Source organism: Protopterus annectens, chromosome 3.part0, assembly GCF_019279795.1.
Source record: "Protopterus annectens isolate FY-2018-M chromosome 3.part0, PAN1.0, whole genome shotgun sequence".
Lineage (NCBI taxonomy): Eukaryota > Metazoa > Chordata > Ceratodontiformes > Protopteridae > Protopterus > Protopterus annectens.
In genome coordinates, this window is record NC_056731.1 from 870,864,902 (window position 1) to 870,936,990 (window position 72,089).

Genomic DNA, 72,089 nt, shown 5'->3' on the forward strand with positions numbered 1-72,089 from the left:
CCATATGTCCTGGACATGGAGTGTAGCCCTACCCCAGCCTCTATAGTCCCAAAGTCATAGTGCAAGGGGATGTCAGGTATGTATAGCAGGAATATTAGTATACTATTGCTACTGTCACTTGGATTGTCTTCACAGACATGGTGTGTGTGGAAGGTCACATCTGCTTCTAACATGTGTGCCATTGGCTACTGACAGCCATCCTAAGGAAATCATTGTAGTGTACCGCTGCTAGCATGTAATGGCCCTGTGGACTGCAGCAGAGATATTGGCCAATATATGTATAAATTCTGACACAACCTGTACAGTCCAGAGGTACACACATAAACCCTTAGTGCATAACATGTATAACATGCTTGCCAATATGGATGTAGACAGCCATGTAGATGGGTATAACACATAACGACTGGTATACATTTTCCACCAGGGGTTATGCATTCACACACTCCTGTCTAGCCTGACACATAATGACTGCTGGTGCAGGGGTGCCATGGCCACATACTACCCACTAGATGTTGACATACATCTGTACAGCATCCCAGTGCTCTGTCTGATGTACATGACTTTTAAGGGAGGCAGAGCAGCAGTACATCTGGCAAGTATCCGCACATGGCATCTCACTGGGTAAGTACACGAAGCTGCTAGGCATGTAACAATGCACTGTGCAGGCTACAGGTGGACTGGCTTAACACTGGCCCCCTATGGGGGAATGCACATGTACCTGCATATATAGCAGGCTCCACAGGCATGTCACAGAACAGGGTAAGATACACCTGTGTGAAAGTGCATAACCACAACCAATGTGAACACAGCCACAATCTCATATGGTCAGCTAGCATACTATTCCAGTATATGGACTATCTGTTCTACACCATCCTCATATGTGCTACTCACAGAATGACCCTACATATACTGGGCTGCTACACAGTTTGTTCGGATGGCTGACTGTGGTATGGGACATGTGTGTGTATGGCCATACGAACATGTATGCCAATACGGTACTATACAGTGGGGCATCATGTAACATCAGATAGGAGGGGAGCTAGAACAATAACATCTACCACAGTCTGTACACAGGCTAAAGTACATATTAACAATACACATACTGCCGACATTCACCATAAGTACACAGACCTCAGTACTGCACAATCATCCACAGAATGTCCAGTTTATGTCATGAAATATAACCCCTACTATTCATAACATGTGTAGCAGTCTGATATATCACTGGCTTGTTATTAGATATGATGACACTAATTATGATGTATGGCACATATACACCACTTCATGCACGACATATGTACAAAGGTTGACAGAGGTGTGGCTGGAAGCACATGCACAGGGCCAATATTGACATGTTGCTGTGATACCCTCATACATTTACTGTTGTAACAGGGCTTGTTGCAACATATATTTTATGAGGGATATGAAGTCAATAACTGTCATGGCCTTCACCATCTACAGACTGCAATCCTCACACTACCTTCTGCAGTCCACAGATTCTCCGTGGCTAACACATGAAACCAAAGGCAGAACAGTGGCCAGTCTGCAGATGACCCTGCAGATGGGGATTCCTCATTAACATGGAACTGACATGGCAGGTATTGCAACATGTACGACAGCCATATCCAGACAAACACTGTTAAACCAACATTACTCCAAATGCAGTATAGTAGCACTTACAGTATGTAGTCAGGTCAGGCACATCCCCCTCCTGTTTGTTGCCCTTTTTCCACAGTGTATGTTGTTAGAGGTAAATCCTCAATCCATCTGAGATGCTGTTTGCCAAAATACAGATCAACATGCAATCAGCTAGGGGAGGGCTGCAATTCATGCAGAGGCCATCAGCTGATCATGAGCATCACTTAAAATACACATGCTGCTGCCTAAGCAAAGCAGGTGTGGAACTCCACATCCACCAGAGAGGGGGTGGGAGAGGCAGATAGAGTCAAATACCTGTCAGGGAGAGGTGGGAGAGTAAAACTGTAGCATGTTTGTGTCACACACCTACCAGCACAGGGTAACAACCCCCCGACAACTATGTAGTGCTATCACAGTTAGATGCAGTTATTGGATGCGCCACATGGGTTACCTATTGTGGAGCACTCAGAACATATATGTGATGGTGAGTGACATCTGCAACAGGGATATGGTACATATAAGGTAGGTGACGTACACATTCCTGTCTGCATGAACAGGTGCCAGCGTCAACACAGCTACAGTCTCACAGGGACGCACACACATTGACACACTTGGTAGGGCCAGGAGTACAGCTCATCAGTAGTGGGATTGCCACAACACATCACTGTACAGGTACTACATGCACCACATGGGTCATACAGAGGTCGTAAGGGCAAAGATTATGAGGAGGTGTCAGACATTGGACAGCATACTTCAGTATGCCCATGGGGGTTGTAGTGAATGTGGATGTGGCCATACACACCATACAACACATACAAACACACTGGGTGCCAGTACTAACATGCATGGGTGCATGTCTGCACAGGTGTGTGGTGGTCAACTGTGCCAGCAGGCTACACAAGGGTAGGTGCTGGGTATACCTTGGCATCAGGCCACATGACAATGGTCTGCATTGTGGCTCAGTGCTGTAGGTTCTGCATTTGCCCACACAGGTGGGTATTGTATCCCCCATCCAGTCACCTGGGTGACTATTGTGTGTGGCCAATGCTGTGCATTGCCTGCCATGTATGTGTTCCTTAGTCCATGACATGGATGGTGTCTAGGATGTGCACACCTCCCACATGCATGTACAGTGACATGTGAAACTGTACCTGGGATGTCTGGCCCATGTTGTGAACACAGATTATCATCAGATGTGCCAGTCTTGCCCACCTGTGGCAGGAACTGGTAATGGGCAGCAGGTTTACCCTGCACCTAAATTGATAGCATGCTACCAGCATTCCCTGGTGTCAGTGGCATCTGTCCATACAGGGTATGTTGTCAGGCATGGTATGTTCATTGTGGGTCACATGTGAAGGCACCACAGGTGGTGCAGGTGTCCATTGGGGAACATGGGGGAAGTGCACTGTCTGCATGTATGTGCATATTGAACGGATGGGCAGAGTGACATGCTCTCTGTAGCCCACTGCTATCACTCCATAGTCACTATCGGTGGCCAATATGCAGTGTACTACCCACATATTGGCTGTTGCCTAGGCATGTGTGTGTATGAGACATGGGTAGAGAGGGTGATCTGGGTAATACTGGGGTTGCTAATTGTGATTGCCTGGCTTTGATGTCACATGTATGGCTATGGCTTTGCATCCCAGCCTCTTAGGTATTTTACATCTGTTTTGCCAGTACGGTTGACATTGTGATATATAGTAGGGCCACCATATAAGAAATATACAAAACCTGCTCTACCTTGGCCACAGGTGTCACACACTCACAACCACCTCTACACAGGATACGAGTTACAAACACACACACACACACACACACACACACACACACACACACACACACACACACACACACACACACACACACCTGTCATGTCTTTGAGTAGAACCCCTACTTAACTTGTTTATTACACTACAGCACTACGCAGTTATAGTATGCGCCATGGACATTACTGGAGTACTCCTTCCCCAAAGGTGTATTTCACAATGGATGACATCAGCAGGATTACCAAAGTAGGGCATTTCAAATGTACTGTGAGTGTGTAGCCTAAAATGCATTGCTCCCTACACAGACAGTGAGACACACACACACAACATCCACAACCATCATGTGTGGGTATAGAACTCCTGACCAAGGTCTATATCATACTGCAGCTGTTATAGGACGCACCACAGGGGCTACTACAGAACTCCTTCTCCAAAGGTGTATTTCACAATGGATGACATCAGCCGGATTACCAAAGCAGGGCATTTCAAATGTACTGTGAGTGAGTAGCCTAAAATGTATTGCTCCCTACACAGACAGTGAGAGACACTCAAAATATCCACAACTGACATGTGTGGATACAGAACCCCTGACTGAGGTCTATATCACACTACAGCATGAAGCTTCTATAAGATGCACCACAGGGATTACTAGAGAGCTCCTTCCCCAAAGATGTATTTCACAATGGATGACACCAGCAGGATTACCATAGTAAGGCATTTGGAATGTACTGTGCGTGACTAGTGTATAATGCATTGCTCCATACACAGACATTGGAACACACACAAAACATCCAGAACTGCTACACTCCAGCAGTACGCAGTTATCGGACGTGCTATAGAGATTACTGGGCTACAACCTTCCCAGAGGTGTATTTCTAGGTTGGTGACATCAACAGTCTTGCCAAAGTTGAGTATATGAATTTTAAGGAGTGTGAGTACCCTAAAAAGTATTGCTCTCTACACAGTCAGAAACACACACACACACACACACACACACACACACACACACACACACACACACACACACACACACACGCACAAAATTGCCATGTCTGGGGTTAGAACATCTACCTAACTACTTTAGCCCATTACAGCAGTACGCTGTTACAGGAAGTGCTATGGAGATTACTGGGCTACAACCTTCCCAGAGGTGTATTTCTAGGTGGGTGACATCAGCAGCCTTGCCAAAGCTGAGTATATGAATTGTAAGGAGTGTGAGTACCCTAAAACATTGTACTTTACTCAGTCAGACACACGGTTGCCAAGTCTGGGGTTCAAACACCTCTGTAACAACTTTATCACACCACAGCAGTATGCAGTTACAGGACACACGATGGAAATTACTAGGCTACAATGCTCGCAGAGATGTATTTATAGGTGGGTGACATCAGCAGCCTTGCCAAAGTTGAGTATATGAATTGTAAGTAGCCTGAAAAGCATTGCTCTCTACAAAGTCAAAAACAGACAGACACACACTTGCCATGTCTGGGGTTAGAACACCTATATAGCTACTTTTTCACACTACAGCAGTATTCAGTTACAGGATACACTTCAGAGATTACTGTGCTACAGCTCTCCCAAGGGTGTATTTCACATTGGATAACCTCAGCAGGCTTGTCATAGTAGGGCTATAGGGAGGGTGTGTGCATGGGCCAGAACCCATTCATCTAGGGGTTGGCACGTCACATGCATCCACACACGGGGTCATATGTCACAGGTACGTATATACAGCTAGTACATGACTACTTCCTTGTATAGTCATGTTGCACAGCTGGCACGTGCACCACATAGTCTGTAATGTTGACAGATACTGGTGGCTATTATCTGCAGTGGGTGACATCTGCACCTCATGTGTTTGGGTCCCTTTGGCTGTGTGCCGGGTGGGACAGGGCTGGATGGCTCCTTGTCATGGTCACTCTCTTCCACACATCTATGTCTGTCTGCCTTTGGCTTATTATAGTGTGTTGTCCTTACATATATGTCTGTATTCCTATCCACTGTGTGTGCAAGGCAGGAGTGGTGCATACTGACATGTGCCTGCACTAAGAACTGCGACTACCAGATATGTCTGGTCCACTGGTGTTTGCAGACATGGCCTTCATGTGTTTAAGTGTGTGTGCATGCCCAGTATGACCTTTCAGTATGTTGTTGAATGACATTGTCTTCATTTCTCTAAGTGTGTGAGCATGCCCAGTATGGCCCTCTGTATTGCATGTGTGGATCAAGTCTAGGTAGTTTGTACTGCAGTGCTGACCTTTATGTTGTACACCGACAGGTAGCATGATGTGTCTGCAGGGTATCCATCGGTCAGTTGGCATTGACTGTTGCTACATTTCTGCATAGCGGGGGGGGGGGCACCTGACTGTTTCTACATTTCTACACAGGTTTGGGGGGCACACCTGACTGTTACGATATTTGTATGTAGGATGGGGGGAGGGCACACCTGACTATTTCTACACAGGAGTGGGGGGCACACCTGACTGTTACTATAAGTCTACGTAGGATGGGGGGGCCACACCTGACACTTATACACATTTGCTAGGATTGTACTGGTATGCCGGGTACTCCATTTCAGTCTGTAGTCTTACCTATCGTGCTGGCTAGAGGCATACCAGTGTACTACAGACCTTAGCTTTTAATTACCTACATATTAGTTTATGACTTCCTAGCCTTCACAACTGACATCCAACTGCCTGGCCTGCTGTAGTCTGTCTGTGTAGGCCTGGGGTGGGGGGTTACCCATAGACCTCAATCAGAGGCCATAGTACAGCATTTGTTTGTGTTTGTCTACACCTGTCCTGCTGGCTGTGACTGTTGTTGGGTATGTGACCCCCCCCTGATGGGCATGTGTGAGTCATTTAACTTGTGGGTGTCCCAGTTTTGAGGGTGGTGCTGCAGAGCTGCCTATGTTGGATGGATGTAGTACACTTCCTATACATGGTTGAGTCCAAGTAGTGTCATGTTTGGCATCCCTTTTACTGTATGTGTGAGTCAGAGAGAGGTGTCATTCCCTGGGTCCCTACCGTGTCAGTGCATGTATTATGCATTGCCTCTTTGCCAAGGCCAAGGCATACTGGGCATGTCTCCTTCTGCCTACTGGGGCAGGCTCAGGTTGTTCCTCCTCTGAGTCACTCTGTGCCTGTGCAGGCCTTGGCAATGGTGGGGGGCTGTGTGGCCCTGCCTCATGCTGTTCCTGCTGCAGCTGTTTCTGCAGCATCATATTGTGTAGCATGGCACATACAAGGACAATTTTGGTACATGTAGTTGGTGAGTACTGCAAGGCTCCACCAGATGTGTCCAGGCACCGGAACCATGACTTGAGCATCCCAAACACATGCTCTATTATGATTCTTGTTTGTGTGTGTGCCTCGTTATGAAGTTCTTGTTCGGGTGTGTGTGCATTTCTGATGGGTGTCATCAGCCATGGCTCCAGTGCGTATCCAGCATCCCCCACTAGGTGACCGTGTGGGATGTCTCCATTGGCAAATCTCTGGTACAGCTGCATCAGATGCCAGATGTGGGAATCATGATAGCTTCCAGGGCAGCCAGCACACACATTCATTATTATGCCCTGGGCATCGCTCATGACCTGGCAGTTGATAGAGGGGAAGCCCTTGCGGTTGATGTAGACCCTACCCAGCTCACCGGGTGGTGCTTTGATGCGTATGTGTGTGCAGTCTATTGCACCCACTACCTCAGGGTATTCTGCTATTTGGTGGAAGAGACGCATATTGCTGGCCAACACCTCACGGGTGTTGGGGATATATACGTGGTTACCGACATGTGCTGCCACAGCATCCAGGAACTGATGGAGTACCCTGGATGCTGACTCCTGTGAAATCCCCATCATATTCCCACTTGGCCTTTGGAAGGGACCTGTAGCTAGTATTCTTAGGCTTACACATACCTTGGTATCCACTGGAATGGGTTCCCCTCTGTTAGTTCTATGTGTGAGGCGTGGCTGGCACAGCTCAGCAGTTTGCTGTAGGAGGTCCCTGTCCACCCTATAGCTCTCCACTATCTCCAGCTCATGTAGCCCTTGGTAGGTTACCCTGGGTCTGTACACTCTTCTCCATCTCTTCACTGTGGGTTGGTCAGCAGCATTTACATCCTCACCACCCTCAGCCTCTTGCACATGCTGGTTTATGATAGCAAAAGCAGCCCTTAACATTTTTGTTTTGCTTTCATTTTGTAAAATTTCCCCGTTTGTATACACCAGTGATGCAGAGTTTTTGGGAAAAAAACAAGGGGGAAAGGTGTTTGTATAGTTTATAGTGGTGTGATGGGCTAGGATGGTCTGCTGCCTGTGTAATTGGCTGATTCTGATACATTTCACCTGCCAGCTAAGCTAGTTCTCCTTGATTACCTTCCTACTGCTGTTATCCCTTCCCATTGCCTTCCTGTTTAAGGCCAGGGGTGCACTGTGCAAACAGAGTGCTCAAATGTGCACAGAGCTGCTATTTCCTGGTTTACTTTTTTTTCCCTTTAAAGCCCAGTGCGCGGCGCTTTGTAAAACGTGCTAGGCAGGTTTAGACACACCCCCTAGCTTAGTTATGCTAAGCTAGGAACAATCCCGAGCCACAGGGCTCTAATCTACTTACAGTTTGCCTGACCCCCCCCCCACCATGATGTCACCTACCTCCTAGGCTTGCACCCAGCTATTCATACTCTTACACTGTTGCGACCTGACTCACATGCTGGGGAAAACTGGGATTTACTATCCTTCCCCTCATTTGCATAGAATTGCCTGCTAATGCATAGTTACATGTCTCACACTGAGCCTCCCCTCTTGGCAGCCATTACTTACTGGCCAGGTTGTTTTCTGCCTGCCATTGGCTTGCATGGCAGAATACTGATTTTAGTTGGAATGTTTATTTTAGGTTTATTTTTATTATTTTCCCCCGATCCTGTTTGCGTGCCGCTGCCCGATGCTTTAACAGCTGAGATCAGCGAAAAAAAAATAAAATTTTTTTTTATTTTTTTATTGTTTGCAATGACAATGGCCATATACTTGACCATTGGCAAGCTTCCTCAATGATATGCAGCCTTTATTTGGAGCTGTCATAGCTCCATTTTGGATTTTGTAGAAATGTACTCGGTTACTAACCGAGTACATTTTTGCAGATAGCACTAGTCCTCCATGGACTATTGCAAGCTTCCTGGATTGCAAAATCACCTCATTTGCATGAATTTCTCCTGCAAATTAGGTGATTTTCATACCAGGGCTTAGTCCGTGTATGATTAGTGCAGGAGCTCTCATGGACGCCCCTGTAGGCTGTTCCTGGATCGCACGGCAGACATATTGCCTTCTAGAGTTCCTGCACTAATCATGCACTGCGTGCAGGGCATAGAGAATCTGGGAGTTTATTGCAGAAAACATATATTAATTCAGATTCTTTGTTCTGCCAATGTCTCAAGTTAATAGTAAGTAGCTAGGCTGGTGACTTTTGGAGAAAAGGTGATGCATTGCATTTAACAAATAATGACTTCAGAAAGTTTATATTAATTCACTTTCTCTTATTCTGTCTTATTCAGTCAATGTCTCAAGGTAATGGTAGCAATATTTTAAAAGTACCCCTGATTAATTCTTGATTTGTCCTGGATTCTGCTCTGATTTGTCCTTGACTGGTTGAGTTAACAGATTTAGGTGGGAGAAGACGTGGAGGGGTTGGAAAAGCAGATGCTGGAGAGCATGTTTTTTTTTTTAATATTTGTACTTAAATCCTGTTATGTAGTGATTTTCTGCATTTTATCAATGGTTTCTGCTGACTTTATTTTATTATTTGACATTTGTGTCTTACTGAATTTTACAAATGTACAGTATTTGCTAACTTAATACTTCTGGCAGAAAGCCCACTTCAACCAGGCCCCATGGAAATGGTGCATTTTTGCACAGTGCAAAAATACGGTGTTCTACAGTTTGACTGTTTGCCACACTTTGCTAGGGTGTGTGTTCCACAATGGCCTCTTAAGAGGTTGAGATATATGCCCACATGACGGTATCCTTGATCCTTTCCTATGCTCAGTGTTTGTGAATGGTAGCACGACTAAATAAATAGTCCCAAAGTAGTCCATTATGCAAGCAACTCAATTATTTTACTGATAATTGAATCTGCTTGAGTGGAAATGAAAAGTTTTTCTAACAATTTTTAGTCATTGGAGACCTCCACAGATCTTCACCCAAGTACAAACAAAACAAAAGAAAATTTAGATTATTACTTAACAATAACTGCTCTGTAATTCCGTGAGTTTATACATTTTTGCATGCGTTACTCATTAATTTTTATGTCAGTCTTTGTCTGGTGTGAACTCTGTGTATATTTGATAGTCAGTAAATTCAGTCCTTTTCCTTCGTCTACATGACCAGGCAGTGCATCAGACATCACCATATCCATACAGGTTAGAGGGTGGGCAGGCTCAATCATTATCACTTGCACAGATAGTTGGAGGAACCCAGTGACTGGAGACTGTAACACTATAATAAGAGGTAGGATTATTGGAGATCAACATGGTGGTCAATTACTCTGGGAGGTTTTGGGGAGTCAATCATAACATCTTCAAGTAGTGGGGTCATGCTGCCACATCATGACTGTTAGTATCATCCAATGTATTTGCTTGTAAAGTTGTGAATTATGTGGTATGTAGCAAGGAGGGGGCAGAACTATAGAACTGTGAGTGTTTGCCTGGATGTTGTGTGCTGTATGCAGATCCTAATGATGATTGGTGCTCACAACATCAGGTTTATGCATGTGTAGCTTGCCATCTCAGGTGGTTTCAGTAGTCTGATTTAGGACAGTTTGCATCTGACTCCATTACATCCAGACCATCCAAGAGACATGGAAGGCATGGAGTCTGGAAGTCTGGAGATAGATAGGAGGGCAGTTGGAATGTGTCTCATGGAGGCACTCATGGGGACAATATTTGGCACCAGTGACCTGAGTATTGCTGTCTGCTCCATGTCTCTATAGTCTCTGTCAATGTGCATTTGCTGCACATCATATTAGAATCCATAGAGCACACTTCCCTTCTCCATAATGGTGAGGGTAGTAGATGATTATGCCTGGATCACTGATTTGCATGTCTGCTGGTTAATGCTAAGTGTCACATTCTTATCAGGAATGATCCTGTAAACATGGAGGCACCAAACTTCCACATGCTGTCTGTCCTTAATAGTGGATATGTGCACCTCAAATGAGGTATGCACAGATGTTGTGAGTGCTTTGTCACATGTAGAGGCCATGAGGGCTCACATGTGGAAGCTGTTCATCAGTCTCAGCTTGTCCCCTACAGGGGACTCTGTTATGGTGGTTTTGGGTAATCCCTCCCATTGCACAATTGCAGACAGTGACATTCTGTCATAAGACCAAGCCACTTGCATGTCGTCATCATTCTCAGCAACAAGTGCCTTGCTGCCTTCAGCATATGTTTTCTTGTGCAAGACTCACCAGTGCAACCTAGCAACACACATGGCTATATTACTTGCCACAAATGTACATCCCCATAAGTACCTTTAGCAAGCATAGTAGTACATGTTAAACTACGGCTATAGCATGCTTTGACATACACATGTACATACATACATACATACATATGTTGTTATGCACAACATTGCAGTTACAGTTGGCAGTGCCTGGAAGGACAGATATACAGATGAGCCTTGGTCAACTGTTACCTTCAAATGCAATTTAGTGAACTGTATTGCACTAGTGGGCAATACTAACCTGCTGCATCTCCTTCTAGCACATGAATGGTTGCTACTTGCCCAGCTCCTACATCTAAGCCCCCCTCTCATGTGTAAACAGCCAGTCCCCCAGACCAGTGAGTGACACCAAAAACTCCTCAGCCTTAAAGATACACTTTAGTGTTTGTGATCCACCTCTGATGTGGACATGCCTGTTGAAATGTTGTTTGCCTTTTCCTTTGCAAGGTATATCATGTAAGTAACCCTTTGCCAGACCTGCTGCAGAAATGTGTTATGGCCGCATACAGTATTCACATCCTACACCACTTACTGCCAAGGCTGGTCCTGATATTGCTTTACTGCAGCAACTTTTCTCTGGAGGTGCATGCTTTGCATATGGATGACATTGCAATAGCACTTTGTTCTCCTGGTCTGTGAATGTTTCTAGCCATTGCCTGCCTTGAGTGGCTATGTCAGTACATGCACACCTGCGGGCAAAACATATCAGCCAGTGTGTTTGTATGGTATGCTGTGTAGCAGCCATACTTATAAATACCACTTTTTATGTTTCTTTTCTGAGTTCTAAGTAATGTTTTGTCGAGCTATTCCCTCCCCCTGCCATTCTGAACTTTACTGTACACAAGGCCACAGGCTTCCATACCCATTTATGCACCTGTTTATCAGCCACAATTAGTGCTATGCACTGGCATACCTCTTACACACTGCAGCCATATCTCAACGCATGGCCTTGGAGTCCCAAACCATCTGTGGCATGTCCTCCACCGTGTTTCCATTCTATATAGTTTCCCCTCAAAACCATAAACAGATGGTACAGTGCCCTGTCATTGTACTCAGTTCTCATTTACATATACATCATAATACTTACCTCATTCTGACTGATACCAACCATAGTGTTTGCTGTTTTAGCTTATGTACTTTAACAGGTTAGGACTCCTTCCTAAACTCTGTAATTCCTTCCTTTGGTCTGTAAAGTTGAAAGTGTGCAGAATCTCTACTGGGATTTAGCAAGGTTGTTTAAAATGGCACTGGCACTTGCTACACAATGCTAACAACAACTGATTAGCATGGCAGTTATGCTAATAAGGCTACGTAATACCACTCTTTCTAAAACACTATATTACACAGATGTGCTGGATATAGCCATGCATGTCACATGACCACAAGACATGTCATCATGTGATCAGTATGTGCATGCATATGTAATGTGTATGCCTATAGCACTGCTTTGTAGCACTAGGCAGCCATGGCAGTGCCACGTATAGTGCTACAGTGTGCAACATGCACATGGATTTACTACGTTGTTCCTCAAGTGGAACTGAATGAGTGACCATGGGTAATGCAGAGCTGCAGCATGGTATGCCAGGGATGGCAAGATTTTCTTCTTCTTCCTACACAGGAACTTCCAGGGGTGCCTGCCAGGGCATTGTTATGGAATCTTGTAGATGGTGGATACCCCATATGTGCTTGCCAGGATGCTGAGTGATGCCACTTGCATTACTTGTTTGGGTCAAGCAGTGCCAGTGTCACTATAGTGACCTAAGGTGGCGCCAACCTGGCCTACTTCAAAAGTGAGAAGCAGAACTTAGGGAGAGATAGCCATAGATGTACTGACAACATTTTGCAGTAGTAGTATGCTATGGTATCTTATTTGTTTTACATATGTACATATGTACTTAGGAGGGCATACGTTGTTGTGAAGTAGAGGAGAAGCTTGAACTGAATGTGGCTGGATATCACAGAAGGAGAGAGCAACTCTCCCAACAGCAGGGTGTGTATGACATCTGTGCCAGTTCAGTGCTTAACTGCAATTGTGCTGCTACCACATGTATGGCAATCTTCTGCAGGTCCATCTGTGACAGAGAAGGTGGTGGAACCATGCTCACTTCAGCAGAGGCATTGACTCTTGCTCACTAGTTTGCTTTCCTTGTGATGTATACCATGTTGGTTGTGCTCTTAGTGTAGTGGTGCTCCACCCACTGACACCCCCTGCACTCCTTCTCCCTTTAGCACTACACTTTTTCTTAATTTAAGGGAGTCTTTTAGTTCCATTGTCAATGCTATTCATGGCCTAATACATGTCTGATTAGCTATGAGGGATTGTTGTACAGCAGTCCCTTAAAAATATGTACTTGTCTATAAATTTTAGCTATAATGTTTTCAATGTTTTGTGCATACCTAATGTAAGCTCTAAAGCTAGAACTTGTTTTAAAGCATTATTTAGGACAGTTTCTTCTTCTTTAAGCTGTATAACTTTTACAAAGGAAGTGAAAAAATATCCTTATGGTAATTTAGTTGCTGAGGATGAATAAACTTTGAACGTGAACATTAACTTGGATTCACATAATTTGAGCTTTCTTCCTAGGAGTTCACTGAAAATGGACTATGCTCAGTTAGCTTTTCCCAGTCAATAATACATATAAATAAATAATCAAGCAAGTTAATATATAAATAAATCTTTACTACACAGAAGAGCATGTTTGCCATTGTTAAAATGTGCTCAGAAATGAAATGTTTACCTAAGCAGTTGTTAGCTGTAATAATGGCAAAACATAAATAGCAAATAAACTGCAATCTGTGCTCTGGGTATATAAACCTGGGGCCAGATTCATGAATGGCTAATCTCCAAGCTGCTATCATGTGGACATCACTCCACAATATAGCTACTAAGCAAAATTAAACAGCAAAGTATGCTAATGAAAGCCTAATCAACTGAATTACATGCTAATTAACCAAAGATGGTGGACCCATTCAGGAAGCTATAAAGTAATCATGTGGAGTGGTGTAGCGCTTTGCCATGAACTCCAAAACTTGTTGGAATACAACTACCATCACACTTAGAAAAAAAAACAATTTTTAGGGGTTGTTGCTGTTCTCTTGCATATGTATATGCAACAGGCACAAATTTATGCTGCTGATGATGATGATAGACCTCATCTTAGGAGAAGAAGGGTATTCAGACCCTATTTAACATATCATGGACTGCATGATATTGAAATATTACAGTGACACAGGCCCAAGGTTTGCCAGGGGTGATGATCTACAAGGCCATCCACTGGGTGATGCAGGTTATGCACTGGAACTGTTGCTCATAACACCCATCAGAAATGGATATACACCCACAAAAGAAGGATACAATGATGCCCATGTTCAAACTAGTGAGTGTCTGGCATGCTGAAGTCATGGTCCTGCTGTCTAGACACATCAGGGAGTGTGCTGCAGTATGATCCAAGCACCTGCTCAGAAACTCTCACATTCTGTGCCATGTTGCACAATATCATCCTAAGGAAACAGCTGCAGCAGGGACAGCAAGGGCCAGAGCCACACATTCCTGGACCACATACAAGGCCAGGACCTGCAGCACACACATAAGAGTATTCTGAGGGAGAACTGCCAGCTGCAGAGGAAGCCAGCAGACATAGGCATGCACAATATTCCCTAGTACTGGCTAAGAGGTAAAGGATAGCACACACACTCACCACCTAAGACTCAAAGGTTAGCACACACACTCTGCAGCTAAGAGGCAAACAATAGCACACACACACACACTCACCAGCAAAAGAATACACATAACAACCTAAGTACATACAAATATTAAAACAGATGCCATCTAATGTCCACAAGTATTGCTTCCCCATGTAATGGCTGTGTATGAGTAATATCAGACAGAGACAGCCCCAAATCACATGACTTGCAACTTCAGTAATGTCAAGGTGAGTGTGGAACCTGTGGTATATGAACAAATGTGTAAAAAGATAAATGTAAATGATTTCCCTGCATACTGTTAGCCATAAATGTACTCAATCAGAACCTGTGTGAGATGTCCACCACTGACATTCTTGGCTTATAGGAATAATATCTGAAATATACAGCTATGCATTGTACACAATAACTGGCATCAAGCTGGACACTTACCAACTGTGCACAAAAAAGTCAACAGGAGAATTATATCAACAGTTTCACATGTAAAGCAATAAGCAGGAATGCAATATCAGTGGTTTGAATGCATGACTTACAATACTAACTGAAAAAAGCCTTCTGAAATGAGTAGCTAAAAAAAAACATCCAAAATCCTCTTGTGTAATAAATATGCATAAAAGCAACATAGTGATAAAGACTCTCTTAGCTATCTACTCTGTGTATCAGACATATATGCAAACTTAAGTCAAACTCAAATGAACAAAAAGCATGACACAGTCATCATCATTTGCACAGTGTGGGGGGTGGGGGCAGTAGACCAAGGCTGACACCAAAGTGGTAAGTGTGTCTGAGTAAAACACCGAACATTCAGTAAAGTAGGCAATATCTAAGGGTCATGAACAGGAGATGCATCTCAATCAACATTAAGGTTTTACTAGCTTGCAGGTGTGTGGTTTGGTATGGTAAGTTTTTGTGAAATGTGCTTGTGTCTGCATGAACACAGTTAAGTTCTATGCAAGTAGTACATCCTGCCATGTTGGACAGGTGTGAGCTGTGCATTGTAGAGTTGTCACTTCAGTTTCATCTCTCCTGACCATGCAAACTACCTTTGCCAGGGGTTGCACTCCCACTTCCACATCCCTGGTTTGAAGTGGGGGTGCTACCTGAACATGAGCAATGTCTGCTGGATGAGCTTTCTTCATGACTACATCCAGGACCATGACTGCCATGGCCTACCACAACTGGGTGTGGACACATCAATCACTGACTGCAACTGGAATGACAACACTACCTCGATCAACCGTGTCATCCTCAACCTATGTTGTATCTGAGGGCTCATTGGAATGTGTATACATAGGCAGACTTACTGTGTCTGAAATAAGGCCAGTGGATGTGTGAGCCACAACCTCAATGTCAGACGGACCCACTGTAAATCCTGACTGTGCCTCTGCATCACCACCACCATCATCATCATCTGAGGCTACTGATACTCTGACATCACATGGTACAAGTTCTACACTGCCACTGTCAGAGTCACCCATGATAATAAGCAACAAACACAAGAAGGAGAGAAATAGTGACTGGTAATGATCCAAACTGTGTTCTAAATGCTCATCTTCAACAATTTCATAGGTTACAGGAATATAGTACTTTTAACTCTCTACTCAGACTTACATCTAAGTAACAGTTATTAGTAATCAAAGAAAGTTTGTGCTTACCATGTGCAGGTGGTCTTTCATATTGTAATTCTGATGTCCCTGGAGAAAGGGGAAGGCAGTAGGAAGAAGGCTAATAGGCATCATAATGAAAATGACCGAAGGACAAGAGAATAATGCTCTATCGTCCCTTAAGAAATATCTCAGAATCTATCAGACTAACCATTCCCCACAATGCAATCTCTGTTGAACTCTTCTGTTTTTTAAGGCACACATCTCAATGTTTACAGATGTACAACCAGTAACAGAAAAAGATGTCTAGAATGGCAGTAAATGCATTATATGTATAACATACCTGGAATTTTTTCTTGACACATAATTACCTTGGCTGATGTGGACAACAGGCCATGCATGTCCCAAGAAAGAATTCCAGGTATGCTATGTATACATAGCGTATACATAGCATACCTAGAATTTCTTCTTGAGATACACTGATACTGTTGTCCACATCAGCACCAACATCAAGGAGTCTGTGTGAACCCTCTGCTGTTTTTGTACCATTGCAGCTGCCCTCCTCTGTGCCACAGTAATCATATCAGTGGCATGGTGCCACATCTGATTATAGTTTTTGGCATGGCCATCCATTGTGTTTATGTCAGAAACCACCTGCTGCCATATGCTTTTTTCTGACAGACATAACACCTTTGCCTCTGTCAAGCAGGAAGGATCCATGGGAGCTTAAAGCTTCAATGATGACCTTGTTCTTTTCATCACTGAATTGTGGCTTGCAGGAAACAGTCTGGGTGCCATAATCCTGTATGACATGAAACATAAAAAAACATAAAACACATTTATAGCACATATAGAAATAATTTTCCTCAAAGAAAATCTGTGCATCCATCCTCAACACAAAACAAGTGAAAACACAATTTTGATTTCAGACTACTCACAAGCTAAGGGAGCCCCCTCCCCCAAAGAAACATTGTAATACAGTTGCATTGCATCCTTTCTCTTAGCATTTCTGTACTGAGGACAGCAGTTGTGTAACTGAATATTGGATGGCAAGATTATCAATACTTAGGCAAAAACTCAAAGTCAGACTGCCCAAATAATTTCCTTTGGTCTCTCCACTGTTGCTGAGTTTGCCACAGGACATCTGAGAAGCCTAACACTTAGGTTAGCTACACAAGCACAATCCTTTGAAGTTGATAATAAACATAATACAGAAGTCTGCAATAAATGGTTAAAATCCAAGAGCAAATGATAACACAATACTGTGATGTAACTATACTATTTATTGACTAATTTGTAAAGCACAGCAAAAACTGACAAGCAGTATATCATCAATCAATGAAAAAATGCATACATATCAAAATAATTTTTCTATTGCATATTGAAATACATTCCAAATATGAAAATGTAAGCAGTTTATGAAGACAGCAAACATACCTAATGAAATAGTGCAGTAGTTTGTTGAAAAATCTCTTCCAAGTAACTAGCGGTAATGGTCTGTCACTATCTAATTAGTCTCCTCTCCTTCCACTTTCATAACTACACCATTATCTTTATATAGTGTAGATTCAGCCCTCTGAGCACTGTGAGGATACAAATAACATGTAAATCATTAGCATTCCTGAATACCAAAAAAAAGGCACTTGATGTAGGGATGTAAACATGGTGTAGGTAGCTACATGATTGCATGCACATGTCCTAGGACCATAGGAAGGAGCAATGACAATTGCTAGTTGCTAATGGCTGTTCTTACCTCTTTGTTATTCGATATTTAACTCCTAGCCTAGAGTGGTTCTCTCTGCTTTAAGTGTTAGCCACATAGCTGGGAATTTATTTTCTGCTCACTTTCTGAGTGGTTTGGCTGGCTACTAGAAAGGCTCACCCAGACACTGTTACACTTTGCTGTGAGGGAAAGGTTAGTTTGCTTTTTATTTGTTGTATTACTTTATTGCCTTTTTCTATTTTGAATACTGTGATTTGTTTTATTTACCTTGTGTTTTATTTGTATTCTGCTTTTAACTGCATATTAAAACTTGAAAAGAGACCACAGCTCTGTCTCTTGTGAGTCAGGCAGAAGTTTTTTTCCCCACCCTCCCACCTGGTTACAGTAGTGTTCTTAAACATCACTGTCTTTCTAGATGCCTTCCCCTCATGTTAATTTGAGCATATATCTCATTTCCTCTCTGTTTTTACTGGCTTGTGTGAGTAAGCACAAAATTATCATTTTGTGAAATCACTCCCCTTCAACTATTTAAATTCATTGGCCATCCTACTGTATTCCATAGTACCAGAATACAAAAATGACCACCCCCTTTCAATCTATCTTGCTGTTTTAAAAATAGTGACTCTCCACTAAAACTTAAGTTTTTAGACAGGTAAAACCTAAGTTACCTACTTTCACATCTAACTCCTCTAGTGCACACTGCAGTGTTTAAGATAAACCATTTTTTTTCATCTTACCTTTAAGCATCTCTGTGACTAGCACTTGCTTTAAACCCTGCTGGAAAGCACTAGGAAGTCCTGAACTGATACAAGCACTCAACTCTCCTTGTTAATAAGGAGAAATTAATTGTAGGCACTAAACAGCCTATAATTGCAATGTACCTTGCTAAGGTAAGGGAAAACAGCTCTTGTACTTTACAAAAAAAAAAAAACATCAAACCAGGCATGTCAAAGGGTCAGCTTCTGGTGAATTCTCCTGTCCACCTGGTGAATCTGTGCATACTGGGGCAATGCAGCAATTGCCTCGTACACAGACAACTTTCTCCTCCTATCACCCAACACTACAACCTGCGAGAGACACACTTACATAGCCAAACTGGAAGCAAAGTTCTCTCCACCCAAGATTGTGCTAGACAGTCAAGAGGAGAAGGTTAACACCCACACTATACTTCAAGCCAAAACCTAGCCCTTCTAAACCCACACCACCAACACCCACACATAACAACACTAAACCCACATATGTGGAGGCCCTTAACATTAACCTGCCCAAGCAACAAGGAGCTCCAAAGTTGAAACGCAAACAAACACCAATCACAACCAAAGTGTCACCTCACGTAGTTTGGGTTCGTGAAGGGCCGATCTTGTCTCCTGAACCTGACTGACTTCTTCAAATCAGTCTCCAGAGCTGTGGACAAGGGTAAGGTGGTCCACACAGCCTATCTGGACCTCGCCAAGGCCTTCAAAACCATCCCCATCCACCATACTGGAATCATAGATAAACTTACTAAGCTGGGCATTATTCCCTATGTCACTCGATGGGTTGCCAACTGGCTTACTGACAGAACCCACACTGTAAAAGTAGCCAGCTACAAATCCAGCTCCAGACAAGTGACAAGTGGAGTATCTCAGGGTTCAGTCCTAGGACTGCTCTTGTTTGGCATCTACTTCTCTGAAGTACAGTCCAACACTAAGGGACTCTGGCGACCAAAATTCACAGATGACTGCAAACTGGGAGCCATTATTGAATCCCCGAATGATGTGGATATTCTACAACAGGGCCTTACAGAAACAGATGCTTGGTGCCAGAGCCATGAGCTCAAGCTCAATGCCAAGAAATGTATAGTTATCCCTTTGGGAAAAAAAACATGTACCCGTGAATTACCACATAGGTGGCAGTACACTAAATACCAAAAGTGGGATAAGAGACTTAGGGGTTACAGGTGGACAGTGGTCTCACCTTCGATAACCACATTGCCACAACAGTCAGGAAATCCTTCTATGTGGCACACCTCATCACTAAGAGCTTTTCATCCAGAAAAAAGGAGGTCATTGTCACACTCTATTCATCCCCATTAGACTCATTATAGAATACAACTCCCCATTTGGTATGTACCTCTCAAGACACCTGCAACCACTGGAAGGTTCGCAGAAATACTTAACTAAAAGAATCACAGGCCTAAAGCAGATGCCCTATGCTGACCATCTAAAAAAACTCCACCTATAATCTGTTGCATATCATCTACTCAGAGGCAATCTCTGCTTAACATACAAGGCCATGTCAAACCCAGAGTTGCTGGACATGCTACACTTAAAGAAATCCCAATCCCTCAGAAACACATGCTCCAGGGATCTAAACCTTGTCATCACAATGAACAAAACATGCTGGAGGGATAGGTTCCTGACCCAGAGACTCCCCAGACTCTGGAATAGACTGCCCATACATGCCTCTTTGGCCCTCTTCAAAAGGAACCTTGATGATTGGATGGGAGATAGGATATTCACCCCGGGGATCACATCAGTCGCCCTGCTAGGCAGGGGTCCAGGGAAGTAAATACTGTGGGAAGAAATAGCCAGGGAATTGGTATGGCTAGGTTTGTATAGGCCCTAGGGCCAATAGCCTAGTACCAACCTATGAACTTATGAACCTAAGTGTTAATGATTACTCTGACTACAACAACAAGCAATACTGGACAGACTCTTCTGTCTCAAGAGTGTGTATCATGCAGAGTAGACTTAAAATAAAAGGTGGAAGCACCTATGAGAATAACCTTAACAACATGGATTTTCTTGTAATAACAGCATACTGTCCATCCTCTGTTTAAAAATCTTTCTGAAATGATAATCAGTTATATTACTCATTGAAACTAAGATGCAAATAAATGTCCATGACATTGCATTTCTGTAGTTAAGTTGAGACAAGGGGAAGCTGCTCAAAAAATAAAGAGAATAAATAGCTGGCAGTGGCGGCAATTTTACATTAATATGGTGTGGGCTATTATTAGCCTAAAGTATTTGTCAATATTGCATTCATCTAGACATGTTCAATCAAATGAGAAAGGAACATTTTCTGACCTTTCTACTGCTAAACCTGTAATCTGATGATCTTCAAAATTAGATCTGTATGGTATGTACATTTTATGATTACTACTCTAAGCCTGTGTTCATGGCAAAGAGGGATAAGAAACCCAACTGAGTGTTTGTTGTTACTGAAGTAGACTGAGGGTTCAAATCCAGATAGTGTGCCATCTGACAGAGTTAATGCACATTTCCTGAGCCTATGATCAGTTTGTATGTAACACACACAAATTTAGGAAATTTCAAAATCCTGCATTGTAGTTATTATTCCATGATATCTGTTACTACTGACAATTTTTTATTGTGTTCCTACTTTGCATGCATTTTGGCAAAGCCCTCTTTGGACTGGCAGCATTTTGTAGCAGTGAACGAGAGTCCACTGCCCAAGTTACAAACTGAGAAATTTAATTTGGCATGCCACGAGTAGCACGTTAGAGTGGCACAGATGCGCTTTGTTGCAGAACTCTGAACAGCAGTAAAAGAAAAATTCCACGTCACCTAAGTATCACTGTAGTACACAATGTGACTTTAAAGAAACAGGAAAGAAGATGCAGTGTTTGAATCCAGCTTGAAGCCATATGCTGCTTGTAATGTTTACAGCAAATGTGAAAGTGCAGCTTGTGTTTTGATGTGTGGAATATAAATTGTCATATGTATTTTTTTGTCTTTGTAATTCCTGTGCTGCTTAGCTCTGAAGGAACGCGTGAACAATTTCTTTTCTGTAATCTTCATTAGCGGAAACAGTTTTGTCACCACTGCACAGTATTTGCAATGAGTGAGTGAGGTGTGCATGACGCATACTTCTTTCTGTGGCACAAACTGTAAATGCAGTGACTTTGGACCTACAACAGAGTTGCTCTGGGGTTCAAATCCATGCTGTGTGTAGGGAATGTGGAAATGATTACTCAAGATTTCATAAGAACTTTATATGCTGATTTTTTTTCTGTTTCTTGCCTTATGCACTTGCTTGATGTTGAGCTGCATGCAATCAAGCTTAACTGCTTAAGGAAAAAGTGAAACATTTTATTTGGGCAGCCTTCTGTAGTGCAGACAGGCTTAGCTTCATTGTTGTGGACATCAGCACTGCGGATAGTACTGAGTGGAGAACATCCAGGTGCGGTGTAACTGTCTCTTGGGATAAGGTGTAAGTGCAGTCACTTTAGAGACAGAACACAGGTGATCCAGTGTTGAAATCCAGAAACCACTTACTTTTACAAAGGGTGTCAGAATGTATTTTCTAACAACACTGTGATTAGAAAGGTAACACTACATGCAAATGGTTATCTCATTAATGCATTGATAAATAAATCTTTCTAGGTATCATATCTCATTAATGATTTACTTATGAAACACAGTTGAATGGACATGTAATTGTTTAAGCAGGATAATTATGGCAATTAATTAAAAGTGGATTTGCATATATGTGATGGGCAGAATACTTAAGTTAAAAATCATTGTCACTCTGTACATAGCCCAACTCTATGTTTCAGACAGTATGTGTTCTGAAGTATGCATGCATCATACCCCAACCTGCATTAGCTCATGAAATTCTATTTATCAGACATACATTTACAAACAATAATACTGGCTCTTTCATGGGAGTGCATTTCACAGGACTTCTTACAGTCACGCATCCAGGCCTATCTGAAGTATATCTGCATTCATACTGTATGTAGTTTATCTGTAATGAACATGGTTGAAAGGGAGTTCTCCTGTACCACTGACAAATAATCACCTTGGTTGAAATGTATGCATTATTTTTTTCCTTAGGTTTGATCCCATATTGTACAACTAACATTTTACAGTGTGTAATTTCAGAAAGTTATGTGTCAGGTCATCCTATTTAACCTCCAAAACACCAAGGATAACAAGCCAAGCCATTAAGCATGTCCGTGTTGACCATATGAAACAGTGTGAATAGGTCGAGCATCACACATGGCAAATCTCACTACTGTGTTTCATACCTTCATTGCTGTCTGATAAAATACCTTCTTCTTTGTTTACCAATGGCTCTCTTTGCTTTCCATCACACAAATGCAGTTGGCATGGTTGTGTGTGTTTCTGCACTAGCTGTTAAACATGTGATTGGAATTTGGCACCAGTTCAGACATTGAGTTGTTGCATGATTTCTGTAGGCATGGCTGGTGCATGAGTGATGGTGCTGAATTTAGAGCAGAGAGGTGGGGTTTTGAGGAGTCCAGGATTTTTATGGTGCTCCTCATGAAGTGCTACGGTTATAGACTGCTGCAGGGGGACTATACTGGGTCTCAGTTTAAGACTGAGGCTTGGAACAGGTTAACCAAGGCTGTATTCAGTGCAACTGACATCCCAAGCATTGTAGAGAATTGTCACTACTACTATATTGACCTGAAACAGTGCAAGAAGGACCTCGCTAGCTGGTGGGAGGATGAGTCTAGAACTGCTAACACCCCTCAGTTGTGTAAGTATACTGACCCATAAACACCCCTCAGTTGTGTAAGTATACTGACCATAAACATTAGATGATACGGAATGCAGTAGACAGCCAAGACTGCTATTCATTATGCCTTAATGTCTCTTCTTCTCTATTGTACCACAGCTGAAGACATTGCAGTGAACAGGGAAGTACACCAAGAGAGGTTAAATTGCCTGAGAGAGGCACAGGTTACATATGCATCAGGTCTTCCTGTAAGCCTAATCACTATTGTAATATGCAATATAGCAATGCTGAAATAAATAGTTGCATCTGTGTTATCATAGCAGTGCAACTGATTAATGGTACAACAGTGTAAGACCTTCCCATCATACCTGGATGTGGCAAAAGTGTATAAACCGGATAATCATAATTGTGTATTTTATGGAAATATTTAGTCATGTCACGTGCCATGGATCTAATTGTCTCTCTTTTATTGTTTCACCCCACCCCTTTTCTCTCTCGCTTTTTGGGGCATTATATAACTTAAACTTAAATACATTTCTGCTTACTACATTTCTGCTTACCAAAACTGATGTGTAGCACAGAGCGTGTCCCGAGTCGCCATTGCCTCTCAGCGTTGCAGCATCCACAGGGTTGCAACAACACCACCATTGCCTCCACAACCCCTGCCCTACCTGTTCCATCTGCACAAGGTAGCTCTGCCTCAGTAGCTGGAGCATTGGTACCCTCCAGTAGTAGTGGAAGTTGTGATTTTGTCACCCAACAAGAGATGATAGGGCTGGTAGAGGGTATAATGGAAAAGGGTCTTGGTACCATAATTGGACGTATAGAAAAGGTGCTTTGTCAAATTGCAAAGATGATGTCACACTGAGCAATTTCACAAGAACAAAGACAGACAGAAGAGTGACAGTTGTTTGTGAGGAGAGAGATTCACTGTTTCTCTAGACCCCTGATGTGTCTGTCTCTGTGATCTGACCACTTAAACCCAAATCATGTGTCCCTGTGTCAGGCTTATTCACTTTATTCCTTATTCATTACATATCACATTCCACACACTTATAACCACACACACCACACACACACTGTATATTAACCATTAGAATATTGATGAATAATTTTTCCTTCAAGGGATCATCCACATACATGGGTTAGCTTTCTTTTCTGTATGCAGTAAGTACATAGCTCAGTGGCAACACTGATGAGATGAGTTTGATTCTTGCGAAAGGAGATTGTGGCTTCTTGGCCATTTGTATTTTATGACATGTTATATCGCTATCTGCACAAGCAAGCTTAACAGGTTTGCCAATAGGCAAGCTTGTTTATTTCCTGTGTGTGCTTGTGCTGCTCAAGACATTTTCATGGCTACCAACACTGTTGCTGGCCATGAGAACATGCTTGTATGCATGTAAGCATGAAGAGCAGCATACATATGCTGTTAGTACCTCTGCTCATTTAACACGTAACATCATGTAGCCTTCGTGCAAGGCCTATACGATTGTTCATGATGGAGGAGAGGGGTACTGGTGATCTAAAAAGGGAAATGTTTTAAAAGCATTTACTACCACAACATAGGTTCACTTGGAGGATATTTTAAGCTTAGCCAATTTCCCTTTTGGTGCTTGAATTAACATTTCCTGATTGGTCTTACCTATCCCATGGCTGATAATTGTATATTCGCCCTAGTGAGAATAATTGTGATCATACCATAGATAATTTGAGGGGGCCCATGTAAGGGATGCAGCATTTAGGAACTGCCTCTATCCATTAGTGGCACAATGGGCAATCCTGGAGTACATTGTCTATTACCAATCCTTAAATCCAAGTTGCATTTGAATAAGGACAGGGATGAGCTTTGTTTTACTTGAATGGATAGTCTGTTCTGGAACAGTGGTAACCTCTGTGATATATATCCATCTCTCCACAACATTAAGTTTAGATACCTGGACTGAGTATTTCTGATGCCATTTGACTTGCTGATGTTCAGTAGGTCCATCAGTATTAGCTATTAGGATCCCTTGTATGCCAGACACAGGTCACCTCTAAGCACTCTGTAGGACACTGAGTATAGTGATAAATGATCCACGCAAGACCTATTGTTTATGACTTGTATCCTGTTAGTAAGGTATCTCTGTGGGTATTCCAATTGTTGCATGGGTCTGGACAGATACATGCCAAAGTAGGCATTATACAAATGATTGACCTAATGAGGGCTTTGTAAAGGGGGACAATAACAGCTCTAGATTTAGTTGCAATCAATTTGTTTATAAGCTGTGCAATATAGAAAGACTTTATGACTCTGGGCACATATTGGTCAAAAGTTAGGTTACTGTGCACACAAATTCCCAAATGCCAAACAACTGGGTCAGTTCTCAGGGGGGTATTGTCAATTTGGCAGTTTCCCGGAGTAGATGACTTCCCAAAGGATACATAATATATTTTTTGGAGTTTAGCTTCGATTCATGATTCTGGCACCAGTTATTGTTTGAGACAAAGGCAGGGTAATAGATTGCCCCCCCCCCAAGCAGCCCCTCCTGCAGCAACCTCCTCCCTCAACAGCAGCAGCCCCCTCCCCAGCCACTCCAGTGTTCCATTACTTGGCTATTTCTCCTCAGTTACCATAAACACTGTTCAAACCTGACAGTGCACATACTGTTTTCTTATTTATTTCTACAATGATTATAGATATTGAAATAAAATAGCACAAACACTGATAACCATTTGCTAAACAAACAAAACAGTCTCGCAATACAAACAGACTTAACATGAGCAGTAAACTTCTCTGCCCTTGACACTCACATTCATTGAAATGGCATGAAAACCCACATTCATTTTGCATCTGTTCAGTGGAGGATTAAACTTACCCCTGGGCTGTTTTCAAACCACAAGCTCCTTACACTTTTAGGGCCATGCATACATGTATGCGTTCTTTGATTCACCTTCATGATTGCATCAAATTATATTCCTTGTATAATACAGCACACTTGTTAGAGCGTGTTTTAAATTTATTGCTTTGAACATTTTTCCAGTAAGCAATGAAACAAAATTTGTAAAACAATAATGACAAAACTGCTCAGTTCAGAAAATTTCTATCATAAAAGTCTACTCAAACGTCTGTCATTACAATCCACCGATATCAGTAAATATGCACAATCTCTGCAGAAGTAAAAGTCATCTAAATAATGTCATATTAAAGGGATCAGTAACTAATGAAGAGGTTTCTGCTAGCAAACAACTTTATATTTCATTGTTTCATCTGCAAATATAGTGCCTGTTGGCCTTGAAGAATTGCCTATGTTACATTAAAAATGCTAAGCTAGTAATATTGCAATAGGGAGTGAATGGCAAACTGATAACAGGTTCATAGTTTATTTTATTTTTATTTTTATTTTACATTTGTTGACCGGGCTGGTCCAACTGGATATATGTCCATTTTCAGCAGAGGCATGGGGAGAAAAGCTCCAAGTGAAAACATTAAACATTAATAAACAGAGTTACAAATATAGATAACTCCTCCAAAGGAGGACATTCACAGGGCTGCAGCATCCACTCTCTTTAAAGTACAACATAGTACAGTATCAGAAATCCATCTGGATACTGTGGGAATAGAACCCACAGCCTTCTGCATCAAAAGCAAGTATACTACCTGTTGTGCTACTAACAATGCAAACAGGTGGCTTGGCATAATCAGCACTAAACTTCTCTTCCCCTGAATGATCAACAAAACAGTCATAGGTTCATACTAAGCTAACTACCCTTGCAAGCCATTTTAAACCTAGCCAATTATCCCCTGTGAGATTCAAACCCTGTGTTTTGTGTTTGGAAGGCAAACACCTTAACCATTAGGCCACCCTCCCAACCCAATCAGATAGTTGCAACTCCCTGGAGTGATTAGCAAAGCACACGGGCAGCAGCAACCCCCCCCCCCCAGAATGATCAGCAAAACACTTGGGCAGCAGCAACCCCTCCCCGGAATGATCAACAAAACACTTGGGCAGAAACGATTAGCAAAACACTTGGGCAGCAACAACCCCCTCCAGCAAAAACAAATGTGATCGGGCAGCACCCTTACCTGGAAGCAGCAGCATATGTGAGCAACCCCCCCCCCTAGCAAAAACACCAAATGTAATCGGGCAGCAGCATATATGAGCAAATTTATCCTCAGCAAAAACACCATTGGACAGCACCCTTACCTGGCTGCAGCAGCATATTGAACAGAAAACTCTTGTTAAAAGCTGAAAAGCTGTACTGTATTTTAAAATTGTGCAGGTGGATGGACAGGAATGCACACACAGAAGTACGAGACCATTCTAAAGAAGGACATATGGGTCCTCCTTAAAGAAGATGCTGCCACCACGGTCAAACCTATAAAAGTGTGTGTGGGGGGGCACTCCCTCCCCCTTGTTCTATGGATCCGGTGCCCTTGACTGCAGCAAACGGTGGAAGACTATAACAAGTAAAGCATGTACATCAAATCTTGCTTTCTGGCCAATTTCACAGTGTGCTGCAACAGCCTGGAATCTCTGTGCTGTTTACTTGCACTCAGCTCACTTCAAGAATGATCTGGCCTCTCCATTTAAAACTTTCTCCATAGCCTGTCTACTGGGATAATTTACATCCTACACCATGCACAATGCTGCATCTACCCAGGTATGATGGGCCATAACTAACCTGCTGATTGCTAACTACTAGAAGTGATTGTAGCCTTCCTCTAAACCCTCATATGCTGCTAACTTAGAGAAACCTGTACTGTCAAGGTAACTACCTGCTATGTGGGCTGAATTTTAGTACATCTTCAGGTTGTGTAGCTTTTTGAAAATTCATCTCACTCTATCAAGTAGTAGGTTATGCACAGATTTAGGAGCTAATTTTGCATGATAGCATTTTTACATGCATGTTAAATATGTTAACAAAAATAGGGAAAGCGTTGAAGTGCATTTGCCCGAACCTGAGATCACCACAAAGGCTGCTCCAGCTCTGCTATAACCTGTGATATATAGGTGATGAGAGGTGAGTACCCCAATCCCTTTTACCTTTTTATAATGGGTAATATCCATCCATCCATCCACAACGCCTTTTCCCATTTTTTGCACATGGGGTCAGGGTGTCACTTCCAGCAGTGACAATCATCTAGAGCTGAGATTTTCACTGATGAGTGGCTAGCCCTGCCGCAGATGTAATGGATAATATAGTACTGTGTAATTACATTTTTGCTCTCAAATGTATGTGCATGTAAGAAAGCGATAGAAATGAGTGAGAAAGAAGAAAAGTCAGAGAGGATGAGATAAACCGAGGAAGTATATTATTGGGATAGATTAGATTCCTATCTATCTCTCTGTCTATCTATCATCTATCTGTCGACCAACTGTATATTTAAGTACGTGAATAAGTATTCTCCCCAAATTTCTACTTACAATGTTTATTTGTTATGCAATTTTACTATTTTTTCTAAGTATGTCTCCTGTTTTCCTAAATTATCTGTTGGTTGTTATGTAAGGAAGCTAAATAGTAAGAGGATATGACACAATCTAATTTTCTGGAATGCAGAATTATTGAACTCACTGCACTATACATGTGGGCAACAGTAAGCTCAAGTTGAAAACATACTGAATTAAAAAATTCCATGCTGTCATTCCTTCAAAATCACAGAGAACCTCAGTCTCCGCAGACAGAACTCAAAGCTGACAGCAGTACATTTAGGTAAACTGTAATCTGCACCTTTTCACCTACCTGCTGTTTCCATCTGAAGAAAAGCAAGCAGTTCTCTGGCAGGCTGCCTTAACACAAATCACATGCTGTATGTTTCAATATACTCACGTCTGTGGAGCTCGCTGTCTAATCTGACAAGATTTCTTAAGAAAGCTGTGACATAAAATCCTTCCTCTCCTTCTATGATATAGTATTGTGCTGGTGAAAGTCAGGTGCGCTTTCCAAACTGGTAAAATATTTGCTAACATACTGAAAAATCTTGTCCTTTTTAAAACAGATGAAGTTCAGATTCAGAAACTGCAAGAAAATATGGAATAAAAATATTTACACCAAACTGAAACAAGGAGGAGAGGAAATGCGGTGCTGTAATCAATGGGGCAAAGGACATGAGGGCACAATGGGGTAGGAGGTGCACAGAAATACAAACTTATTGATTGTGGGGGGCAAAAAAATGCAGGAACTAGTGAAGGGTCTCTGTGATCAAATGAGAAGGCTATGGGGTGCAAGCAATAGCAGAGAGAAAGAGAGAGAGACAAAGAGAGAGAAAGAGAGAGAGAGACAAAGAGGGAGAAAGAGAGAGAGTGAGAGGATGGCACTGAAGGGAGGGGGATAGCAGGGAAAAGTATGAATAAAAAAACAGCAACTAACTTAATAAGGCCACTTAATGAGGTCAGGGTGCATGAGTTGTTACAGCAAAACAATTCAATTGTCAGTAGGTGGAAAGTGGATAAAGAACTAGCAAGGCAATCAAACAGGAGAATACATATATGCATCATTACTAGAAGAAGAGTACATACATCATAATACAGAAATCTTCTGCAGTGAAACCTCTGAACAGTAAATATTTCAAAAGAACTATATGCACAGAGTAATTATTTCTGTTTATTATTTTTCTGACCCCCTCCATCATGCTACCAGTCATTAGTCACCCACCCAATAGCATGTTCTTTGTCACTTAACTTGAAGGACGAGTGGCACACAGCCACCCTTTATTATTTCTATGGATCATAGCATGCTAGAAGCTGGGCAACAGATTGAAAACAGACCAATTAAAACAAAACAAAACAAAAAACTTCAACTGTAGAAGGTAGTCCTCAGCAACTCATTAGGGTTTTGCTGTGTTAACAGTTCTAGCTGTGTAACCTGTAAGGAAAAAACACAGACAAAAGACTGCTCGACTTATACTTAATGCACTTTAAATTCTAGATATCACATTCTTAACTATTTTATACTGTTTAGAAATTGAATTAATCAGTTTACAGTGCTACCTTAAACATGCTGGTCCTGATAACAGGACACTTGTGGATATTTGTGGCAGGACACATTATACACCCACACATGCAAGTTAACCTTGCTATAGACTACAGTTTAAACATTTTTTTTCAAGCTTAATTGTAAGATGTTCATACTGAGGTGCTGGCATAAAAAGGAGAGGCTTATTTTGTCTTTGCTGCTGTACAAAATGGTCTAAGGCCTTTTCTATCTCCCTCTAACATATCACAGAAATTCTCTCCCTTCTTTGAGTGTATCAGACACTCCCTCTGTGTTACAGTTATCTGCCCTGGCCTAAAACAGCTTTCTCAGTTTCACCCCATTTCCTAAGGACAACAGTTTCTTCATTGTCATCTTATTTTAGACCTACATGAGGGTTGAGGTGTGACAGGAGAGTGAAAGCATGTTTGTACATACCTGGTAGAAGGTTATCACAATGTGAAGTGTGAACAAAATGGTGAAGTGCCCTTATACTCCAACAAAGACATTGTCATAAGGTCATAGGATCATAGGAGGTTCCTAGACTAATGGCCCTGGGGCCATTACAAGCCTAGCCAAGAGTATATCCCCAAAAAAGAAATCTCAGTCAGCACCTGTCACCCTTGTCAATGAGGGACAAAGGTGAACAAATTAGTGGTTTCCCATCCACTCATCAAGGTTGCACTTGAAGAGGGTCAGTGAGGTACTCTGTTTGATATGTATGGGAAGTCTATTCCAGAGATGGGACAGCGTCTGGGAGACAAACCTGTCTCTCCATCAGGTTTTGTTGATGTTGCATATTAGATTTAGGCCTATCGAGTGGGTCATGTGCAAGGAGTTAGACTTATGGATATAGAGCATGGGTCTATATTATATTCTTGAAAGGCAACAATGTCAAATCTGACATTGTCGACACGAGAATATTGAATGCTCAGAATCTCAAGCGTGTAAATAGAAATCTCCATAAGGGGAGATTTCCATTTACTGCAATGTAGTGCGGTCTCAGAGTTGGTATATTTAAGTAGCGAGGGGTGTGGGGGGGACTTGCCCCCTGCTTAAACCCATTAGGGTACTTTTTTCTTTTTTTTTTTTTGCCTTTTTATAAGGTCGACGTTTGAAGACATCGACCATATGGTGTCGACCATATGTTGTTCGATGTTTTCAACCATTGATCGTATAATATAGACCCATTTGAACCTGTCCACATAGGACAGGTGTTGGAGGCCATGGATTCTCTTTGTGAGGTATTTCTGTGGCCTTTCCAGTTGGTGCAGGTATTTGGAGAGGTACATACCAAATGGGGCATTATACTTAGTTATAGGTCTAATGAGGAAGGAGAACAGAGAGGTAATAACCTCCTTTTTTCTGGATGCAATCTCTTTACTTATGAGATGAACCAAGTAAAAGGCTTTTCTGACCACTGCTGCCCCATGATGGTCAAATGTGAGATTGTTGTCAACCTGAGTACCTAGGTCTCTCACCATAGGTTGTGTGCTTAGGGGGTTGCTGCTGATGTGGTAATCAGTAGGGGCAGTGTTTTTGCCAAATGGTATGAAAATAAATTTTTTTGCATTTAAGTTAAGGCCATGACTTTGGCACCAGTTATTTGCAGCTGTGGGACCCTCTTGCAGTACGTTAACGTCATTTGGTTTCTGACCCAGAGACTCCCCAGACTCTGGAATAGATTGCCCATACATGTCAAGCAGAGTGCCTCTTTGGACCTCTTCAAGAGGAACCTTGACGATTGGATGGGAGAAAGGAAATTCACCCCAGGGATCACGTCAGTCGCCCTGCTAGACAGGGGTCCAGGAAAGTAAATAATGTGGGAAGAAATAGCCAGGGGATTGTTATGGCTAGGCTTGTATAGGCCCTAGGGCTGATAGCCTAGTACCAACCTATGAACCTATGAACCTATTTGGGGAGTCAATGACAGCACCCAATGTACAGTCATCCACAAACCTGGTCAGTCACAGGCCCTTGGTCTTTGCCTGGACATCTGAGAAGTAAATGCCAAACAGTAGGGGGTCCCAGGACATATCCCTGGGGAACACCACTAGTGACAGGTCTGCTGTAGTTGGTGGTGGCACCTATTTTGACCTTGTGGGTCCAATCTGTGAGCCAGTTGGCCACTCGTCTGATGAGACAGGGATTAACACCAAGTTGTATTAGCTTTTCTATGATGCCTGAGTGGGGGATAGTGTCAAAGGCCTTAGTCAGGTCAAGATAAGCTGTATGTACTGACTTTCCCTTACCCAGGTACTTGGTGACAGTCTCAAAGAAGTCAACTAGGTTCAATAGGCAAGATCTGCCCCTGACAAATCCAAATTGGGTGGGGTCGAGTGTTTGGAGATTGCCTATGTCCTTGTTTATGAGATCCATAATAATATGCTCCATGGCTTTACAGATCAGACTTGTCAAGCTAATGGGGTGATAGTTTCCTGGGTCAGTAATGGCACCACCTTTATGCAAGGGGATGACAATGGCAGTTCTCCTCTCTGCTGGAATGAAGCCTGTAATTAAGCTATGGTTGAATAGGGTGCTCAGTGGCGAGGCTAGTTCTTCCTGGAGATGGTGCAGAATACAGCCTGGGATATTATCAGGTCCCATGGAAGCTGTGTTCTTTGCCTTGGATAGGGCCTTTAATACTTGATCTACAGAGATGTGAGCTGTGGGACACATATCGGGGATGTCGACTGGGCCTTTGGGGGGTAATAAGGGGGTGAAGTTTGCTCTGAACCTATCAGCTAGCAGGTTAGCTAAGTTGGCAGGATCAGTGTAAGTGGAACCATTAAGTACTAATTCGGAACAAACTTGGGCTTTGCCATGGAGGTTCCTAATGTAACAATTATGAAGACCTCTTATCTTTGTGTATTTGTGCAAGACCCTTTTATTTTTATCACAGAAAGCAAGCAGACTGAGACAATAATAATCTCAACGGTGGCACAGCTTTCATTATGCTCACCATTTCCATTATCAGTTTTAGGGTTGTGAAGCGAAGAGCTCCTGCACCACAGAAGAAAGATGTGATACAAATATCTAAGGAAAACACCTTCCTTGTCAGCTAATGAGTGAACATGGAATCCCCCAAGGTATGGATTATATACAGAGAAATATAAATAAAGTAAAATGTAAGCAGAATTGTGTGATCTTGTGTAAGCATAAGGCTGGCAGATAATATTTAGTGCAAAGGTTTGTAAGAAATTTAAGGAAATGGGTATGTTCAGAGAGAGATGAGTAACAACTGACTTTAGCTACACATCCCTTTAGTTTGCTTAGCCATCTGAAAAAAGGGAGGGGTATATAATTATAAAGTGTAAGTGGCACTTATCTATAGCTTTATCCTGTCAAGATTTTATTTATTTATTTATTTTACATTTGTTGACCGGGATAGTCTGACTGAATACTTGTCCATTTTCAGTGGAGGCCCGGGGAGAAAAGCTCCAAGATAATAATTCACATTGAACATTTAGTAAATGCTAGTTTCAAACAGATTACAGTCATAAGCAATACCAGCATTTAGCACATATAGTACTAACTTATTATAAAACACTTTACAAAACATAACATTATTTTCAAAGTTAGACATACATAACATTACATTCAGGTTTAAGACACACTGAGCAGCAGTTATACAATTGGCCCTTCCTGAAATGGAGTGGTAGAAAAAAGTTAGAAGTAGTTCAAGTTAAGGCACCTAAGAAATAGAGAGGTCACTAGTCGGGGTTAGTGCAAGGACATAACCAATGAGTTTTGAAGTATTTCTTGAGTTTATTTTTGAATTGAGTTAGTGAGGGTTCTAGGGTCAAGTCAGCTGGGAGTCTGTTCCATATTTTCCCAACAGATTTGGCAAACAGAGAGTCCCCAGCTGAGTAGTTGGATTTGTATGTTTGAACTAGGAGTCTAGTGGATGATTGCAGTGGCCGGGTGCTGCTGTAGGAGCTGATAATATTTTTTAGTGCAGGTGTATTTTCTGGTTGGTAAAGGACTTTATGTGTCACTATTAGCTGGTTGACCTGCAGTAGGCTTGGCAGTTCAAGCCATCCTAGGCGATTTAGGTTGTGACAGTGGTGTGTCCAGTAGGCTGTGCCAGTAGCAAATCTGGCAATGTGGTTATAGCAGGATGATAGTTTATTAAGATCTGTTTTGTTTAAGTTGGAGAATAGAGGTGAGGCATAGAGAAGAGTTGATAGCAGATGGGAATGGGCAATTGCAGTTCTAGCAAGTGCGGTAAAGAAAGGTTTGATTCTGTAAAGAGAGCAAAGTTTTTTTATTAATGGTTTTGATAGTTTGATTGATATGCACATCAAACTTCAGGTTGTTATCAACTATGACACCCAGTAGTTTAGTTTGGGCTTCTGGGGAGATGATAGTGCCATTGTTAGCAAGGGGGTCCTGCATGTGGGGGAGAAGAGGAGCAACTTAGTTTTGTTGGGGTTTAGGATTAGATGTTGATTGGAGAGCCATTTTTCCACTGTATTGAAGGTATTTTGGGTTAATGTGAATAAAGTAGCTGGTGAGGTGGAGTCATCCGCATATTGAATGCAGGTTGCATCTGGGATGACTGAATGAAGGTCGTTGATAAAGATGGAGAAAAGAAGGGGTCCTTGTATTAAGACCTGGGGGACTCCTAATGTGATGGGTAGGCAAGATTATAGCTTGTCCTACCATAGGACTGCCTGTTGCCTGCCCTGCAGGTAGGATTGAAACCACTGGAGTACATGGTTGTTTAAGGAGAAGGCCTTCAAGGTATTTATAAGCATTTTGTGGTCAACCATGTCAAAAGCCTTGGATAGATCTAGAAAGAGTGCTGAGGATAGTTTGTTATTATTGCGTTTGTGGTTAATGACGTTAGAGATCTTAAGGTGAAATATGTTTTAAGTAATATTTACCTGTCATAATTATTCTGATATTTTGAAAGGCGAGTATAAACTATAAATCATAATGTACAGAATACTAAAACACTAATGGATACTTTCCAAATACTGAAATGTCACATTACTATATTGAACATTTCATTATCATCACTCCTGAATGACAGGTTTGAATTGTTCATGAGTCTAGAATTCAAGACTAGAGTGTATTAAAGCAGGTTACTTATGGACCCTATATAGTACAGAAATGTATTCATTTGAGATATGCTATTTTGAATTAAATATAAAAAGATCCATTGAACTGCAATGAGCTTGCATGACATTTTTTTGTGAAGGCTACTACCATTGTTCATTTCCTAACATGTTTGGAAAAAGCATGCTAACATTTGCATAAGGTTTAGCAGACGCATTCTTTGGTATCAGGTCCAGTTTCCTTCCTTGAAGGGATCATACTGAAGTATTAAATAATGTTACAATATACAAACAAACAGGGTAAAGCTGAAATGCTGAAATGTTTGTTGATACTGTTGAGTGGCATTCAGCCAATACACTGCATGCGTCACACTGCTTATGCACATAGTAACCTCCAGAATGAGAGTACGCAATCAATCCAATCAAGCAATGCTTGAAAAGACAATTGTGGTAAGAAGATTTGTGTATTAATTGCATGACAGTTTTGTTTAAGCTATATACTGGTGTATAATGCAATATAATGTCAGGAGCTAATTTTATGGCAGTGAAATTAAACAGTAAACTGCTCAATTTCTGAGTTGTTTGGCTTCTGCTACATACCTACAATCAACTGCATTACTAGCTGAGTTAAGTACAAACATGCAGTGTTAAAGATTGTACTGCATTTTATTTTATTTTTCTGTGTATTTAATTGTTTCATTAGTCTGTATCTCTCTGTAGTTATTTATTTTTCTATTTAATTGTTTCATAGAATACTGTGGTCTCTCTCTGTCTCTGCAGTTAGTGGGGGCTATTGTGTTTTACTTAATTGATATTCAGTGTTAAACTTTTAGCCTAGATGGTTTCTGTGTATTTATAAGTGTTAGTCACATATCTTTGAATTTATTACTGCTCAATTTCTGAGTTGTTTGGCTTCTGCTACATATCTACAATCAACTGCATTACTAGCTGAGTTAAGTACAAACTTGCAGTGTTAAAGATTGTACTGTATTTTATTTTATTTTTCTGTGTATTTAATTGTTTCATTGGTTTGTGTCTCTCTGTAAATATTTATTTTTCTATTTAATTGTGTCATAGAATACTGTGGTCTCTCTCTGTCTCTGCAGTTAGTGGGGACTATTGTGTTTCACTTCACTGATATTCAGTGTTAAACTCTTAGCCTAGAGGGTTTCTGTGTATTTATAAGTGTTAGTCACATATCTTTGAATTTATTACTGCTCATTTTCTGAGTTGTTTGGCTTCTGCTACAGACCTACAATCAACTGCATTACAAGCTGAGTTAAGACAAACTTGCAGTGTCAAAGATTGTACTGTATTTTATTTTTCTGTGTATTTAATTGTTTCATTGGTTTGTGTCTCTTTGTAGTTATTTATTTTTCTATTTAATTGTTTCGTAGAATACTGTGGTCTCTCTCTGTCTCTGCAGTTAGTGGGGGCTATTGTGTTTTACTTCATTGATATTCAGTGTTAAACTCTTAGCCTAGAGGGTTTCTATGTATTTATAAGTGTTAGTCACATATCTTTGAATTTATTACTGCTCAGTTACTGAGTTGTTTGGCTTCTGCTACATACCTACAATCAACTGCATTACTATATGAGTTAAGTACAGACTTGCAGTGTTCAAGATTGTACTGCATTTTATTTTATTTTTCTGTGTATTTAATTGTTTCATTGGTCTGTGTCTCTGTAGTTATTTATTTTTCTATTTAATTGTTTCATAGAATACTGTGGTCTCTCAATGTCTCTGCAGTTATTTCCCTCCCGCCCTCCCTGTTCTTGTTCTGGTATTAATCTTGGTGGCTTTGTAAATTGCCCGCCCCTCCTGTAAATGTGTGTTTGTACACTCCTCCTGGATCTATCTAATTTGCTCACTCAATCGAGTACAGTGAGATCATATTTTGACTTCAGACACTCCTATCAGTCCCATCTGTTCAGCTCTATCCCACCTCTATTCCAGTCTAGTGTCATTAGCTCATTCTACCTAATACAGAGAGAACATTTGTGAAGGGCAAGCCACTTAGGTTCTTAATTTTGAATTATCTTCTGTTTCTTTTTCCCTTTCCCAAAAAAAAAAAAAAAAATTCTAAGCATGTTTCCTGCCTTTCTTGTAACTAGTCTAGTCCAGATACAGATTGGCTGTATCCAGGACTGTTTGTAAGCTTCCGAGCCCCCAAAGCCTTTCTGTGTTGGAGGGAAGCCTTCTAGCTTATCGTGGGAGTGGTAAGCACTAGGTAGCCTATCTACCACAAGAGTGGTTTCTGGCCCAGAAATTGTAGTTTATTGGCCGTTTGGCAGTTTTGCCATCTCTTTCAACTTTTTAGTTTAAAAGCCCATGTTTGCGCTTGTTTCCCACCTATTCTGTAACTAGTCTAGTCCATATACAGATTTGCTGTATCCAGGACTGTTTGTAAGCTTCTGAGCCCCCCAAGCCTTTCTGTGTAGGAGGGAAGCATTCTAGCTTATCAGTGGGAGTGGTAAGCACTAGGTAGCCTATCTACCACAAGAGTGGTTTCTGGCCCAGAAATTGTAGTTTATTGGCCATTTGGCAGTTTTGCCATCTCTTTCAACTTATTGGTTTAAAAGCCCATATTTGCACTTGTTTCCCATATTTCTTGTAACTAGTCTAGTCCAGATACAGATTTGCTGTATCCAGGACTGTTTGTAAGCTTCTGAGCCCCCCAAGCCTTTCTGTGTTGGAGGGAAGCCTTCTCGCTTATTAGTGGGAGTGGTAAGCACTAGGTAGCCTATCTACCACAAGAGTGGTTTCTGGCCCAGAAATTGTAGTTTATTGGCCATTTGGGCGTTTTTTCCATCTCTTTCAATCTTCTGGTTTAAAAGCCCACGTTTGCACTCATTTTCCACCTTTCCTGTAACTAGTCTAGTCCAGACAGAGATTTGCTGTATCCAGGACTGCTTGTAAGCTTTTGAGCCCCCCAAGCCTTTCTGTGTTGGAGGGAAACCTTCTAGCTTATCAGTGGGAGTGGTAAGCACTAGGTAGCTTATCTACCACAAGAGTGGTTTCTGGCCCAGAAACTGTAGTTTATTGGCTGTTTGGGCAGTTTTTCCATCTCTTTCAACTTTCCGGTTTAAAAGCCTGCATTTGTGCTTGTTTCCCACCTTTCCTGTAACTAGTCTAGTCCAGATACAGATTTGCTGTATCCAGGACTGTTTATAAGCTTCTGTGCCCCCAAGCCTTTCTGTGTTGGAGAGAAGCATTCTAGCTTATCAGTGGTTGCAGTAAGCACTAGGTAGCCTATCTACCACAAGATCCAGGTACAGATTCTTAGTTTTAGCACTTGAAGTTCCTTACTCGTGCTTAGCACTTGTTCAGAACTTGTTGTTAGCACTAAATAAGCTTCAAATTAGTACGGCACTCAACCTTTCTCTTTACCTAGAGGAAAACAGTGTTTGTACTTAAGTTCCTCACTTGCTTAGAGAAAAAAACTCTTATACTCGCTTTCCTCACTTGTCTAGAGAAAAGTAGTTTTTTTATTCAGGCATGTTCATGGGCCAGCTTCCAGTGTTCTCTCCTGTCTATCTGATGAATCCGGGCATCTTGAGGCAATGTAGCATTTGCCTCATGTACACAGACAACCCTCTCCTCTTACCACCCAACACCACAACCTGTGAGAGATGCACTTATCTAGACAAACTGGATGTAAAGCTGCCTCCAACCAAGACTGAACTTGACAGTCAAGAGGAGAAGGTAAACACTTGCACCACACCACACTCATCACATAGTCCCACTAAACCTACACCACCAAAAGCCATACATAGAAACACAAAAACATTCACAGAGGCTCTCAGTAATAATCTGCTCAAGTAATGGAGACCTCCAAAGCAGAAACGCAATCAACCTCCACCCCCTAACACAACCCAGATGACACATAGCCAACAGACTCAGTGTGGCAATAAACCACAGCCCATAAGGCAAACCAACATACTCATCACACTAGTCATAGGTGACTCTATAGTCAGGCACACTGATGTCCCACTCACCAGGCTAAACAAGGAGAAGGTTACTGTCAGCTGTCTGTCAGGTGCCAGGATCCGCCACATAATACATGCACTCAGGTGACTCCACAACAATTAAAAATATTACTCTGACATTGTACATGTTGGTCTGAATGACCTGTGACGTTCCTCCCAGGACTACATGAAAAGAGACATGGAAGAGCTTTCTGATCTTGTAGCCCAGGCAGGTATGAACCTAGCCCTGAGTAGCATCCTGCCATCGCCCAGAATGGTACCACAGTACAAGGACAAAATGATTGACTTCAACAATTGGCTAAGCTTTTGGTGTCATTCTAAGTGGATACAGTATCTATCTGCCTGGGATGACATGGTCGACAGACCACGATGCTTTGTCAGAGATGGCCTGCACATGTTGCCCCTGGGATTCCAGATACTCACTAAGGCTTTTGCCACCCCTATAGTGCCTTTTTTAGGCAAGGTTCAAATGACAAATTAACCACCGTAACAAGAACAGGCAAGAAATAACTAAGGGTAATGCTACTCAATGCTGGAAGTCTCAATCTCAAAATGCACTCACTTGAGGCACTCCTTAAAATGGAGAACATCGATATCCGTGCAGTGACTGAGACCTGGTTCAAGGCTCTAGAGAGCACCCCTACATTACCAGGCTATAACTCATACCACAGTTTTTGGCCATCTAACCTGGACCAGAACACCAAGGGTGGAGGTGTATCCATATTCATTAAGGATATCCACACCTCCAGGCTAGTTGCACAGCATAATGCATCCGAGGTTATCCAAGTTCAACTAACTCTGGGCAAAACTGCAATCTAAATTGTAGCTTGCTACAGATCACCCACCATGCCCCAGGATTCCCACTCCTCTTTTCTTGATATACTGGAAAATATTAGGATTCAACCAAACACCCTAATAATGGGCGATTTCAACTACCCCACCATTAACTAGGAATACTACTCATGTACCAAGTCCTTCATTCACTGCTTTCTGGAATTCATAAATTCCAATGCCCTGGATCAACTTATCCACACCCCCACCAGTGGCAACAATATCCTAGACCTAGTCATTACCAACATGAGTGACCGGTGTTTCACACCTGAAATCAACTCCTTGTTGGTCAGATCCAACCATAAGCTAATCACCCTAGATATCCACATCCCAACCCCAGCCGCCATTAAGGAAACCACGGTAAAAAATGTCTCCAAAGCCACCTTCATGTTTCTTAAGACAGAAGTGGCGAACTTCATGACACCCATGCAGATGGAAAATACAGTTACGACTGCTGAATCCTACACAAATACACTCTATAAGCACTTACACAAGTGCATGGATCGTGCTATCCCAAACAGAACCAAGATGCTATCCTCCAAAAAAAGGAAGCTAATATAGTGGTCCCCTGCCATAAACAATCTCTACAACAGAAGGAAGAAACTGTTGCAAAAGAGAGTAAAATCCCTTGAGTGGAGGAGCTGCCTGGTCAGCCTCAGTAAGAAGCTGAGATCCTTTATAAGATCCTCCAAAGCTAGCTATGAAAACAAAATCACCACTGATTCTAAGGGCAACCACAAAGCATTCTATAGCTATGTCAAGAATCTCAATGTCCACACCCAGATCTGCTCTGAGTTATAGCACAATGGCACGAAAATTACAGAACCAACTGATATTGCCAACATCCTGGCAGATAGGTTCAGTGCAAACTTAACCCCCCTCTCACCCCCTAAAGGGCCCATATCTACACAGGAATAATGCAGACTCCCTGTAATCACATCTATGCAGGTAAACGCTGAACTCTCTAAAACCAAAAACACAGCATCCACTGGACTGGACAACATCCCAGGCTGCATTTTACACGAACTTCAGAATGAACTGGCTCCCCACCTAAGCACCATGTTCAATCATAGTCTCAAGTCAGGCTTTGTGCCCACTGAATGGCACACAGCAGCATTTATCCTACTCCACAAAGGGGGATCCACCACTGATCCTGGGAACTATTGCCCTATTAGCCTGACGAGCCTGGTCTGCAAGGCCATGGAACGTATCATCATGGAACTCATAAACAAAGACATTGGTAACCTCCAAACTCCGGACCCCACCCAGTTTGGGTTTGTGAAAGGCATATCATGCCTTCTGAATGTGATAGACTTCTTTGAGGCAGTCACCAAAGCTATAGACAAAGGTAAGGTGGTTGATACAGCCTATCTTGACCTTGCCAAGGCTTTTGACACCATCCCCATTCTAGAATTATAGCTAAACTCACTAAACTAGGTATAAATCCTTATGTCACAAGATGGGTTGCCAAATGGCTCACTGACAGAACACACACTGTAAAAGTTGCAGACTCCAAATCTGACTTCAAACCAGTGACAAGTGGAGTATCACAGGGTTCATTCCTGGGACCTCTCCTGTTTGGTATCTACTTCTCTGAAGTACAGGCTAACACAGAAGGCCTCTGGCTAATGATGTTCGCAGATGACTGCAAACAAGGAGCCATAGTCGAGTCCCCAAATGATGTGGACATCCTACAGAAGGGCCTCACTGAGACAGATGCCTGGTGTCAGAGGCATGGCCTCAAGCTCAATGCCAAAAAGTGCATTGTTATCCCCTTTGGTAAAAACCTCTGTACCTATGAACTACCACATAAATGCCAGTCTACTTAATGCCGAATGTGTGATAAGAGACCTTGGGACCCAGGTGGACAGTAGTCTCTCCTTTGATAATCACATCGCCACAGTAGTCAGGAAAACACCTCATCACAAAAGGGTTCTCATCCAGGAAAAAAAAGTTCATTGTTCCCTTCTACTCGGCACTCATTAGACCCATTATAGAGTACAATGCCCCTTTTGGAATGTACCTCACAAGACATCTGCAGCAGCTGGAAAGGCCACAGAAGTACCTCACAAAGAGGATTACTGGCCTCAAACAGATGCCCTATACTGACCGTCTCAAAAAACTCCAGCTTTACTCTGTAGCATATCGCCTACTCTGAGGAGATCTCTGCCTAACATATAAAGCTATGTTAAACCCAGAGCTGCTGGACATGCTACCCCTTAAGAAAACCCAATCCCTCTGAGCTACACGCTCTAGGGACCTAAACCTTGTCACCACAATAAACAGGACATGCTGGAGGGATAGATTCCTGTCCCAGAGACTTCCTATACCCTGGAACAAGCTACCCATCTATAGCAAGCAAAGTTCCTCATTAGCACTCTTTAATAAAAATCTTGATGAGTGGATGGGAAATAGGAAATACACCCCAGGGATCACTTCTGTGACTCTGTTCGACAAGGGCACAGGATATTAACTTTCTTGGGTGGCGTAAGCCAGGGAACATTGTTGGCTAAGCTTACTTAGGCTCTTGGGTCGATAGCTTAGTATCTACCTACGGTGGCGGCTGGTGACTTCAAATCAAAGGGGGGCTGCAGGAGACAGCTGAATGGGTGGGGTCAATGGGAAGGGGTGCAGCCATCAAGAAAAGGGAGGAGCTATGCTCAAAACCACAAAAACTGTAACTTTAATTAAATATGCTGCCTTGGGTGCCAAACTGTCATTATGAGAGTCCAATCAAGACAAAATGAAGTGTAGAAGAAAAAAATATTTCAATGCATTGGCTGCATGACAGCTTACTTAACATCTAGATGGAAACAAAAAGGTTGTGAGGCATGAAAAAATAAATTACTTTTTAAATACATTACTGGATTGCCAGTCAAAATCATGTATAAGAAAAACAAGCAGCACTCAACTCAAACCACTTCTCCTTGCACTGCAGTTATAATTATAATTTATATTCAGCTTTATTAAAGTACCAAGAACATGCTGAAAGTAGAAATCTCTCTGATACCCCCATTTGTAAAATGTTTCTTATCCAAAAAAGACCAGCTGCCTGACAACTATCTACTTGTTTCATGGGGAAACATGATCAAAATAAAAAATGGAAAGCAAACAAGAAACAAGCTCAAGATACATTGCTTAAAGTATTACTGCACAGGTTATGGACCACACATGATAGGTTGGCATTTTGTTTGGCTTACAGGTAAAGCCTGCAAAGATGACTGCAAGTCTCCAACAAATGTAATGAGCTTCTTAAAATAATGTAATCCAGTCCTTTATTACAAATACTGTCATATGCATTTCAATGCCCAAGGCTTATACATTATCTAGTTATCTAAGTATTCTCTGCATGGCAACAACAGAAAGGCTTTCAATGTTGGAAATTCTTTAACAGTATGCTTATTAAAGCTTACTTGCATCTTACAATCTCAGACAAACTTACCTGATGGTCATTAAAGCATTGCTACTTAAACACAGAGCAACAGGTACTTTCTGAGTAATAATAAGCATAAATCAGCAGTATAAAAATATGACAGAAACCAGAACATTCTACAAAATCAAGGACAGAATAAAAGTAGCACTTGTGTCTACCTTGGATGGGGGGATACTCTGCACATTTACACTGCATAACTGCTCTTTGCCTTACTTATACACATCCAGAGTCAAGACATGAGGGAGTGGGGTGCAACAAGCATGTCACAATTTGAAATGTCTCTGGCTGACTGTGATGGCCTTGACACATTTGTCATTCCTCTCAACCTCAGAACAAGAAATATGGACAGAGCCATACACAGAAGTGGGACAAAGACCCAAAAAATAAGTACAATTTTTAAATATTGCTCTTATAAACTTAGAAAGATAATAGAATAGTAGGTCTTGCATTAGTATGAATTTCCTGAAAGTTACGAAATATGAAACTCAAATGTCTGTCATTATTTTCTAACTTCAGTCTTTAATGATTTGCCACTAATTTGCCAAAAAACACAATTTTATGAAAAATGGACCAAAAATGTGATGCAAAAATATAAAATAACCACACAATACAGCTGGGAACCTGTCAAAGAAGGCACACTTTTTAAATATTAGTACTGCTAACTTGAGCAGTTGACAAAATAAAAGAATCTACATGCATTTCTGAAATAAAAGTAATCTATAACTTTGATTATTACAGTTATTTCTTAATTGTAAGCCCTCTACGTTTTCTTCCAAAATTGCCATTTTGTAGCAGGATTATTAGGTGAAGAGCAACATTTTGAGCCAAAATTGGGGATAGTTGAGCGGTTTGGATATGCCTAATTCTATAAAGCAATTTATTTGCACGTACCTCTCAACCTGTTAATGCAGGAAATCTGGACAAAGCCAAATATACTGGGGAACATATAAACAGTACTATAAATTGTTGTATAAACTGAGGCAATTGATAGAATAACAGGTCTTGCTTTAGCATGCATTTTTCTGAAGGTTATGAAGTCTGAAACTCAGTGTCTGTCATTAGTTAGTGACTTAATTCCTAAATTATTTGCCAGAAAACCACACATTTTATGAGGAACAAACCAAAAATAAGAAGCAAAAATCTATTCATTCTGTGAAAATCTGGACAGTTGACAGGTATAGTTCAGCCAGGGCTGTCTTTGAGTTTGCTGCCCTTCCCCCTCACAAAGTCATGGTCGAATGGAGTCTCCTCCCTGCAGCCATTCCAATGAACCATTACTTGGCTATTTCACCCCATTTACCAAAAACACTAACGTGCATACTGCTTTACTCTACAATGATTTGGACTTCATTTGAAAGTTTTATTTTGCATTTTACAGCACAAACACTAAGACATCTGCTAAATAAAGCAATGCAATCTCACAATGAAAACAGACTTAGCATTAAAACTTCTCTGCCCTTGAAACTCACATTCATTGAGACAACATTGACACCCACATTCAAAGAAAATACATTTTGCCAGTGGCAGATAAAGATTAACTTTGGGCTGTTTTCAAATCATAGGCCGCTTGCACACGAAAATTACACGTGGTCTTTGATACAACTTCCTAATTGCATTAAATTATATTCCTTGTACAATATAGTACAGTTGTTAGAGGGCATTTTAAAATTGTTTTGAACATTTTTCCAGTAACCAATGAAACAAAATGCATGCACCAATAATGACAAAATTGCCCAATTCGGAACATTTTTCCAGTAAACAATGAAACAAAATGCATGCACCAATAATGACAAAACTGCCCAATTCAGAGCATTTCTATCATAAAAGTTTACTCAAACTTCTACAGTCCACCAGTGTCAGTAAATATGCACAATTTATGAAGAAGTAAAAGTCATCTAAATAATTCCACATTAAAGAAATCTGTAACTAATGAAGAGGTTGCTGCTAGCAAACAACTTTATATTTCATTGTTTCATCTACAAATAAAGTTCCTGTTGCCCTTGAGGAATAAATTGCCTAAGTTGCATTAAAAAAATGATAAGCTAGTAATATTGCAAAAGGGAATGGATGGCAAACTGATAACAGGTTCATAGTTACTAGGTATCTTCACCAAAAAGGACTGCATCCACCCCTTTTACAATACAGTACAGTAATGCATCTACCTACTGTGGGAGTAGAACCCACAGCCTTCTGCATCAAAAGCAAGTACGCTACCTATTGTGCTATTCACAATGTAAGCAAAGTTAACATAAGCAGCAATAAACTTTTGTTCCCCCTGCAGCTCTCAGCTTCTTGTAAAATCTACTTGACACTCAGCTGCATCTCTGAACTTTGCAGCACAATAAATCTAGAAAAATCCAAAATTTAGGGGGGGGGCAAAAAATAAAAAAACAGGGACACATTTTAAACATTGCGTGTATAATGTTGGAAAGTTGTTCGAATAAAATGCTGTGTTACCACCATACATTTCACTGCCAAGTATTGAACCCAGGACCCTGTGCAAAACAATCAGAGCAACACAACACTATGCCAAATCATCTGTTTTATGAAAAAAAGGAAGACTGAAACTTAAATGACTACCATTTAGTGAATTCAGTTCTCACCATAGCTGTCAACATCTTAGCCCAAAATGCCTGAACAAAGCCAATAATGGGGGAATACAGCCCCCAAACATATTCAGTGAGTTCAGTTATCACCATAGCTCTCAACCTTGGCACAAAAAACCTGGACGAAGCCAATAATGGGGGAGTACAGTCCAAAAAATAGGGACAAATATCCATCAACACCAGAGCAAACCCACGGAAGACATGCAGACTCCACACAGAAGGCACCCAAGCCAAGAATCAAACCAGACAACCTGTAGCTGTCAGACAAAAATGCTGCCACTGCACCACTGGCTGTGTTAAGAAACAAAACATATAGAAACTACAGATTTTATGAGGAACAGAACAGAACAAATATGAGGCAAAAATCTGCAAACACTTTACAAATGGTGGTGGGTAGGGAATTCAGGCTCTTGCCACTTGGGCCCAAGGTACAGGATTCAAGCCTTATTCTCTACCTACAATCATGTAGCAACTGGGGCATTACACACACACACAATCTCCAGCAGATCTGATCCATTCCTCTGTAGTGGCCTGAATCCATTCTCTGTAGCAGCCTGAGCTGCCCCTGCCTACCTATGAACTGTAGCAGTCTGCTTGTATGCTGTTGTCTTACTTAAGAAATATTCTGAAGCTTTTGGGTCAAATTTGGCTAGACTGTGAGTACAAATGGAAGAAATTCAAATTGTTATTCCAAATAGTGGCCCTGTGAGCTCAGTTACAGCAACCCAATATTCTGTCTAGAGATGCTTATGTAGCACATGACATTGAGAAACGAAGTCAAGCAGTTCAGACCTAAAAAGACTTATTACTGTAGCAGTATCTAGCAAATATTCTTACAGAAAAATCAATGTGATAATGCTGAAGGCAGACAGAATCAGAATGTCTGCACGGTCACAGAGAATATTTATAGAGGTGTTCAGCCATCAGTGCTGGAGCATTATGCAGACTAGTAGCACTGGGACAGCGAATTGCATATAACTGCATTTGTATTGACAAAGAAACTGAAATGTGAAAGAAGTGTAATCAAAGAATGTCTTTATGTCAAGCAAATGTAATGAAAAAGTGTCTGTAAATAGTACCTCATTGCAAGTTCAGACATATAGGTCATACAGCAGAGAATAAACAAAAATATAGCCTCAGCCAATAAAACAACCAGAGCAAAAAGAAGCAAATGAGAAAAAACAGTCTGATGAAGAGGTGAACCCTTGAAAGCGCTTACTTTCAATAAACCGGATATTCTGCTGTGTTACATCCAGTGCTACTGTTTTTTCTCATGCAGCAGAGAATGTCTGTTACAGAATGCAGAAAGCAGTTGGAGGAAATATGCTGATTTGTATGAAGGCCTATGCTGTCTATAGTTTAAATGTCACATAAAAGTACCTCACAAGGTAGTACCTGTGATCCATGCTCCAAAAATGGTACCAGTTGTGTTCAAAGCAAGGAATAGGTATTGACTGAATAGCATGGATATATTGGGTGTTAAAGTTAAGCAGACTGAAATGACAGAATAAGTGAATAGCATGGTAGCAGTCATTAAGTAGGCAAAATAAAGATATGGCTGGATTCTCAAGACTTATTCAAGTGTCTCGAAAGGGAGCATTATCGACCTGACACTATTGAAGTGGTATCAGCTAATGTGCCAAATGCCCTTGATGCAAACTAGTGTTTCTGACAAATTAAGTTGGATGAACCTAATTGTAAACTATGCATTTTCAATACACCTTTAGGCAGATGTAGATTGTTATTGCAACCTATTTGAGGTCTCTTCTGCTGCAGAAGTGCTCCATAATGTCATAACAACTGTAACTGAAGGACTAGTTAGAGCAATAAACAGAATTCATGACATTCTAGAGTTGCTGCAAAACGAGAATGTGATCTCTATCTAGAGAAGCTGTTTAGCAGACTCAGGTTTCAATGTTTGAAACTTAATGGGACAAAATACCAAATTTGTGTGACTTTCCTGATGTACACAGGTCATACCATACCTGCAGATAGGCTCTGTCCAGATACTGACAAGGTCAAAGACACTGTTAACATGCTATGGCCTACTGAAAAATCATCTAGTATGCACCTCCTAGGCATGGGACAGTATCTGTTCAAGTCTATCCCTCTGCTGTCAGGTATCAGAGTACCACTAAGGAGGCTAGATGAAATTGTATAGTGCTGGTCAGCAGAATAAAAGCACCATTTTGACTTCTTAAGCATCTAGTTACTAGAACATCCTGTCTGAAATACTGTGATGTAACTCTGCCTGCTACTTTGCAAGCAGATGGCAGTCAGCAATATCTGGCTGTAACGCTTTTGCAAGAGTGTAGATACATTACTTATGTATGCAGATCATTAATAGGTTCACAGAGAGGTTAAGCACAGATAGAAAAAGAGATGCTTGCCATAGTGTTTGGTTGTCAAAAATTCCACAACTATATATATATATATATATATATATATATATATATATATATATATATATACAGTATGCATATTGTAATGGAGGCAGATCATAAACCACTTCAAAGCGTCTTTAGAAAATCCAAACAGAAAAGCAGAGAAGATATGCTGGAAAAAGACTTGAGAGTATTATGAACAGTGTCAAAGCTATGAATGTCAGCAGAAAAGTTACAGGATTTAAAGGCTCGTACCAGAGATGATGGTCTTCTGACTGGATGGCAGGACAGTGTGAAATCATTACAACCTCCCACTACACCATACTTTCCATATCAAAACAAACTTTCGTGTATTCAAGGAATAGTGCTTAAGTGTGACAGCGAAATCATTCTAACGTGAGAGTATGCTGACTAAGATACATGAGTCACATCTTGATATATGAAGTGCAAGGAGAGAGCTTGTTTTATTAGGCATTGGCCTAATACAGTTGTGCAGATGGAGTAGCTAGTGCAAAACTCTGAAGTTTGTGGTATGTTAATGCAAAACTCTGGTCTGTGGTATGTTCAAGAGTCAAAACCAGAAAGAGAATCACATATCCCATGACATTCTTTCATTATTTTGCACAAAAATTAGAGATGCCTTGTTCTGTTGTCTGGATTCTTAATTTGATATTTCCTGAAGTTATACATTACATAATACCACAAGTCTGTTATTATTATCTTGAAATCAACCTTTCTGAGGCATTGTATACTTGAAGGAGTCATATCAGGTAATGTCATCATTTTCTGAGTCAGGAATTCCACAGTTTTATCAAACAATGGGAATTTAAGCACAAACATGCAGTCCTAGGTATCCTTAGTAATGGGCAAGTTCAAAGTGTAACACAAACTATGAAACAAAAAATAAGCAAACTGCTACTGACCTGCTACAAGTGAGACAGCAGAAAATGAAAATTTACTTGACAAGTCTGTAAGAAGGTTTCCATTCTAAATAAAAATGGAAAGAGAATGGGTGAGTCAAAATTATCCAATTTTATGATTTAATTGATGGCTTAAGTTACTGTAACTGGTTAAATAAATACATTAATAAGTAAGCAAATAAATAAAGTCTCCTAGACATTACTATGTGCTGTGGTTGAGACTTGCAAGTTTATCACAGAAATAGGAGACACTTGTCTAAACTACTAGATATACAGGACTGTACGGAAGCTTTACTGCTTAATTTTGATCCTGTGACTATTGTTCCAGAACATTCTCAGAAGCAATCAACTTAAGTGTCTGATATGAGTCATATCTGATTTTTTTGACAGTACAAGATGTTCAGGGAGAAGGTACACCTCCTTCCTTAACCAGAAATGCTGCTATTCTGAATGAAAGCTTTAAGATCAGTAGCCTTCCTACTGAAATCTCAAAACTTAGATCATCGAGTCCTAAAGTGCGAAAAATAATGAAAATTAGGACAGAGAATGTTGAATGTTATTCTTCTCCTCTATTTTTTTTCTTTTGCAGAGGGCAAGTCAGCCTGTACCCCCGACGTGGGGGCAAGCCGCCCAAACCCCCTGAAGTTATATATAAAAACTTTGAGATCGCCATAACTTGGAGAAAAGGGAACTTTCCGAGAAATGGTAGCTCAGGCTTAGTATATGTAAGTCTGGACTTTCAATCATTTGGTCTCCACATTTCAGGCCTGTGCAATCACAGTATAAACATTGTAAACAATTGTTAGAGCAATGATTGTCTTAAGCAAAACAGTGACTTAATATGTTAGATTCAGAAGATAGATTGAAAAACCTCTTAAATATCATGACTGTTCATAACTGCAAATTATATTAATGTGTTGATATTCTTCTATGTGTATCACATAGCTAACATAATACAGTGAGAGGCTGGAGTTGTTTTGAACCATTACAGATGAAGTATAATACAGTGACTGTGTCACTTTTTTAAAGTAAGCAGACTTCATATGCATAGATATTTGTGAAAACAGGTTAGTATTTGAGCTAAGGTTGTAGGGTTCGTGAGTTATATAACCAATGAGTGGATGTCAGTCTTCAGTAAAACATTAAGCAGCTCTGTATGTATACCTCTACAATTGATTGTCCAGACAGTGTATACATTTGAAACCTATATATATATATATATATATATATATATATATATATATATATATATATATATATATGGATTCGTATCGCTTCACTGAAAGACCATTTCACTGACACCCATTTCACTGAGACCAAATCACCTAAAGTTCATTACACCTAAAACTCATTTCACTGACAAGTAGTACTCTAAGGCAAGTCAAAGGTATATGTCCTTTTCCCCACTGTAGTGCGATCCTGGTGTTAGTATATATAGTTAGGGTGTGTGTGGGGGCATAGCCCCCCAAATTGGAGGGTGTGGGGGGTGTGCCCCCATCTAGTTGGGTTTTACCAAATAATGTAATGCAAAACCAGACAACAGAAAACCAAATTAAGTGGGGGGCTATGCCCCCCCCCCCACAGCCCTTCTAATTATATATACTAACACCAGAATTGCACTACAGTGGGGAAAAGGACATATACCTTTGACTTGTTTTACAGTACTACTTGTCAGTGAAATGATTTTTAGGTGAAATGAACTTTAGGTGATTTGGTCTCAGTGAAATGGGTGTTAGTGAAATGGTCTTTCAGTGAAGTGATACGAATCCATACATATGTATATCAATACATGACAAAATATAGAGCTTTGCCTCATGTCTCCTCTTCTCTTTTTCATTATTCTTTTTAATGAGCAAGTCAGATAGACCACATTGGCGGTAATCTTCCCTTCCGGAACATTTCCTTTTACGTAGTCTTATTTTCCTCTGTTAACTTTACAGTTTCTCTGCTTGACCATATTGTTAATGTAAGGTTAACAAAGTTGATTAGATATGACATTCTCTCCTCTTCTTCTCCCTACAACAGAATCTTGATACCCTGATCTTTGTTTCCTTATATAGTATGACTAGTTGAGCTGCAGGTTCCTGCAGTTACTGTTCAAAATACTTTTAAATACTGATCTCCTTCTGTCTTGTTTTGCAGAACCAGTCTCTTTCTTAAACTCATTCATTAAATATAGACTTTGTTTAATAACAAATTGATCATACCTTAAATTTCTTGTTTGTCTATAAGGACTGTACTAGTAAGACTGAATTGTTACTTATGTTATGCTACTAAGTTTCAGGCAGCCTTGTTCAAATTTGTTACTTGACAATGCCCTATTAATGCTGTTATATTTGTAAATGTAAATAGTTAATAACCTAGCCCTTATTTTCTGTCATTATCATAGCAAGTGTTTTTATCTAGTACAAGTGATTTATGATCTATTGCAAGTAATTTGTTTGATGTGAAGAATGCTAATCCTTAATGATCTATGTAACACTGATGAATGTTGTCATACTTGTATTCTAATCACATTAAGATAGTTTTGCTGTTGTGCATCTGTTAAAGTACTGGGAATCATGTCTACTTTTCAAAAACTCCATGGCTTGTTGGGATCTTCCATTTAAAAAATGACTAAATTAATTAATCTGAATTACACAGTCAGATAGCCAAACAGAGCAGCATAACAGAAAAAATGTAAAGAACTGTAAGTGCAAGGAGTTAGTGCTGGTGAAACATGCAAGCACAAGTGCTGCGGTAGCGTTGTTGCCTCACAGTAAGACGCTGTCTAGTTCGATTCTCAGCTAGAGCGTCTTCTGCATGGAGACATGCGTGAATGGGCGTACCTTCGTTGAAGGTTATGTGTCAGGCCTGGCAAGCCGGTACGTAAAAATCAACTTCCAATCATTAGCGGACCAGAGTTCCGCTGTGGCGACCCCTAACCGGGAAAAGCCGAAAGACACAAACAAAATAGAAAAAACAGCAGTACATGGCAGTAAAATCAACCAAAATGTTTAATGGTAGAAAAAAATCAGCCAAAACGTTTTAATGGTAGAAAAGTAAAACAACAGTAAGTGCTTTCACTCCATACCAGGGAGCTTCTTCAGACCTAAAACAATCATCAGAAAAAGCCATTTAGATACAAAGCCCAAAAAAATAGTAGCTTTTCAAGATTTGAAGCAGGATGATTTTTACTGGGTTTATCCTGAATATGAGATTAACGGTGCTAGAGATGAAGTTTCATCACATAGACATGATACCGCTAGACCTTATTTGTCATCTGCTTTGTCTACTAGTAATGCTGAGAAGGGTACCACTCCAGGTGTCCTTTGAATGATTACTACTTATTCAAATAATGTATAGTTAGTGTGTGACAGTGTTAGGGTGTAGAACTTGTAATTTTTTAAGTATGTTAACAGTGCACCTTTTATTTACTCCGATACTAAGAAGAATGATCACTTTAGGTTTTATGCTGACTGCAAAAGTACTAATCTTTTATATCTTGCACAGTGCAAGAAATGTAATAGTTTTTATGTGGGAATGACAAATAGAATGTTGAAAGATCGTGTCAAGGAGCAGCTGTACGATATTAAGAGATATGATATTAAGAATCAGGGCCGGTGTTAGCATTTTGGGAGCCCCCAGCAAATGTCAAGTTGTGGGCCCCTAGGCACTTCCAGTCTAAGTATTTCTCTGTCACAGCCACTACTCCGTAGCAACCTTTTAATTCATGCTGCAAACATTTAACAGTAGTACACACAGGCTGACCTGTAACTACGATGCTCTTACATTACAACTGGCCTGTATACCACACTATGTTGGCCCATCTCAGAGGAACATATACAGGTACTTGCCTTTAGTTGCAACAGTGATACATTACAACAACACTATGTACAGGTCTGGACTAAAGTCATATGGTGCCCTAGACTTACTATTTCGGCCCTCCTCACACACACGCACACACACACACACACACACACACACACACACACACACACACACACACACACACACACACACACACACACACACACACACGCCCACCAGTCCTCCCCTCTGCTCCCCCATCTTGGGATTCCCATACTATGCACATTCCTTTTTCTTCCTTTTTGCACATTTAGGTTCATAGGTTCATAGGTTGGTACTAGGCTATCGGCCCTAGGGCCTATACAAGCCTAACCATAACAATTCCCTGGATATTTCTTCCCACAATATTTACTTCCCTGGTTTACATTTTGCTTTACTTTTCACTTTTTCAAGACGTCATGACTTTCTGTATGCTCTGAAGTGTATTTTAAAGTTACTTATTTATTTTTGTTACATAACGTTTTCATCTAATGATGGCTTAAACAGAAATTGTGATTAAGGAAAGAAATTCAGTGTTGCTGTTCAGCTTTATTTTTCCTTCCATTTTTTCAACACACCTTCCATTACCAAGACAGCAGAGTAATAAACAATTAGGAAATAATTCAAATAAACCAGGGCCCAAGAAGCCATGGGGTTATAGATGCTGTGGGATGCATTTAAGAGCATTTTCTCAACCTTTTCATCCAGTGGTGGCCTAAACAAAAATCATGGGTAGGAAAAGAATTTCAGTCTTATTTTTTTTTTCAAGGAAGACATAAGTTGTGCCCAAAACTTAATGTTCAAAGCTGACAAAATAGTATCTCACAATAAACCAACAAGCCAGTTGTAAGGATACACAGGTCCTATCTGGGAATACTTGCCTATCCCTTCTTCTTCTTTTCCCGGTTAGGGGTCACCACAGTGGATCACCTGTCTGCTCATGATTGGCAGTGGAGTTTTTACAGTGTCAAGTTGCCAGCCCGGCGCCCAACCTTCCACAGAAGGCACACACACTCACACCTAGGGCCAATTTAGCGTGTCCAATCCACCTACAGCATGTGTTTGTGAGGAAACTGGAGCACCTGGAGGAAACCCACACAACCACAGGGAGGACATGCAGACTCTGCACAGAAGGTACCCCAGCCGAGGATCAAACCGGAGAACCTTTGGCTGTGAGGCAGCAATGCTAACCACTGCACCACCGTGGCCACCCATAATACTTGCTATCCCTTAACCCCCCAAAAATACAGTTTATGCCTATATACTCCTCTGGTGTTAGATTGGGATGAACACAGAGGTTCAAATTGCCACAGTCATGTATTTCAAGTGTTCGCTGACATACATAGCATGCCTCATCACTCCTCACCATCTGGCATTATTGGGTGTGTCCACAGATAAAAATCTGTGATATTTGTTACACACACACACACACACACACACACACACACACACACACACACACACACACACACACACACACACACACACACACACACACACACACACACGCTATAGTAATACTAGTTTTGTACTTATTTCAGCAAATAACAATACATTATGCAACACTGGTACTGCCACACCAGATCAGTGATTGTTGTACAGCAGTTGTCAAACAGCAGCAGGAATAAGTCACTTTTATTTACCTCATTGAGAAGTAATGCATACATGTCACTTTCTCTGATTTCATATACCTTCCCTGATTTTGCTCATAATTTTGCTCTATCCTTCATAAAACGTTTGATTTGCTTTTAAATCATTCAGGATTACAGACAGTCAAGAAATTCAGACATCAAGAGTTTTATACTTCTTATTGTCCAAAAAGTGCATGCTGATGCAAAATATGTTATTCTACTACTTTTAAGGGAATTAGAGAAATATTTAAAACATGTTTCTGATTTTGTGCCTTTATTCTTCTGTTATTTTTGACTCTGCCCAGAATTCTTAAGCAAAGAAGTTGAGAGTTATAGTATCTGGTTCTGCCAGCATTTATAAATTTCCCTAAAAAAGAAAACCATTCCTGAAGAGCAGAAGCATCAGCTCTTCTTATAATCCAGAGTTTGCACTGAGATCAGTCACTCTGGGCTGTTGATCTCTATAGTGCTTACCTTGCTCACGTTCATTATAAGCTTTATCCTAAAAGGGTCATATCACAGTCCCGTCCAGGTTAAAGAGTGTAATCAGAAATTGAATAAATTTTTTCTTCTCATTTTCCCCAACCAGCAGAAGCTTTTGTGGGGCCCCCACACAGTCAAGGATGATTAACCCCCTCCCCCTGCAGCTACAATTATTCAGTTACCTAAAGCTGGCTATGTTGTTAGTTTTAGTGGAGAAAATGTCCACCAGCTGGGTTTAACTAAGTCAGGGGCAGTATGTCAGTCGTAAAATATTTAATGAAATTGTGAAGCCTGTTACTTAATAAAACACAGTTACTATCACTAGATTCATCTTTGAATTTTAAAGGAGATATAAATAAGAGTTATTACCCACCTGTCTTATTAAGTATACAAGATTGCTGTACTAGCTTTTGTTGGTTTCACAGATGGTGGAAAATATCAAAATAAAAATAACTTGTTGTGATTGGGGCCCCCCAGAAACAGGGGGCCCCCAATGACCGCAGGGTTTGCTGGTGCCTAAAGCCGGCTATGTTAAGAATGCATTGTATAAACATGTCAAGATGATAGATATTGAACATACGTTTGAATTTATGGTACTAGAATTGTTTAGATCTAATGGTAGAGTTGTTGAGATTAAGAATTTTATTGAAAGTTTGGAGATTAAATGGATTTTAGAGCTACAGCCTGACAAGGGACTTGGTCTCAATGAGACTGTCCCTTTAAAGCCTATTTTGAAATCACATGGTCTTTTCTGCTAAAATTTTTTGGATTTGTATTTAAATGGTTTGTTCTGATGATTGTTTAGGTCTGAAGAAGTGCCCTGGTGTGATGTGGAAGTGCTTACCATTGTTTTGCTTTCTACCATTAAAGCATTTTGGTTAATTTTACTGCTGTATACTGCTGTTTTTTCTATAAATAGCAGAAAAAATGTTCACAGAAAAATTGCAAATGCAGTTAAAATCTTGTAGGTAAAACAAACCAGAGATACTGCTATCAATACCATAGCAAAGGTGGGGATGAAGGGGGCAGGTGTCCCAGACACAAGCTGTCATGTAGCATGTATGGCACCTCAGAAGAGTTGCCAATCAGGGATGAGTGCCACAAAGACAGTCACATAGGAAGCTGTGGATGATATTGCAGCTAGTTAAAATAAATGTGTTCAGTTGTTAGTGTGAGCTCTTTGCTACATTTGCAGAAGTACTATTTTTTGGTCCTCAACTTCAGAGGATGTATTTTTTGATCCTCCTCAACCTCATTTTGGTGTGTAGGGGGTGCCACTGTGAGGTCTGACTTATCTATGGCTCTGGCAGCTGATATACCTTCCTATTCTCATCACTGCAAAGCTATTCTTAACTTTACCTGGTTTGAATTTCCTAACTTTCTGTAACTCGCCAGTTAAACAGTGGCTCACGGGCTATTATATTCATACCTCCCAACCTCTTAGAGCAAAAAATCTGGACAAAGCCTAAAATGATGGGTGAGCAAATAGGGACAGATTTTAAATATTACTCTTACAAACTTAGGAAGTTGATAGAATAATAGGTTTTGCATTGGCATGAATTTTCTGAAGGATGTTGAGTGTTAAACTCAAATGTTTGTCATCATGTAGTGACTGCAATCCTCAGCTATTTGCCAGAAAGGAACAGATGTTAGGAGGAACACACCAAAAATATGAGGTAAAAATCTGGACAGTCTGCAAAAATCTATACAGTTTTGAGGTATGATTATATTCCAATAAATTCCAATTGTTATCTAAGATACTGACCCTGCATTCCCTTCTGAGACCTTCTTTGCTTCCTTAATACAAGGCAAGCACTCCCTTTACCTTCCATCCAAAACAGGAAAAGCAGGCAGCAGCTGTGCCCTTTCTGCCTGCCCCATCAAAGTCTCCTGCACCAGAATCTTAGATAAACCAAGGTTACTAAAAGCATAAGTAGATATCTTGCAGGTCATCATAGCTGCAATAAATTGTAGCTGCGTCTCAGACTTCACACAAAATTCTGTAGCATGTGGAAGGAAAACTGTCTTCTATATTATCTAATGGGCAAACTTCGGATGTCTTACATTCAATAATGCTAGCCCTGGAGCTCTGAAACATTAAGTCTGAGTCTTCCAAAATACCAGTGAAGTGTGAAGCTCACTATAAAAAGCATTTTGTGCAGGTGGCAAGTTCCACTGTGCCACACAGCATGACTGCTATACCCCCACACCCTCTACTTATATATACCAACTGTGACATCAGTGACTCTCATAGGAAGGGTGGAATTCCTGTAATGCCACAATTGTGATAAATGTGGCAAATGTGATTTTGCACATTATATAACAATGTCAATCACTTGTGCTTTGCATAGAAGTCTGACACCTATCCTTGGACATATCAATATGCTAGCATTTTTTTTTCTTTCCTTTATATTATTGCAGTTGGTAAACTAAAAAAAGCTGTAACAAATATATACTCTTTATATGGTCACCGAATCACTGATTTATTTGTTTATAATTTTTAACTTGTGCATGTGTCCATAGATTCTTTTCAGTCACATATCAGGCCATAAATATAATATTATATATATATATATATATATATATATATATATATATATATGTGTGTGTGTGTGTGTGTGTGTGTATTATTTATATATATATATATATATATATATATATATATATATATATATATATATATATATATATATATATATACACATATATATATATATATATATATATATATATATGTGTGTGTGTGTCTGTGTGTCTGTGTGTCTGTGTGTATACTATTTAGTGATCAAGTCATCATGTTTTCAGGAGGAAACCAGAACACCTAAAAAAATCCACAAAGCTACAACTTACAAGCTCCACACAGACAGTGATTGAACAACTGAACATCATACCTGAACTGGGGACCTTTGTAGAACAGATCTCACCTCTGAGCTACTAGTGCAGGGGCATATATGCTTTTACATGCCTACATCCTTATATGATGGCCTGTAGAGAGATTCAACTACATAGAACATAACTGGATAAAACACAGTCAACCACAGCATAATGGAGTCAGGCTGCACTAACTCCCTTTTTCAGTATGACGGGATGATTTAAACCACGATTAACAGGCTTTCTTCCTTGGACAAAGAGAACCCACCTGGTGAAGGATTTTGCCAGGGTATCACCCTCTCATTATATGTGGGCATTGAAGAAGGGTTGAGTACAGACGAACAGGCACAGAACAAGAAGTCAGCAGAGAGACAGAAAGAAAAAGCATGGAAACATTTGTGGAAGAAAACTTGGACCTGACAATAGTACTTTTGGTGGTAGGTACTTAACTCAGATATGTCATTATGGAATTACATTAGTTGTATTATTGTTTTCATGTATGGAGACATAAAAACATAGAGCAGATAATTGACTAAGGAGCTGAAACTCACTAAAAAAACACAAGGATTCAAAATCAGCTATTGGAATATGTTTACAGCGGAGGGAGCCTATGGATGAATGTGTTTTCCTTGCCATGTGGCTCCCTAACCATTTCATACTTTCTACCTTGCTAGACTCAGTGGTACAAATGAATTATTTCCATCATTTATTTCTTTATAATGCTTATTATGTTCAGCATATTTTGTCTGAGTAAGTAATCAGTGTAAATTGTTGACTTTTTTGAGCTAATGTATTTATTTGATGTTGCTTTATAAGGTATTTCACTGCTTGCTGTCAGAAGTCATGATAACAGACCTGGAGATTGTAAAGACTAAGAAATGTGGGATAAGAAGCTGTGAAAATGTAAACATTTTACATTTTCAGAGTCTAAAGTTACTGAACTTACTGTACTATACAGGTGGGCGATACTAAGTTCAGGTTGAAAGCATGGAATTAAAAAACAAGCCACACATAGTTTCCTGGAAAATCACACAGCAACAACTGATTTCTACATTTGTCTGGAAACAAAATTCAAAAGTAGCTGGTAGTCCATTAAGGTAAATTACAAGCTGCTTCCATGTATGGAAGAAAACAACTCTCTAATAGGCTGTCTTGACACAAATCACATATTATGTTTTTCAGAGTATTCATTTTACCCTGTGGAGTTCAGTCTCTAATCAGACAAAATTTCAGAAGAAGGCAGTCATGTAAAACCACTCTATTCCTTTTACTGCAGTATGCTAGACAAAACCATCTGTTTCCAAATGAATATATTTTTCTGACTGCAAATTATATAATGTTTTTAAATAACAGAAAATCAAGACACAGAAATTGTAAGAAACAATATGGATGACACTGTCACTCAGTAGTTACAGGATTTCCTGTCAAAGTTTCAGTCCTCTTCAGTTACTGTATGACTGTCTAGGTACTCGTCTTATCCTACCTCCCAAAAATATTGCACTTACCCTTTCCCCCCTGTCGCCCTGACTGTGACTGAAAAAGTTCCATAGGGGATCAATTTACTTACTTGTTAAAGGAGCAAATTAAATTAACAAATAAAAGTGCAGTTTTCACAGAAAATGGCAAAGAGGACACAGTGGATGGGATACAGTAAGATCTGTGGGTATTACTTGGAATATCTTCTCTTGCTTATTTTAAACAAGCTTATACAGTTTTTTTTAACTGTTTGCTGCATTATATAGTATCTGCACTTAAAATTTTACCTGGTCGAAAATTGATCGAAAATCTGTTGTTTGTTTGTTTAATTTAACTGTTGAGGCTGCCCACTAAAGTGTGCTAGCCTGTGTAACTGATTTATTGCTGCCTTATGTATTTCTGGGTGTTTTCTATCTAAAAACAAAAAAAAACAAAAAAATAATCCTTGTTTTTCCACCTCTCCTCGACTAGTTTAGACCAGTTTACAGGCTTTGCTGTATTCTGGGCTGTGGTGTAGTTCCTGTGTTGTCCATTACCTTACTTGGATAAGAAGGAAGTTTCTTTGCTCACTAGTGGGAGTGGGGAGCCTTGAGCAGCCTATCTGTCCCTGAAGGAGTGACCTCAGCACAAGAGCTGTAGTAATTGGTTGTTTTGGACCATTTCTAGCTCTTTTGAAGTTCCCTGTTTAAAATCCGCCTCAGAGCGTTTTTTTTCTGGCTATACTACTCAGAGACAGCTCCATGTGGTCCTGCAGAGGGGTCCTAGCTATAGAGAACTGAGAAAAGCAACTACTTTCCAGATTAAAGTATTTTTTTCTGTTTTTTACTTGGAATACCTTCTCTTGCTTATTTTAAACAAGCTTATACTGTTTTTTTTAACTGTTTGCTGCATTATATAGTATCTGCACTTAAAATTTTACCTGGTTGAAAATTGATCGAAAATCTGTTGTTTGTTTGTTTAATTTAACTGTTGAGGCTGCCCACTAAAGTGTGCTAGCCTGTGTAACTGATTTATTGCTGCCTTCTGTATTTCTGGGTGTTTTCTATCTAAAAACAAAAAAAAACAAAAATAATCCTTGTTTTCCCACCTCTCCTCGACTAGATTAGACCATTTTACAGGCTTTTCTGTATTCTGGGCTGTGGTGTAGTTCCTGTGTTGTCCATTACCTTACTTGGATAAGAAGGAAGTTTCTTTGCTCACCAGTGGGAGTGGGGAGCCCTGAGCAGCCTATTTGTCCCTGAAGGAGTGACCTCAGCACAAGAGCTGTAGTAATTGGTTGTTTTGGACCATTTCTAGCTCTTTTGAAGTTCCCTGTTTAAAATCCGCCTCAGAGTGTTTTTTTTCTGGCTATACTACTCAGAGACAGCTCCACGTGGTCCTGCAGAGTGGTCCTAGCTACAGAGAACTGAGAAAAGCAACTACTTTCCAGATTTAAGTCTTTTTTCTGTTTTTTACTTGGAATACCTTCTCTTGCTTATTTTAAACAAGCTTATACTGTTTTTTTAACTGTTTGCTGCATTATATAGTATCTGCACTTAAAATTTTACCTGGTCGAAAATTGATCAAAAATCTGTTGTTTGTTTGTTTAATTTAACTGTTGAGGCTGCCCACTAAAGTGTGCTAGCCTGTGTAACTGATTTATTGCTGCCTTCTGTATTTCTGGGTGTTTTCTATCTAAAAACAAAAAAAAAAAAAATAATCCTTGTTTTCCCACCTCTCCTCGACTAGTTTAGACCAGTTTACAGGCTTTGCTGTATTCTGGGCTGTGGTGTAGTTCCTGTGTTGTCCATTACCTTACTTGGATAAGAAGAAAGTTTCTTTGCTCACCAGTGGGAGTGGGGAGCCTTGAGCAGCCTATCTGTCCCTGAAGGAGTGACCTCAGCACAAGAGCTGTAGTAATTGGTTGTTTTGGACCATTTCTAGCTCTTTTGAAGTTCCCTGTTTAAAATCCGCCTCAGAGTGTTTTTTCTGGCTATACTACTCAGAGACAGCTCCACGTGGTCCTGCAGAGTGGTCCTAGCTACAGAGAACTGAGAAAAGCAACTACTTTCCAGATTTAAGTATTTTTTCTGTTTTTTACTTGGAATACCTTCTCTTGCTTATTTTAAACAAGCTTATACTGTTTTTTAACTGTTTGCTGCATTATATAGTATCTGCACTTAAAATTTTACCTGGTTGAAAATTGATCGAAAATCTGTTGTTTGTTTGTTTAATTTAACTGTTGAGGCTGCCCACTAAAGTGTGCTAGCCTGTGTAACTGATTTATTGCTGCCTTCTGTATTTCTGGGTGTTTTCTATCTAAAACAAAAAAATAATCCTTGTTTTCCACCTCTCCTCGACTAGTTTAGACCAGTTTACAGGCTTTGCTGTATTCTGGGCTGTGGTGTAGTTCCTGTGTTGTCCATTACCTTACTTGGATAAGAAGGAAGTTTCTTTGCTCACCAGTGGGAGTGGGGAGCCTTGAGCAGCCTATCTGTCCCTGAAGGAGTGACCTCAGCACAAGAGCTGTAGTAATTGGTAGTTTTGGACCATTTCTAGCTCTTTTGAAGTTCCCTGTTTAAAATCCGCCTCAGAGTGTTTTTTTCTGGCTATACTACTCAGAGACAGCTCCACGTGGTCCTGCAGAGTGGTCCTAGCTACAGAGAACTGAGAAAAGCGACTACTTTCCAGATTTAAGTATTTTTTTCTGTTTTTTACTTGGAATACCTTCTCTTGCTTATTTTAAACAAGCTTATACTGTTTTTTAACTGTTTGCTGCGTTATATAGTATCAGTACTTAAAATTTTACCTGGTCGAAAATTGATCGAAAATCTGTTGTTTGTTTGTTTAATTTAACTGTTGAGGCTGCCCACTAAAGTGTGCTAGCCTGTGTAACTGATTTATTGCTGTCTTCCATATTTCTGGGTGTTTTCTATCTAAAGACAAAAAAAACAAAAAAATAATCCTTGTTTTCCTACCTCTCCTCAACTAGTTTAGACCAGTTTACAGGCTTTTCTGTATTCTGGGCTGTGGTGTAGTTCCTGTGTTGTCCATTACCTTACTTGGATAAGAAGGAAGTTTCTTTGCTCACCAGTGGGAGTGGGGAGCCTTGAGCAGCCTATCTGTCCCTGAAGGAGTGACCTCAGCACAAGAGCTGTAGTAATTGGTTGTTCTGGACCATTTCTAGCTCTTTTGAAGGTCCCTGTTTAAAATCCGCATTTGCGCAGCTTTGCGCGATTGTGCGCATAGCGCAGCACCAGTTAAACAGGGTTAAACTTTTTCTGGCTCCGCCAAGTCTGCTCTTCAAATTTTCCCTTAGAAAGCTCTACTCTTAGAATAACCAGTCTACTCGTTATATTATAAGCATAGCACTTGTTCTCAATGCTTCTCTTCTAAGCAATCACTCTCAAACTCAAGTAGCATTACATCCACCTACCACCCCAACCACTTCCCTTAAAGGCACAGCACTCTCTTATAATATTCTAGCATGTCGAGTGGTAGATTGCTAGCATCTTCTCCTGTTCAGCTGGTTAATCTGGGAATCTTTAGACAATGCTATAATTGTCTCATGTACACAGGCAACCCTCTCCTCCTCCCAACAAACACAAATACATGTGAGAGATGCAACTCTATAGCCAAACTGGAGGCTGAACTCTCTCAACTCAGGACTGGCAAGAACAGACAGGAGGAGAAGGTAACCACACACAACAAACCCAGTCACACATAGACCTACCCCAACTGCAAATCAAGCACATAATAACACAAAACATACTCGGAGGCTCTATTAAAAAACTTACCAAAACAACAGAGGCTCCCAAAGCAGACACCCAAAAATCCACCACCTCAAAACATAACAAAACATTGTTAACACATATCAAAACATAACACATGCTTCAATAATACATGCAACACATACTTCAATAAATCGGTGTGTCAATAAATCACAGCCCTTAAGGCCAAACACTATGCCTGATACACTAGTGATAGGTGACTCTATAGTCAGACACACTGACGTCCCACTTACCAGGCTGAGCAAGGAGAGGGTAATGGTAAGCTTCCTATCGGGGGCTAGGATCCGCCATATAACACACGCACTCAGGTAACTCAAAAGCATGTACAGATATGACTCCGTCATTGTCCATGCCAGCATGAATGACCTGAGACGTACCTCCTTGGACTACATGAAAAGAGACATAGAGGAGCTCTCTGATTATGTAGCCCAGGCTGGTATGACTGGTTGTTGTTCCTTTTGGTATGACCCCGACCCTGAGCAGCATCCTGACCTCACCAAGAATGATGCCACAATACAAAGACAAGATGATCAGCTTTAATAATTGGCTCAATTACTGGTGTCATTCTAGGGGGATCCAATGTCTGTCTGCTTGGGATGACATGCTGGACAAGCCATGCTACTTCGCAAGGGACGGCTTGCACCTGTCACCACTGGGCTTCTGGATATTGGCTAAGGCTCTTGCCACCCCCATAGTGCCTTTTTTAGGCAAGGCTCAAAAGGCGAACCCACCTCCTTAGAAAACAAAAATGGAAAAAAATTAAGGGTAATGCTGCTCAACGCCAGAAGTCTAAATCTCAAGATGCAGGCTCTCGAAGTACTCCTCAGTATGGAGAACATCAATGTCTGTGCTGTAACCGAGACCTGGTTCAAGGCTCCTGAGAGCACCCCAGCGCTACCAGGCTTTTCCACGTATCATGCTTTTCTGCCCCAAAACTCGGGCCGAACCACAAAGGGAGGGGGAGTGTCCATATTCATCAAGGATACCCACACCTCCAGGTTAGTGGCAACTCATGAAGCATCGGAGACCATCCAGGTGCAGCTAACCATAGGCAAAACTGCTATACAACTGGTTGCATGTTACAGATCACCCTCCCAATCTCAAGAACCCCACTCAGCCTTCCTGAAGACATTGGAACATATGAATGTCTCACCAAATACCATCATATTGGGGGACTTCAACTACCCTAACATAGACTGGGTGCACTATTCTAGCCCTAACACCCTAGCCCAAAGGTTCCTGGAATTCATAAACTCAAATGCAATGGAACAGCTAGTCACCTCTCCCACAAGGGGGGATAATATACTAGACCTGATCATCACAAACATGGGGACAAAATGCTCCACACAGGAAGTATTCCCCTCACTGGTGAGATCTGACCACAAACTAATCACCCTGGATATACATTTACCACATCCACCCCCAGCACAAAAGACTACAGTGAGAAACTTCTCAAAAGCCGACTTTACACTTCTCAAAATTGAGATGGTGTCATTTAAGCCCACAGGGCCAATGGAAACCACATCCTACAATGCTGAATCCTACACAAATGCTTTCTACGGACATCTCCAAGAATGCATGGATCGTGCAATCCCAAATAAAACCAAGTCCCTCTCCACCAAAGGAAAGCATCCTGTCTGGTGGACCCCAGCCATAAACAAATTGTATAACAAAAGAAGGAAGCTACTGCAAGACAGAGCAAAATCCCATAAAGGGAAGGCATCTCTGATCAGCACTAGTAGAAAGCTACGTTCTCTCATAAAAACATCCAAGGCCAACTTTGAGAGAAAAATCGCCAAGGACACTAAAGATAACCACAAGGCATTCTTCAGTTATGTTAGAAACCTGGGCGGAAACCCTCAGATATGCTCAGAGTTAGTACACAGCGACAAAAAATTTACCGAACCCACAGATATTGCCAACATTCTGGCAGACAGGTTCAGTGCAAATTTCTCCCCTTCCTCACCTCCAAAAGAAGAAATACTCATCCCAGCTGAATGTAACCTCCCTGTCATCTCTGATGTCCAGGTGAGAACCGCCCTCAGAAAAGCAAAAAACACAGCATCTATGGGACCTGATGGTATCCCCAGCTGCGTGATACGTGAACTCCAAGAGGAGCTAAACCCGCATATAAAAATGTTATTTAACCTTAGCCTTACTACAGGATATGTACCTGAACACTGGCGTACAGCAATAGTGGTCCCACTCCACAAGGGAGGCTCCACTACAGACCCTGGGAACTACCGCCCCATAAGCTTGACCATCCTGGTTTGCAAAGCTATGGAAAGAATTATTATGGAACTCATAAACAACGACATTGGGGACCTACAGACACTTGATCCCTCCCAGTTTGGCTTTGTAAAGGGCAGATCCTGCCTTTTGAACCTGGTTGACTTTTTCAAAACAGTCACTAGAGCCATTGATGAGGGCAAGGCAGTCCATACAGCCTACCTGGACTTGGCTAAAGCCTTCGACACAATACCCCACTCAGGGATCATAGATAAGCTACACAGCTTAAATGTAAATCCATATGTCACAAGATGGGTTGCAAACTGGCTAAAGAACAGAACCCATAAAGTCAAGACTGCGGGAGCCATGTCAGACTCAAAGCCAGTCACAAGTGGTGTCCCACAGAGCTCTGTCCTGGGACCCCTCTTGTTCAGCATTTACTTCTCAGATGTGAAAGCAAACATGGGAGGGTTGTGGCTGACAAAGTTCGCAGATGACTGCAAACTAGGCGCCATAGTCGATACACCAGCTGACACATACATCCTACAGAAAGGCCTCACTGAAACAGACAACTGGTGCCGGAATCATGGCCTTAAACTGAATGCCAAGAAATGTATAGTCATCCCCTTTGGGAAAAACAAAGTACCCACAAATTATCACATAGACAGTAACCCACTGAGTACCGAAAAAGTAATCAGAGACCTGGAGACCCAAGTTGATAGTGACCTCTCATTTGACACCCACGTTGCCAAAGTGGTTAGAAAGACTTTCTACCTTGCCCACCTTATCATGAAGGGGTTCACATCCAGATCAAAGGAGGTCATCATGCCCTGTACTCCTCCCTTATCAGGCCCATGATTGAGTACAATGCCCCATTTGGTATGTACCTCACCCGGCACTTACAACAGCTGGAGAGACCCCAGAAGTACCTCACCAAGAGGATCAAGGGTCTCCAACATATGTCATATGCTGCCAGGCTAAAGAAACTCCAGCTCTATTCAGTAGCATACCGCCTGCTCAGAGGTGATCTGTGCCTAACGTACAAGGCCATGTCCAACCAGGAATTGATGGACATGCTCCACCTCAAAAAATCCAAATCCATAAGAACCACGAGAGCCAAAGATTTAAGCCTCAGTACAAACATGAATAGAACATGCTGGAGGGACAGATTCATAACTCAGTGGCTTCCCATACTCTGGAACAAAATCCCAGTCCATGTTAGGCAGAGCCCCTCACTGAGTCTCTTCAAGAGAAATCTTGACGAGTGGATGGGAGATTGTAGGTTTACCCCGGGGGTCACCCCTGTGTCGCTACTTGACAGAGGCACAGTAAACTAATTTTAATAAGTAAGGGGGTCTTCAATGTGTCACTACTAGACAAAGGCACAGTATTCTAAATTTATTCTATACACCTTAGTACCACTACATGGTGTGGTGAAAGCCACATCTCTAGGGCTAGGCTTGCAAATGCCCCATGGCAGATAGCCTAGTACTAAACTATGAAACTATGAAACTATGAAACATCAGGAACACTTTATCTTAGCCATTTCCCAGGGCATCAAGTCCCATTTCACTGAACTGTATTTGCAGGTTTCCATCACATTAGATGGATACTTGCTTACATGCGTATTTCATAGGATGATCTCATATATTGTGTATGAATTCTTTATTGAGATTTTCTTCTGCTTACATATGAGATTGCATAACTGTGGAGGAAGGGGAGTGACCAGTTTTACAAAGTACTGATTGTTCCCCTTTCTCCATTGTTGTGGAACCTCAGTATCAACAGGGGTTGTAAGTGCTTACATGGGGGAAAACGGGTTTGTCTCCCCTGCAAAAATATGTTTTTTGTGTCTTTTTCAGGTTTAATGTTGTTGTCGTGCTGTGTATTATGATGCAGTTGATGCAATAGAGTGCTGGTGTTTTGTTTTCTATGCGGTGGTGTGTTAAGGGTCTGATGTATACAAACCAGATGGAGATAGCGGTGATATCAGTAGTAGAGAAAGGGGGTGAAGGCAGCACCTAGACATAGTTGGGGGGGACCAGCACAAACTGACAATGAAAATATATAGAGAAATTCTGAAGGTTTGTTTACACTTCATACATGTTGGGCAGATGAGACAGCATTTTTACCTGCATATCTCTCAACCTCTTAATGCATGAAATCTGGACAAAGCCTAAAATAATGGGTTGACAAAGTCCCAAAGTTAGGTACAGATTTTAATTGGTTCGTGTGGGTTTCCTCCGGGTATTCCGGTTTCCTCCCACAATCCAAAGACATGTGTCTGGAGCGTTTCTCCCCGGGCCTCCACTGAAAATAGGGACTGTCCTAGTCGGACTTTCCTGGTCAACAGAATGATAAATAAAAAAAATAAAAAACTATTGCTCTCATAAACTTAGAACATTGCTAGAATAACAGGATTTACATTAGCATGCATTTTTTGACATTTATGAAGTCTGAAACTCAAATGTATGTCATTATTTAGTGACTTAACCCACAAATTTTATGAAGAATAGACCATAGATATGAGGCAAAAATCTGGACATTCTTAGAAAATCTGAACAACTGAGAGGTGTGTCTGCATGTAGAGTGCAGATATGTAAGAGGTGTATATTTCTACAGCCACTGGGTGTCAGTAATAAGTATAACATTATATGATATAGACAGTTCTGTAGATATGACAGGTATGTGCAGCTATATTAAAATAAAAAAAATATTGTTGCACTTACCCCTCTATCCGGAGAGATATTGTATATGCCTTTGAAAAAGGAGACAGGCAGTTGTGCTCAGTTTGCTCAGTTGCCAAAAAAATATGAAAGACAATAAAAATGTACATAAAGCATATGTCCTGTGTGCTTTGGAACTTAAAAATTACATTACACATAAATGCAGCTGCAATGTGTACTTACAGTAAAACTCACCCTGACCTCTTCTTTAGAAGGTCATTGTGGCACCTCTTTAGGTCATTTTGACTACACTGCTCACCTGTACAAGAAATGCCTGTTGTACCAGCTACTACCACCATAAAGAAGTGGCAAGAATCCACCTTATATTGGGGGCCTTCATAAGAGGTCCCCAACAAGCATTACCTGTAGTTGCTTTATTATGTATAGTAATATTCTAGATTACACATAGCATCACGTAGGAGCATTGTCACACTCAGTAACCTCAGAAGTCACGGCTATTTCACAGGTCACAGTGTACAGGAATATGACAGCACATCCATATTTTCACATGCTTCTGCTGTCACATGACATGTAACAGTATGCACCATGATAGCACTACAGTGAGAGATGCCACCATGCAGTGGAGCATAAATGCATGGCATGGCATGGAATTGTAGTGTTTAGGTGTGAATGGCACAATGATGTGATAGTGGGCAGTCCATATAATCTACATCTCCTTCTAGTATTGTACTGTAGAGCCTCTAAGGTCTACAAAACAACATTTAATATGTCCATGTGCCCGCATTTGCACAATGCAGTTTGCAGTCACTCTTGTGAGTTTATGATGATGTGCATACCTCATTGTGCTACAGCGATGCAGTGTGCACTATGAAACATGTATGAGACATTTACCTGTAGTTGCTTCTTTAGCATAACTGCCACACTATTAGCCTTGTAATTACATTATAAATACAGCAGTGGCCATTGCATCATCCTATGGAATTTTCAAATAGTTTGAGTGAAGGAAGTGGAATGTTACACAGGACTGATTGGGATGTTCAGAAGCACTATAGCTAAGTTAAGTGTTCAGGGGATCCTGCCTGCACATGGTAAGGAACTGCTCTGATAACTCAGCTGCTGTTCTACTAGTGTTTAAGAGTTGGGGGGGGGGCTGTAGTTTCAATAACTGACTGCTGACAGGGGTGTGTGGGCACAGTAATGGTTGTTATTAGGCTATAAAGATTACTGCCACAGTACATTACTTTTAACAGCATATTTTTGCAGGCTGTAGACCACACAGGCCTTCTATGGAGGCTGGAAAATAGGGAGGTTTGATGTTGTTGACTTCCCTTCTTCTTCTTCTTGTACATTGTTTCCATACTGGTTTTCTATTGCTATGAGGAGTGGGTGGGGTATGGTTCTGAAGGTGACAATGTGTCTTCCACTTGTTTGGTGGTGATTGGAGGGATGTTTTTCCAAAATATGTATTCTGGTAGTGGATGTACATGAGGGTGGAAGTGTTTTTTAACTTTTGTCTCTCTTTTGTGTGAGTGTGAGTGATCATGTTTTTCAGACATAGCCTGATTCTTCATGATGTTGTTTATGTGAGGAGGACCTTGCTTTTACCAATGCTCATCTCAGTCGATGTTTTGTTGAGGGTTGAAAGTTAGATGTCTGACTATGCTTCTTCAGAGTTGTTTGTTGGGGGTACAGGGTGCATTCCTTTTCAAAATGTGTCTCTGTGTTGCTGTTTGGTGGTGGAGTTGATATAACACTATGGAAACATTATGGAATGTAGTGTAAGAAGTCAGCAACATCTTGTTTTAGGATGGGGTGGGGGTTGCATGACTTTACCTTGGGGCCATCATATCTAGTGTTGGCAAAACTCTTAACAATGGCTGCATTAGGGCCTTAACCTAATGTTGTGGTACATACATACAATGGCCAAGGAGCTCACAATAGTGTACTATGGGCATGCTGCTAGCATACTAGTTTTGTGCTTGACATTATTTGTCATGGTCAGGATGGGTAACAGGGTAACATAAATAAGCATAAATGTTCATAGGTAAGGCATGGAGCAATTCAGCATAGGGACTGACAAGGTGCAGGGGACCACAGCATTAACCAGGTACAGGTATGGTACAGGCCTAAACCTATGATGTCATGGGTCCATAACACAGAGAAAACATGTGATGCTGCTGAAGTCAGGCCTGACCACATAATAAGTACCTTTTACTGGTGGGTGGCCTATCCTACTGATCATCAAGCTTGAAGTAGCACACTAGTCTCTAACCACTGGAACATTCTAGTGGCATACAGGTGATTAATTTGGCCTATCCAAATCAGCTAGCCAAAGATACTGGCTGCAGTTCTCAGTTACATAATGCAACATTCCCAGAGGATTCCAGAAAACCAGCATGCAAGCATTTCATAGGATTGCAGGTCTATCAGTGGTGCTAAGTATTATATGCTGCACCAATATAGCTACGCTTACCTCTCCAGGGTGAGACGGGGCTAGCATATATGAGTAGGAAGAAGTAGTCCATAATTTTTCCTGGTAGTATGCAATCAGATGGAATTATCACCACTGTGTCATGCAAAGATCTCAAGAGTGCCTAAGACACTATATACACACCAGAAAATGGTAATATGAATGTTCTTGGCTTGTGCAATGCTGAACAACATGTGGCTGTGATATAAGTTGGTAGATGGATAGCAAATGGTGCAGATGGAAATCAAAAAGGATGTACATACATATGGGGAAAATGAATATGAGGATGCAGAAAAAACATCTTCACCAGCATGTTAGCACAACTAGACATGATGTAACCATGCCATGATATTTTACCTGTGTCTGTTGAGCTTGTATACAGTATAACAGGTGAAGAGATGTGTATACAATAGTTACAACACTAATGTCTCTTGATATATTTAGTTCTACACAAAGTAAAATGATGTATGCAGATGTACCATTACCATAGCAAGGCAGTGAAATAATCTCAATGAGGTTGTGAATATTCTATGTAAACTGTCCATCAAATACAGCATCCTGCACAATTTCTGTCAAGCACCCAGGATGTCCTCACATATACAGAATGCAGAGCACACAGCTGAGATGGCCACATATATTATGCATGACATGAACCCTGATTACAAATACACATCACCCTGGAGGGTATCCGCCAGTGCCACAGACAGGGAAATACATGGATAGCAGCCTCTCCATGAGATGTACATGCAGCAGAATCTAGTAGGACAGGTGCCCATTGGGAGGTAAAATGATTGGCACTGCCACAGGGCACCCTGCAGTTTCCCTATTCAGCATAGCCTTTACTACCAGGGATGCCATCATTTCCCTTGTCTTCTGCACAAAGTCATTCTGTATTGTTTCTGCAGTGAACAGCAGTGCTCATGTAATATGTTTGCTGCCCACTAAGACCTCTTTGTACGGTGCTAGGACAACATGTGGCAATGGATAGATACCTGATAGCTATGCACAGTTTGTGTCATCTCTGGCACATAAACATGCATCTGTGCTGTACTTA